Source organism: Primulina tabacum, chromosome 2 (genome assembly GCF_025594145.1).
Source record: "Primulina tabacum isolate GXHZ01 chromosome 2, ASM2559414v2, whole genome shotgun sequence".
Lineage (NCBI taxonomy): Eukaryota > Viridiplantae > Streptophyta > Magnoliopsida > Lamiales > Gesneriaceae > Primulina > Primulina tabacum.
Genome location: NC_134551.1, coordinates 18,012,686 through 18,071,445, shown reverse-complemented (window position 1 = coordinate 18,071,445; position 58,760 = coordinate 18,012,686). Strand labels below are relative to the sequence as shown.

The 58,760-nt window shown below is 38.2% G+C and overlaps 1 protein-coding gene across 1 annotated transcript; it reads right to left on the bottom strand.

Moving 5' to 3' along the window:
- Positions 1-24,637: 24,637 nt before the first annotated feature.
- On the bottom strand, positions 24,638-26,557 carry LOC142537552 (uncharacterized). The gene is made up of 3 exons (XM_075643060.1): positions 25,284-26,557; positions 25,070-25,213; positions 24,638-24,979 (listed from the first exon to the last, which is right to left on the bottom strand). Exons 1-3 carry the CDS (start codon positions 25,863-25,865, stop codon positions 24,638-24,640), a joined length of 1,068 nt encoding a protein of 355 aa, XP_075499175.1. The 5' UTR covers positions 25,866-26,557.
- Between the last annotated feature and the right edge of the window lie 32,203 nt (positions 26,558-58,760).

Genomic DNA, 58,760 nt, shown 5'->3' with positions numbered 1-58,760 from the left:
TAAAACTGTATATTAATTACCATAATTGACATAGTTCAACTTTATTTTGAAAAATCAATGAGATGGTTTACAATCAATTCAGACAAAATAAAAAATTATGTAAATCTTATGCACGCAGTCGAGATTCAGTGGGTAGAGCAATCTAGATATATGATTTCGTCGAGTCTCCCCTATGCTAAATTAAAATTGACTAACATTTAATTAAATCGCATTCTGTTTATTAACCAAGAACTCGAAATTTTTTTATTCCCTTTTTCAAGTGTTACATAGAACTGTATTATCTATTACTGATTTTAATATGTCTATTCAAAATCACGTAACACATAATAAATGCAACCAAGGTTCTTTTTATGGATTCGCAAGAGTTATACGTCTTTTGCACGTTATAAACATCTGACGATGTGATTTCCCCTGTCCTAATTTCAATCTCCTCTGTCGAGTGTTAGATCTCAATTATTTTATCAATCGAATTATGGCTAGTAATTCAAAAGTATTAAAGACAAGAAATCACAAATAAACACGATGAATTAATTCAATGAAAATTCAAAACGTCAATAGCATAGGTTCAACCTCGACTACGTCAATCTCTAGATAATAGAAATAGTTCATACTCGAATCTAAATTAATACAAAACCTTTTTGTATTCATTAAAAACGTAAAAGTAAATAACCGAATAAGGAACGTGTTGGCGAGAGATGAAAGTGCGTCTCCGTGTCCGGATCCAGACAGCGTCTTCTATCTCTATTCTTCGCGTTCCGTCGTCCTTGTTCTCTGACCTTTTCGCTCTTTTTTTTCTTCTACTGTGTCGGCTGTCCCAAATTTCCGAATCTTAATTTCCTTATAAAGCCCACGTCGAAACCTACGATTTCTGGAAATCGCATCGCGCGCAATGATTGGAATGCTCCCTAGCGTCAATGATTGGAACCATCCTCTTGCTTGGTCCCTGAGAGAAAATGGAAACAAACAAAATCTAATAATATCATCAGGAACATTATTCATTTTTACCGTGTCCGTGATCTCCAGGAAAGTCCTCAAATGAGCGTGAGGATCAGAAGTAGCAGTCCCCGCGAACTGGTTTTGTTGGACCATATTAATTAGGGCAGGTTTTAGTTCGAAATTATTGGCGTTGATGGTCCCTCTTGCAATGCCAGAATAGTGAGTGTCGATCACTGGTCGGAAGTGATCTCTGATAGGTATGGCCTCTGGCAGGTTATGTCTGTCGTTTTTCCTTTTCTCAGCCATTGCTAAGATTTCTTCCCTTCTAGCTTTTCTTAGTCTTCTTGCAGTTCTTTCGATCTTCGGATAAAAAATAAGCAGGTCGGGATTTTGGTATTTTCGCATGCACTGCAAAACAGCAGAGATTATAAAGTAACAAAAAAATAAAATAAAATAAAATAAAATCTAAATTAAAGTCAAGACCACTTAGTAATGATATCAATATGCAATTAAATATTTTTACTCCCCGGAAACGGCGCCAAAAACTTGTTGCGTATTTTCACTACCGTAAGTGTACGATGTCAAGTTTTAGTACTGGTTAGAGTACAGATATCGATCCCACGAGGAGTAATTATTTAAAACTGTATATTAATGACCATAATTGACATAGTTCAACTTTATTTAGAAAAATCAATGAGATGGCTTATAATCAATTCAGACAAAATAACAAATTATGTAAATCTTATGCACGCAGTCGAGATTCAGTGGGTAGAGCAATTTAGAGATATGATTTCGTCGAGTCTCCCCTATGCTAAATTAAAATTGACTAACATTTAATTAAATCGCATTCTGTTTATTAACCAAGAACTTGAAATTTTCCTATTCCCTTTTTCAAGTGTTAAATAGAACTGTATTATCTATTACTGATTTTAATATGTCTATTCAAAATCACATAACACATAATAAATGCAACCAATGTTCTTTTTATGGATTCGCAAGAGTTATACGTCTTTTGAACGTTATAAACATCTGACGATGTGATTTCCCCTGTCCTAATTTCAATCCCCTCTGTCGGGTGTTAGATCTCAATTATTTAATCAATCGAATTATGGCCAGTAATTCAAAAGCGTTAAAGACAAGAAATCACAAATAAACACGATGAATTAATTCAATGAAAATTCAAAACATCAATAGCATAGGTTCAACCTCGACTACGTCAATCTCTAGATAATAAAATTAGTTCATACTCTAATCTAACTTAATACAAAATCTGTTTGTATTCATTAAAAATGTAAAAGTAAAGAACCGAATTAGGAACGTGTTGGCGAGAGATGAAAGTGCGTCTCCGTGTCCAGATCCAGCGTCTTCTATCTTTGTTCTTCACGTTCCGTCGTCTGTGTGCCCTGACCTTTTCGCTCTTTTTTTTCTTCTTCTGTGTCGGCTGCCCCAAATTTCCGAATCTTAATTTCCTTATAAAGCCCACGTCGAAACCTACGATTTCTAGAAATCGCATCGCGCGCATATGCGCGCCAGAGACCGGCGCATATGCGCGCCTCTTTCTGTGCTGAGCTTCTTCTCTCGCGCATATGCACGCTCTTGCTCCGCGCACATGCGCGGGGGTCTTCTGTTTCCTTCGCTGGTGCATCGCTCGCAGCATACGCGACTCTTACTCGCGCATATGCTTGAGTCTCACTGCCTTCAGAGCTGCACTTCTTGCATGTTTTCCTTCTAGGTGCCATTTTCACTTACCTTCGCGCCCAAATGACAGCCTTACCTAGGTTCCTACAATCACACGAAAGAACAAAAAAAGCGCATAATTCTGCCCAAAAGGACTAACAATCTATATGAAGTATAAGGATAATTTAAGTGCATAAAATGCACTTATCAAATCCCCCCAAACTTGAACTTTTGCTAGTCCCGAGCAAAATAAAAATAAATAAAACATTAACTAGACTAGACTCAACACATCCTAAAAAAAATAACTGACCGAACAAGAATTACGAAAAGAAAGGTATAAATCAATGTTAAACCGGGAAGATACAACTCGAGTAAGAGATAGCTTGAGTTTCTCAAAACCACATACCTTATTGTGATTGCTTTTATGTGTTTGCAATTCTTGAGATTGATATGCTTAGTCTATTGAGTTATAACAAAGCATGTGTTATGAGTCTTTGGCAGAGGTGCCAGGTCATTTGGTTTATATCGATGTGCTTAAGAGAAGATCGACTCCTATTGTAGAGATTCGATATAGAGGGCCAATGTTTGGGAATAAGAACATACCACCATCTAGCTGGGAAGAGTAGTTGGGAGACTTGTTACGTTCTTATTCAAACCGAGATCTCTAGATAAGAGTCGAGTCAAGATTAAGAGTTTAAGAGTTTGATTTAAAGCTTGATATTGCTTTATGTTTTATTAGATTATGATACATGTTGTTTAAAAATGTTATATGCTTTTATATATGTTTGTTTGAAATGCATTTATACGTTGTTTATACTGGGAATTATATTTCTCACCGGAGTTATCCGGCTGTTGTTGTGTTTGTATGTGTGCATGACAATAGGTGGAACAGGACCAGGGTCGAGAAGAGGATGAACGATCGAGATTAGAGTGGAGATCTGGGCCTAGATGTAGAACTGGTTTTCAACACTTGATATGTAGTCGTTGAACCCTAGTTTGTTGTGATTGTATATTGTACAAGACTTGTACTTCTGATCTTGTTGTAGATATTGTACTTGATTTTGTAATTCAATAAGATGATGCATAACTTGTTGTAGTATTTATTACACTTGATTATAAAGTGTTCAACTTTAAAAAAAAAATTCGACCTAGTTTAGTTAATTGATCCACTTAATCCCAAAGAAGATCAAGAAATGAATTAGCGTCCGGGTCCCCACAGCAGGTGGTATCAGAGCCGTATGTTCCTTAAACTGGGATAGAAGCGAGTGAGCGGGGTAGATTGAGTTTTCTTTCCTGCTTTTGTGATGCTAGCATGTTTTATTGCTTTAGAAAATACATGTTTACCTGATTATCTGATTTGATTGGAAACGTGTATTATTGAAGAATGAATCGGAACCGATTCTTGATCAGAGGTATGATGATCAGAGGAGGACTGAAACATATTTGTTATATTTTGTTACTAACCATTTTGATAATCAGATATGCCTCCTCGAAGAATCCCATAATAGGGTAGTACTTCTACTAACCCAATGGATGTTACAGCGACACCCATGGAAACATTATTGAATAGATTTCAGTCATTCAAACCGCCGACCTTGAAGGGCACTGAGAATTCTATTGATTGTGAGAGTTGGTTTGATGATTTTGAAATGTTGTTTGATTCACTTGTTTATACAGATGAGCGAAGAGTTAGACGGATTGGGCATCAATTGCATGACGTTGCAAAGACTTGGTGGCTCACAACCAAGAGGGCTTTGGAGCATCGAGGTACGGTTATTACTTGGAAGATATTTAAAGCTGAATTTTATCAACGATTCTTCCCAGTATCGTACAGAAAAGACAAGGGTGCAGAGTTTTTAATCTGAGACAGGGTCATTTGAATATTGAATAATATGTAGCTAAATTCTCTACCTTGTTACGATTTGCTCCCCATGTTGCTGAGAATGATGAAGCCGTGGCCGATCTGTTCATTAATGGGCTGAATCCTGAGATCTTTACACTTGTAAATATAGGGCGACCAAATAATTTTGCTGATGCTTTGAATAGATCAAAAAGAGCAAAAGCGGGCCTGATCAGGCAGAAAGAAGCTTCGTATGTTGCTCAAGCACCGAAACAGCAACAACCCTTAGCTCAGTTCCACCAACCTCCTCCCAGATTTGATAGTGGTGGTAGTAGGAGTGGAAAGAAAGATAATTTGAAAGCCCAAGGGAAAGAGTTTAAGAAGTCTGGTACTAGTTCATCTAGCTCTAGTGGTTCACGACAAAACCAGAGTTATACAGGGGTCTATTGCAGAAATTGTGGAGGAAGACATCCCACAGAGCAATGCCAAGGAGTGTTTGGTAGTTGCAATATCTGTCGACAGCAAGGACATTTTGCCAGAGTCTGTCCACAGCGAGGTTCTCGACGATCCCAGGGAGCAGAATTATCTGGATCAGTGGTTCAGTCTGATAGACGATCATCTGCTGTTCAATCTTTCCAGCCACCTACTACTCAGTCACAGCTGAGGCCAGGAGGAAGCCAGACTGTTAGCCAACCTCCGAGACAGCAGGCCAGAGTGTTTGCATTGATTGAGGAACAGGCCCAGGAAGCACCTGATGATGTTGTTGCAGGTAACTGTTCTCTTTGTGGTTATCCTGCTTATGTGTTGATTGATACGGGTGCATCCCATATTTTTTATTCTGAGAGATTTGCATTTGTGCATGATTTGCCTGTTGAGTCTTTATCGGCTATAGTATTTGTCTCTTCACCTTTTGGGAGAGGTCTTATATCAGTGAAGTCTGTTAAACATTGTATACTGCAGTATGATGGGAATGAGATAGAGTTAGATTGTATTGTACTTGGTTTGTCTGATTTTGACTGCATTATTGGTATCAATATGCTGACCAAGTACAGAGCCACCGTAGATTGTTTCCAGAAAATTTTAAGATTCAGACCTGAGATGGCTGATGAATGGAAATTTTACGATAAGGGTTCCAGAGCTCGAATTCCTTTGATATCTACTTTGTCTATGACTCGATTATTACAGAAAGGAGAAGAAGGATTCTTTGTATATTCAGTAGATGTACTGAAATCGACCCTTCATTGGCAGATTTGCCAGTGGTATGTGAGTTTTCTGATGTCTTTCTAGATGAGATTCCGGGTTTACCTCCAATCCGAGAAATAGACTTCAGCATTGAATTGATACTAGGTACAGTACCTATTTCTAAAACTCCATACAGAATGGCAACAATTGAATTGAAAGAATTGAAAGAGCAGCTAGAAGATTTACCTAGCCAAGGGGTACATCAGACCGAGTGTTTCTCCTTGGGGTGCTCCAGTACTAGTTTGTTAGAAAGAAAGACAGTTCTGTGAGACTCTGCATTGACTATCGGCAATTGAACAAGGCTACGATAAAGAATAAATATCCCTTGCCTCGTATTGACGATTTATTTGATCAGTTGCAGGGTCTGTTTATTCCAAGATCGATCTGAGATTTGGATATCATCAGCTGAGAGTCAGAGATTCTGAGATATCGAAAACATCTTTCAGAACCAGGTATGGCCACTATGAGTTTATACCCATGCCGTTTGGTTTAACGAATGCGCCGGCTATATTTATGGGTTTGATGAACCGTATATTTCAGAGATATCTTGATGTTTTTATGATTATCTTTATTGACGATATTCTGATTTATTCTAAGAATATGATTGATCATGTTGAGCATCTTAGAGTTGTATTAAGAATTCTGAGAACTGAGAAATTGTATGCTAAGCTGTCTGATATAGGGGGGATTTTACTTTTTTTTCATATCATGTTATGTCGCATTGTTTTGCATTTACCATTTAGATTGCATGCATTTTGTATTATTTTAGCATAATTTATGTTTTATTGTTGCTCATGCGTTTAGTTGGTGAAAATGTAGGTGAGTCGTGCATAAACTGAAAATTAAATAAAAAAAGTCGAAAGCCATCCGCCCGGGCGCACATTCACATCCGCCCGGGCGCCTCCAAGGCGTGAGAGAAGGATAATTTTTGAAGGTCATCCGCCCGGGCGGAAACTTAGGTCCACCCGAGCGCGTCAAAGAAAATTTAAATTACAAGATTTACGAAGGTCATCCGCCCGGGCGGAAACTTATGTCCGCCCGGGCGCGCTTGTATTTTTGGGAAAGATTTTGGATGATTTCTTCCTTTAATTCTGAATGGGGAGGATATGGAAGGGAGATGACACGAAAATTGGAGGATCATTCAGACATTATTGGGGAGCCGCCACAAGCTTTGGAGATGAATTCACGCTTGGGTTGAAGATTCGACAATTTTTCGGGCATCGTCTTTGCGTTTTTCATCAAATCTAGTATTTCTAATCTAGTTTTTATCCCTTAAACATTGTTGTGTTTATTTTCACTATGAATTCTAGTAGCTAACTTAAAATATTTGTTGGGATTTAAGGGGATCCTACCCCAAACTTTGATTTAATTAATTTATATTTCGATTGTTGCGTTATTCTTGAATGTGTTACTGTTTTTCATTGTGTTGTTAGAGCGTATTTAACTTTAACAACGTTTTTATATTGCTAGTGAGTTCGAGAGAATAGCTTGTGACAGGAACGAGTAACATAATCCGTGGATCTACAATTTACATAGACATATGAAATTGGATACGCGACGCGACGATAGTCATATTCTGGTAGGGCGAAAACTAGGGGATTTCATAGATCGACATGTGATTCATTCTTGATAAATAATTAAAGACATTTAATTACTTCAATGAGTAGAATTAGTTTGGCATAGCTTGAGAGAGTGTGTTTAATTGAATAGGAAATCCTGTTGGAAGCATACAATCACTATCGAACGAATTAATTAGTTAACGAGGGATATGTGAACCGATATTCCCCACAAATTTATTTCTCATTGAATTTTAATCAACCATTTTAGATATTATATTTCATTATTTAATTATTGAATCTTTTTTGTTTTTGCATGTTTATTCGAGCATTGTAGTACTAAAACAATCAATCAAATTTCTTTGCTAAAGATTTAATAACTGAAAATAATAATTGTCAAATACAGTCTTCAGTGGAACTGATACTCGTACTCACGTACATTATACTATTACTTGACATCGTGCACTTGCGATTAACTTTGAGCATTCAAAACCATATTTTTATTGAGGATTCCACGGTGCAAGTTTTGCTTGATCAAATTTTGCCGCCGTTGCCGGGGACTATTAATTCACAATTTTATTTTTATTTATTTTCTTTAGCATTGTTTCATTTTATTAAGTTAACACTCCATATTCTATTACAGATATCTCTTCCAGTGCATGCCAAAGTCACTTGACGTGGAGTTCGAGCAGTTTGACCCTGAAATTGAAAGAACTTTCCGCAGGAGAAGATAGCAGCAGAGACTGAAGGAATTGATGGAGAGACACGAGCACGAGCATGAGGAGGAACATCGTGAAGATAGACATGTTGAGATGCCACGCCGTATACCGATGCTAGGGTATGCCCAGCCTTCTATATATGGAGCACGCCCCAGCATTGTGAGGCCTATTGTACGTGCAAACCACTTTGAAATCAAGGCAGCGATAATTCAGATGATTCAGAATACAGTCCAGTTTGAAGGATCTGCAGTAGATGACCCAAACACGCACATCGCAGATTTTCTTGAAATTTGCGATACTTTTAAATTTAATGGAGTTTCTGATGATGCTGTTAGACTGTGTTTATTTCCTTTCTCCTTATGTGATAAAACTAAAGCATGGTTAAATTATTTGCATGTAGGTTCGATCACCACATGTGTCGAGGCCCGAAAAGCCCTTGCTTGAAAATTTGCGGAAAAATTAAAAATTTTCTTTTAAAAATAAATAGAGTGCCTCATTCATAAAATCAACTGATAACTCAAGTTCAATGTTTAAAATATAGCAGCGGAAGAAAATAAAGTTTGCCGAAAATAACAATTTAAAAATATTCAACAGCTGATAAAATGTCTGAGCATAAAAAAATGGCAAGTGCTGAAACTGAGGTCCTCGGGTGCCACTACTGCCGATCCAAGCTGGCTCACTGGTCCCCGCCCTCGGCCCTGGCCTCAACAGTACCTATAACAATCAAGTCTAGTGAGCCTAAAGACTCAGCATGCAAATATCGTAGGTAACGAGTAAATACTGAAGTAAAATGTGCATGGGATAAAATATCATGTCATGAGACATACTGAAAATAACTTGTACTGAGCAATTATAATACGTGCATAACTGAATTGAAACCATAGTAAAAATGTTTGCTCCTTGGAGCCCTGTACTGAAATAACTGGTAAAAATTTTTCTGTTGAGATTATGGTCTACGCCTGTGGCCCCTGCACAGAACTGAACTGATCGGTAACTGGCTACCGGGGAGTATCAAACTGAACTGAGCTGACCGGTCACTGGCGACCGGGTGGTACCAAACTGAACTGATCGGTCACTGGCGACCGTATAAAATAATGCTCCCATAATAGTGAATTGACCACAAGCCATATCGCATAAATCTCAAAAATAAGTATTTTCTATTTTTCATGCACGTAATATAATTAACTGGCGTAATGAAAAATCCTGTAATTTTACCAACTGGATTGGATTGTTCCCAGGCTCGCTGCAACCTAACTGTCATGAAAAATATGCAATAGCTTAAACTTGACCAACCATGCAATTTACGTTTGAAAATGCGACAATTACGTCTAACGACTTCGTATTTAATCATGACTCCGAACCAACCCGAACCGACACTGAACCGACGTATAGTGATGATTAAAATACGCTTAAAATTATGAACTAATGCTCCTAAAATGATGAGGGTCGAAATCTAGGTGAAATGGAGGCCAAAACAAGAAACGCTCTTTCGAGAGTCAATTTGGCACATCGCACCGTAAATTCTCGTACGAACTCAAAAATGATCCGAATCACAAACGGTCAAAAACACGACCTTCCTAACTTGATGAGGCACTGTCCAGTCCAAGGCCACAGGCTAAAAGCCAACCAAGAACTCAAACGAGCCTCCGAACCGACACAGCAACTTGCTGTAAATTTCCAGCAGCTCCAACCTTGCTTACATCGCGTCGTTTGCGAGACTTTTGGCCATTGGGGCTTGAACCACCGACCAAAGCCTCTCCACAAAGTCCCAAGGAATGATTTGAACCATGGCTAAGGGCTTTAGACCAGCCACAATTTGGAATATTCCAGCAACAATCGAAAAGATTCACCCGAGAGCACCTTTGCATGCGCGTGTGGTGTTTTGCTTTGCTTGCTGTCTCGTGTCGTTCCAGTGGACATTTGATTGACCATGGCACGACCTAGACATCTAGGGATATGGTATGAACCGTGGCTAAGGGCCATAGGCCAACCAAGATCCACACCAAACCACCAAAACCGAAACTCGTATGCTGTACCAAGGAAGGGCCGAAATGGGGAAAGGGGCTGTTCTTGCGTTTGATTTAAAAACCGATGAACCATGGACCAAGCCACCAAAAGGGCAACTTAGTCACGTCTTAGACATGCTAGGGAAGTGATCTAACCATGGCTATAGGCCCTTGGGGCAGCCAAGATCAGATCCTTTCTCCTTTGACAGCACACACAGAATTTCGAAACATAAATGGCAAGGAAGAGAAGCTGCTGTTATTTTCGATTTCTGTCATGCATGGGGTTTGTTTGAATGGACCATCACAGTCTTGACACACCCTAGTATGTGTCTAGATGTAGCCTAGTGAGTCTGGAATCGAACCATCCACCTGAAACCACAAAACTTGAGAAAACCGTGAAGCTGCCATGAAAGTCGAAAAAAAATCTGCACATGCATTTCGAAAAGGCTTGAGGTATATTTCGGTTTTCTTGTATAAAATCATGTACAAATGATGTTTAAAAATAATAGTAGGACTTGATTGAAGAGCAAGAAAGATTATATGCATGCCTGGTTTCGTTTTGAAAGAAAACGAACGAAACGACGACGACGCGGCGCGGAGGAGTGGTGCGATCTAGCTTTCTTGTCTACCTTGCTCGATTTCTCTCCTCTTAAAAGCTATGAACCTCACGATTTTTTTCTTCTCACATACACTCTGAATTCAGTGGAGAGGGGAGGATAATATTGGTTAGGGGAGTGAGGGAGTGGTTGCCATATAATGGGGAACAAGCAAGACCAAGTCTACTAGTTTTGAAATTTGAATTATGGTTGCTATCAAATGATATGTTGGATGATTCTAGAATGCAAGTGGCCGAACATGCAAGGCTAGGACTAGGTTAGGATAATGCTCAATAATTAATTAATTAAGGTGGACTAATAATAAAAGAAAGATTAGCATGTTAATCACCAAAAAGAATGGGTCAAAAGGATGATGAGTTGGCATGGTAATGCTCTAGCAATTAGGGGTGGCCGAAATCTTCACTATAAAAGGAAGGGGAAATGTTGATTATCTAGTAAATTAATAACCCTTAAAAGCCTCACTAATCCTATAATTAATTTAGTGAATTAAACCCTTAATTATTGGAACTTAAATGAACTTATTTCCTACTCACCTCAAGTAATTAAATTAAATCCCCAAACCTCATTATTAACTTAAATGAACTTACTTGCTAGCTAAAATAAATTCTGGAAATGTTTCTTGAATCTTAAATTTTATCTCAAAACTCCAACTCCAGTCCGGCCTCACTGAAATAACTGAAATGGTAAAAATCAAACTACTGCATGAAATAATAAAATAATTAACTTTAAATACTCATGCAACAAAAAATCATTTTTAATTTAAATACTAGAATTATGCATGATTTATACGTAGACTGGTTTACGGGTTCTACAACATGGGAGGACATGGCGAAAGCGTTTCTCATTAAATACTTCCCTCCATCTAAGACTATGAAGCTGCAGGGAGACATCACCACATTTGCTCAATTTGAGCAGGAGTCTTTATATGAGGCATGGGATCGCTTCAAAGATCTACTACGAAGATGTCCTCATCACAAACTGCCACTTGGGTTAGTCGTTCAAACCTTTTATTATGGCTTGCTACTCCTAATCGTACTATGATATATGCTGCTGCTTGTGGGAACCTGTTGCAAAAAATTGCTAAGGAAGGATACGAGTTATTGGAGGAGATGGCTGCTAGCAGTTATCATCCTCAATCTGAAAGGAACAACCAGCGAAGAAGTGCAGGAGTTTACCAGGTAATCGACCTTTCCGCTATTACTGCACAACTTGATGTCTTGAAAAGGAAATTGGATGGGTTGAATATGGGTGGCACGGCTATGCGTCTTCAATAGATATTTTGTGAAAAATGCGGAGGAGAACACTATGTTAAGGACTGTCAAGACAGTGGTCCTTTTTATGTGCCAGAAGGGGCACCTGTGAATCAAGTGGGAGTCCAAAACCGTCTAAGGAATGATCCGTACTCAAACACATACAATCCTGGATGGAGGCAACATCCCAACTTCTCATGGGGTGGTCAAAATAGTCAGAATCGACCACAAGGAGGACAAAAATATGGGAAACAACCAATGTACAGATCTGACCCTCCTAGAGAAGAAAAGTCCAACTTAGAGCAGATGATGTCTAAGTTTATCATGTCCATCGAAACTAGACTCCAAAATCAAGATGCGTCAACAAAGGGGCTAGAGAATCAGATTGGACAGTTGGCAAAGATGATAGCAAATAGAGAGCCGAGAACCTTGCCAAGTAACACAGAGACCAATCCAAAAGAGCAAGTGAAGGCCATCGTGTTGAAGAGTGGAAAGATCTTAGAGGCTAGAGGAACAGAAAAAACTCAAGCACATGATGAACAGACTGAGTCATCAAAAGGTAAGTCTTCCAACTCAACACCAGCACTCACTGCACAATCTAAAATTGTTATCCCTCCAACTTTTCCTGCAGCATTAAAAAAGGCAAAACTTGATGCACAATTCGGTAAGTTTCTTGAGGTATTCAAAAAATTGTATATCAATATTCCTTTTGCCGATGCTTTGATGCAAATGCCTAGTTATGCTAAATTCTTGAAAGACATATTAGCTAATAAGAGGAATTTGGAGGATCACATGATGATAAACTTGACTGAGAATTTTTATGCATTGGTACAAAACAAGATCACACCGAAACTAAAAGATTCAGGGAGTTTTTCTATTCCTTGCATGATTGGTGATGTTGTTTTTCACAAGGCTTTGTGTGATCTTGGTGCAAGAATTAATCTTATGCCTTTATCTGTATTTAGAAAACTCAGATTAAGAGAACCTAAGCCAACAAGGATGTCCTTGCAACTAGCAGACAGATCTATCAAATACCCGCGAGGAGTCATAGAGGACGTCTTGGTAAAGGTGGACAAATTCATATTTCCTGCAGATTTTGTGGTACTTGACATGGAGGAGGATGTGGAGATGCCTTTGATTTTGGGGAGACCATTCCTTGCAACTGGTAAGGCCCTAATTGATGTGCAAGAATGGAAGTTGAGATTGAGAGTGGGAGAAGAGGAGATTACTTTCAATGTTTTTAATGCACTCAAGCACACACTGCACTCTGATAGTTGTTATAGAATTGATGCTTTTGATGCTCTTGTGTCTAACTATGTGTAGGGTGCTATTAGAGATCCTTTGAAAGCCACTTTCACTACTGAACTGAGAGAAGATGAATTGGACGAAGAGAAAGCCGAAATAGTGGCATACCTCAATGCAAACCAGCCATGGAAGATGCCATTAAGGATGAGATTAGATGACTTGGGAGATCGAAGAGACTTGATCTCTCAGAAGTCAAGCCTGGAGGAGCCACCGACGCTTGAGCTCAAACCATTGCCTCCACACCTAAAGTACGTATACCTAGGTGAGAATAACACTTTACCTGTCATTATTTCTGCTGCTTTGACAGATGTGATGGAGGACAAACTGTTGGAAGTTTTGAAAGCGCACAAGAGTGCTTTTGCGTGGAAGGTGGCAGACATCAAAGGGATCAACCCATCAGTCTGCATGCACAAGATCTTGATGGAAGACGAGTACTCACTTGTTGTGCAACCTCAGAGAATATTAAATCCAAAGATGCAAGAGGTAGTAAAAGCAGAGACTATCAAACTCCTTGATGCAGGTATTATCTATCCTATATCTAATAGTGTATGGGTAAGTCCTGTTCAGTGTGTGCCGAAAAAAGGTGGGATTACTGTGATCACAAATGAAAAAAATGAATTAATACCCACTAGGACAGTTACAGGATGACGTGTATGCATTGATTATAGGAAATTAAATGATCCTACCCGTAAAGATCACTTTCCACTGCCCTTCATTGATCAAATGCTTGAGAGGTTAGCGGGTGATGAGTTTTATTGTTTTTTAGATGGGTAATTCAGGGTATAGCCAAATCATGATTGCGCCCGAGGACCAAGAGAAAACCACTTTCACTTGTCCTTATGACACTTTTGCTTTTAGACGGATGCCTTTTTGTTTGTGTAATGCCCCTGCCACTTTTCAACGATGCATGACCGCTATATTTCATGACATGATAGAAACTTTTCTTGAAATATTTATGGATGACTTCTCGTTTTTTGGCTCTTCTTTTGATGATTGTTTGCAGAATTTGAAGGTGGTATTGATGAGATGTGAGGAGACGAATTTGGTGCTAAATTGGGAAAGTGCCATTTAATGGTACAAGAAGGAATAGTATTGGGGCACAAGATATCAGGGCATGGAATAGAGGTGGATAAGGCAAAAGTTGAAGTTATCAAGAATTTACCACCTCCGACATCCATAAAGGGAGTTAGAAGTTTTCTAGGCTACGCCGGTTTTTATCGGTGTTTTATCAAAGATTTTTCTAAAATTGCCAAACCTCTATCTTCTTTACTTATGAAAGATGTGCCTTTTGATTTCAATTCTGATTGTTTACAGGCATACGAGGATTTGAAGGAGCGCTTGGTGACGGCTCCTATCTTGGTGGCACCAGATTGGGATCTGCCCTTCGAGATCATGTGCGATGCCAGTGATACTGCGGTGGGGGCTGTGCTTGGCCAGCGTCAAAACAAGATATTTCATACAATTTACTACGCAAGTAAGACCCTTGATGAGGCCCAATTGAATTATGCAACAACTGAAAAGGAATTACTTGCAGTAGTATTTGCGCTTGACAAGTTTCATTCGTACCTTGTTTTATCCAAAGTAATTGTTTACACAGATCACTCAGCATTGAAATATTTACTTGCTAAAAGAGATGCAAAGCCACGCCTACTTAGGTGGATTTTATTGTTGCAAGAATTTGACTTAGAAATAAAAGGTAAGAAGGGTGTTGAGAATGTGGTTGCAGATCACTTGTCTAGGTTGGAGCTGATTAGTAATGATTGTGTAGATCATGCTATAAATGATTGGTTTCCTGATGAGCAACTATTCGAGGTGAGACATTGTCCTTGGTATGCAAATTTTGCTAATTTTCTTGTCACAGGAACACCACCACCCAATCTATCGTTTCATCAACGTAAGAAATTCTTTTCTGACGTGAAACATTATTTTTGGGAGGAACCATTTTTGTTTAAGATCTGTGCAGACTCAATGATAAGAAGGTGTGTTGCAGAGGAGGAGTTCGGTCAAATTCTTAATCATTGTCATGACCGTGAGGTAGGTGGTCATTTTGGACCAACCAAGACGGCATCCAAGGTACTTGAATGTGGCTTTTATTGGCCAACCCTCTTTAAGGATGCTCGTTCTTATGTGCTTACCTGTGATAAATGTCAGCGGACAGTTAACATCTCTAACCGTCATGAAATGCCTTTAAATAATATTATTGAGTGTGAGGTTTTTGATGTGTGGGGAATAGACTTCATGGGACCGTTTCCCAGCTCGTTCACGAAAAAATATATTTCGGTGGCGGTCGACTATGTGTCTAAGTGGGTTGAGGCAGAAGCATATGCCACTAATGATATTCAAGTGGTCCTGAAATTTTTAAAGAAAAATATTTTTAACAGGTTTGGGACACCACGAGCAATCATTAGTGATGGTGGCACCCATTTTTGCAACAAAATTTTGAAAAAAGTTTGAACAAATATGGTGTCACACATAAGATATCTACTCCCTATCACCCCCAAGCGAGTGGTCAAGTAGAAGTGTCGAACCGAGAGATCAAGAGGATTTTCGAAAAGGTAGTAGGTGTTAGTCGGAAAGATTGGTCTGTGAGGTTAGATGATGCTCTTTGGGCATATAGGACTGCGTTCAAAACACCTATATGCACTACACCATATAGACTAATGTTTGGTAAAGAATGTCATTTACCTGTAGAGTTAGAGCATCGAGCATACTGAGCAACAAAAGCACTGGACTTTAACTTTATTGATGCAGGTGAATGACGTCTGCTTCAATTGGACCAGTTGGAGGAATTTCGGAATCTGGCATATGATCTCGCACTATCGTACAAGGAAAAAAGAAAGAGGGCTCACGACAGGCGAATCATTGAAAGGGAATTCAAGGAAGGTGAAAATGTCTTGCTCTACAACTCCTGGTTGCGACTGTTTCCCGGAAAATTGAAGTCGCGATGGTCTGGTCCATTCGTGATTTCCAAAGTTTACCCATCGGGAGCTGTAGAATTGCAAGATGGAAAGGATGGGACATTTACGATCAATGCCCAGCGACTGAAGCACTACATGGGTGGCACAATCGAGCCACAACTTGGGATCACCCGGTTCCAAGACAATCCGAACTGAAACTGACCGACAGTCCAGCTCTCGACTATAAATTGAGAACTACCCCGTTTTCCCTTATCTTGCATTTAATTCGATTTTTAGTTTATGTTCTTATTATTTAAAAAAAAAAAAAAAACTTCACGTCTTTACCACAGTAGGTGCTAAAGAAGTGCAAGTACACGACAGACAGGGCATGTCTCAACACCTACTTAATCATCCTTGGCTAACAAGTACTACTTTGAACACTGTCGGCTGACACACTCCAATGCAAAAAAAAAGGGAAAGCCGTGAAGCTCCCGCCCGGACGGACAATTACATCTGCCCCGGCGTGCCTCTTTTCAAAAAAAAAATTTGTAAAAAGCCGTGAGGTCTCCGCCCGGGCGCAAATTCACATCCGCCCGGGCGCGGTCTTTTTAAAATTTTTTTTCCAAAACCCGTGGAGCATCCGCCCGGGCGGAAACTTAGGGCCGCCCAGGCGGATCGCGCATATTTAAAAATCTGCACCCTTCTTTTCTTCTCCCCATTCGAACCCTAGTCCTCCCCCTTCGATTTTCGCCCCCCTCCTCCCTAAATCTCACTCAAATCCCCTCTCTTGTGTCAATTTTAGGTACAATCTTGGGTCACCATCTCCACCAAACATCAAGAAGTGATTTTTCCGGTCAGGAATTGAGATTTTTCGGCCACCTCTGCAATTTTCGGCCACCTCTGATATTTCCGGCCGCCGCTGCCCTTTTTCCTCGTCGCCGCTGAAGCCTCCGGCCACTATTGACATCCGGCAACACGCCTCCTACTCCGGGCTACTTGTGCTTCTCAAATAATCCATGATGGCTCCTAAGAAAGCTGGGGTGAGTCATGCCTCTTCGTCTTAATCGCGTAATTCTCAATTATTTGTGAATGATACCGCTAGGGAACGCTATGAACATGCGAAAATACATAGAGCTCTGCTTTGGAAACGAGGTTTCCAGCTTGTGCAATACATATCTATTATAAATCAAATTGAGAATAGAAGCTGGGGAAAATTTTGTAGCCAACCGCAAGCCGCGGTGGTACCAGTGGTGAGAGAATTTTATGCTAATGCGGCTGAGAGGAGCGATAGTAAAGCATTTGTGAGAGGGAAGCTGGTAGATTTTAGTTCGGTAGAAATTAATAGGGTGCTTGAGACACCGGCTGTGGATGACTCGGTATATGTGGCATGGGCAGCAGAACCCAATTTAGACTTGATGATGCAAAGAATCTGCTATCCGGGGTCTCCGTGGAAGACACCTGGCTCGCACACATGTTTTGCAGAGAAATATTTGCTCGTCCCGGCTGCGATGTGGTATGCATTTCTGGCCACAGGTTTGATGCCAGTCGGGCACACTAGCAAAGTACAGAGGGAGAGGGGACTGCTGCTTTACGCACTGATCACTCACATGCCACTCAATGTGGGCAAAATTATTCATTCGCAGATCCAGCTGAGCACTGATGCCATGCTGCGTCTATCCCTGAGCATCAGTGGTATTGACCAAGCCCTTATGCCATCATCTATGCCAGGTTTCCCGCCACCGTTTCAATTCCACTATGCCGATGCCCCAGAGCCAGATGCTGGTGTCATTTCCCCAGAGGCGCACGAGGAGGATGATCTTTGAGAGGGGAGTCACTTTTGTCCCTTCTTTTTATTTCTTGCATTTCGTTTAGATCATTTTGTTTATTTCTGTGTCTGTTGCATGTTTAGGTCATATTGCATCTATTTTGTTACACACTATCTGCCTCTTTTTCTATCGTCTGTTCAATTGGGGACATTGCTTAACTTTATTATTGGGGGTGGATGGGTGTTGAGTTATGTGTTCATTTTTTCCTTTGTTGGTTTTATTTGTGGGCATTTAGTAGTTTTAGTCGTTTTTTTTTTTTTGCATTGGAGTGTGTCAGCCGACAGTGTTCGAAGTAGTACTTGTTAGCCAAGGATGATTAAGAGGTGATGAGACATGCCCTGTCTGTCGTGTACTTGCACTTCTTTAGCACCTACTGTGGTAAAGACATGAAGTTTTATTTAAAACGTTGAACTCTCTTTGCACAAATGTCAGAACTATAAGCATGCATGATAAGATGGTGAAAATTTAAAACTAAAGTGGGGAACGAAGATGTTTGAAGGTGTAAATTGAACTTGACGATATTCTCTTGAATCGAGGTATCTATCAGCAGCGTAAAAAAATGATGGAGATGTAAGGTGTGGGGGAGCCGAATAAAGGAATGAAATCCTATTCCTGGCTAAAGTTGGAGATGTAAGGTGCTGGGGAGCCAAATAAAGGAATGAAAACCTATTCCTGGCTAAAAATGTAAAACACATGGATTTGAATCTGAGATGAAAGGGTCTAATATAGTCTTTTTATTACTGTATTTCAATTCAGTTTAAAAAAAATGATAGAAAATGGGCGCTGCTGGTGATTACTGAGTGCAGAGGAATAAAGGAGAGTACGATTTACACTAACAGACTGATTTAAATCTCTGACCATGGTTGAGAATGGATCTCTCTGTAATTTATGATGCTAGGACTAACGACACACACATACACGTTCAGGTTTTATTTGAAACAATGTCTAGACCAATGCAAGTGCGAAGAGTCGTGCTTTTACATTGATCGACAAGGGAATATGTTGAGTTTCGCTGAGGCTGGTTGATGACTATGAATTCACTGTCGAGCTACTTTGTGTCATATTCCTATTTTGTCTTGTCACCTGGTTTGCTCGAGGGCGAGCAAAAGGTTAGTATTGGGGGGTTGATATAGGGGGGATTTTACTTGTTTTTCATATCATGTTATGTCGCATTGTGTTGCATTTACCATTTAGATTGCATGCATTTTGTATTATTTTAGCATAATTTATGTTTTATTGTTGCTTATGCGTTTAGTTGGTGAAAATGCAGGTGAGTCGTGCATAAACTGAAAATTAAAGAAAAAAAGTCGAAAGCCATTCGCCCGAGCGCACATTTACATCCGCCCGGGCGCCTCCAAGACGTGAGAGAAGGATAATTTTCGAAGTTCATCCGCCCGGGCGGAAACTTAGGTCCGCCCGGGCGCGTCAAAGAAAATTGAAATTACAAGATTTACGAAGGTCATCCGCCCGGGCGGAAACTTATGTCCGCCCAAGTGCGCTTGTATTTTTGGGAAAGATTTTGGATGATTTCTTCCTTTAATTCTGAATGGGGAGGATATGGAAGGGAGATGGCACGAAAATTGGAGGATCATTCAGACATTATTGGGGAGCCGCCACAAGCTTTGGAGATGAATTCACGCTTGGGTTGAAGATTCGACAATTTTTCGGGCATCGTCTTTGCGTTTTTCATCAAATCTAGTATTTCTAATCTAGTTTTTATCCCTTAAACATTTTTGTGTTTATTTTTACTAATGAATTCTAGTAGCTAACTTAAAATATTTGTTGGGATTTAAGGGGATCCTACCCCAAACTTTGATTTAATTAATTTATATTTCGATTGTTGCGTTATTCTTGAATGTGTTACTGTTTTTCATTGTGTTGTTAGAGCGTAGCTAACTTTAACAACTGTTTTTATATTGCGAGTGAGTTCGAGAGAATAGCTTGTGACAGGAACGAGTAACATAATCTGTTGATCTACAATTTACATAGACATGTGAAATTGGATACGTGCCGATAGTCATAGTCCGGTAGGGCGAAAACTATGAGATTTCATAGATCGACATGCGATTCACTCTTGATAAATAATTAAAGACATTTAATTACTTCAACTGAGTAGAATTAGTTTGACATAGCTCGAGAGAGTGTGTTTAATTGAATAGAAAATCCTGTTGGAAGCATACAATCACTATCGAATGAATTAATTAATTAACAAGGGGTAGGTGAACCAATATTCCCAACAAATTCATTTCTCATTGAATTTTAATCAACCATTTTAGATATTATATTTCATTATTTAATTATTGAATCTTTTTATTTGCATGTTTATTCGAGCATAGTAGTACTAAAACAATCAATCAAATTTCGTTGCTAAAGATTTAATAACTGAAAATAATAATTGTCAAATACATTCTTCAATGGAACGATACTCATACTCACGTACATTATACTATTACTTGACATCGTGCACTTGCGATTAACTTTGAGCATTCAAAACCATATTTTTATTGAGGATTTCACAGTGCAAGTTTTGCTTGATCACTGTCTAAATGTGAGTTTTGGCTGAAATAAGTAGTATTTTTGGGACACATTATATCTGGAGATGGTATTTCTGTTGATCCTAGCAAAGTTGAGGCTGTGATTAGTTGGCCTAGACCAACATCAGTGCCAGAGATACTCAGTTTTATGGGTTTAGCAGGATACTATCGTCGATTCACTAATGATTTTTCCAGTATTGCTAAGCCGAATACTCAGTTGACTGAGAAGAATTCCCCTTTTTTTTTGTCAGAAACGTGTGAATCCAGTTTTCTGGAATTGAAGAAGAGATTAACCAGTGCTCCTGTGTTGACTATTCCGTCAGGTACTGGTGATTTTGTTGTTTATTGTGATGCTTCACACAGAGGAATAGGTTGTGTTTTGATGCAGCGAGGACATGTTATTGCTTATGCTTCAAGACAATTGAAACCACATGAGACTCGCTACCCGATTCATGATCTTGAATTGCCTGCTATCGTATTTGCATTGAAGATCTGGCGACGCTATCTATATGGTGAGAAATTTGAAATTTATTCTGATCAAGAGAGTTTGAAATATCTGTTTTCAAAGTCAGAATTGAATATGAGGCAACATAAATGGCTTGATTTAATGAAAGATTTTGATTGTGAAATCAAATACTATCCTGAGAAATCAAATGCAGCAGCTGATGCACTGAGTCTAAAGGTATGTTCTTTATCCTTATCGATGATTGGTGTTTCGAATTTGATTGAAGATTGCTGTCTTTCTGGATTAGTATTTGAGACAGATTATCAGCCTCTGAGATTGTATGCCATTCAAGTTGAACCAGAGTTGATCTTAAGAATCAAAGAATCACAGAAAACTGATCAGAATGTTCAGAATTTTATTGCAATGGTCAGAGCAGGGCATCAATCAGAATATCAGGTTCGTGATGATGTGTTATAAGTGAATAATCGACTTGTTGTGCCAGATGTTTCAGACTTGAAACAGCAGATTTTGACAGAAGCGCACTGTAGTCATTGGAGTATTCATCCTGGTGGCAGAAAGATGTACAATAATCTGAAGAAACAGTTTTGGTGGAAACAGATGAAATCAGACGTTGCAGATTTTGTATCCAAATGTTTGAATTGCCAACAGGTGAAAGCTGAAAGGAAGAAATCAGGAGGTTTGTTGCATAGCTTATCTATTCCAGAATGGAAATGGGATCACATTTCCATGGATTTTGTTACGAAGCTACCACGATCCTCCCGAGGTTGCGATGAAATTTGGGTCGTTATTGACAGATTGACAAAATCAGCATGCTTTATTCCTTACAGAATGACATACAGACACGACCATGATGGCAGAGATTTATGTCAGAGAAGTGGTCAGATTGAATGGTGTGCCAAAGTCCATCGTATCAGATCGTGATCCTAGATTTACTTCACATTTTTGGCACAGTTTGCAACAAGCTCTAGGTATGAAATTACATTTGAGTACTGCATATCATCCTCAGACAGACGGACAGTCAGAGCGGACTATCCAGACATTGGAAGATATGCTGAGAGCTGTAGTGCTAGACTTTGGCACTAGTTGGCAAGATTCTTTGCCACTTTGTGAATTTTCGTACAACAACAGCTATCAGACGAGTATCGAGATGGCTCCGTTTGAAGCGTTGTACGGCAAAAAGTGCAGATCCCCTCTCTATTGGGATGAGATATCTAAGGTACCTGAACTTGGGCCGGATATAATTCGAGATATGACTGAGAAAGTAAAGTTGATTTAGCAGAGAATGAAAACAGGTCAGGATAGACATGCCAAATATGCAGATATTCGACGTCGACCGTTAGAGTTTGAGCAAGGAGACAGAGTATTTTTGAAGATTTCTCCTTTCAGAGGCATTGTCAGATTTTGCAAAAGGGAAAAGTTGTCTCCACGCTATATTGGGCCATATGAGATTCTTAAGAAGATAGGTACTCGTGCTTATCGACTCGCTATTCCTCCTTCTCCATCTGTAATACATGACGTCTTTCATGTATCTATGCTGCAGAAATATCTTCCTGATGCTTCTCATATTCTTTAGCCAGATGAGGCAGAACTTGATGAAACTCTAAGTTATTTTGAAAAACCGATCCAGATTCTAGATCATAAAGAAAAGCAGCTCAGAACGAAAACTATTCCGCTTGTGAAAGTTCAGTGGAGTCGTCATGGTATTGAAGAAGCTACTTGGGAGACTGAATCAGATATGAGACAGAAATTTCCAGAGTTATTTCATTGATGTGAGTTTCTTATTTAGCTTCTGTTATATCTGCTTGTTTTATATGCTTTGATTGCATGTGATTTTGGGGACAAAATCGTGTCTTAGAGGGGGAGAATTGTAAGGCCTGAGATTTGATCATTGTAATCCGAAATTATTAATTGATAATTGATGTAATTATGAAAGGCCAAGATCCGTAGAAGCCCGAAGAAGACATGAGTTAGGTGTGAGACCAGAAGGTCTCGCACATATGCGCGGAGACGAGACGCGCATATGCGCGAGCTGCTATATGCCGAGGCAGAAGACCTCGCGCATATGCGCGAGCAAGAGTTATGTACAAGCGCTGAGACAGTAGGTCTCGCGCATATGCACGAGACAAGGCGCGCATATGCGCGAGCATGTAAAATCTCCAAGTGCCGAGACAGTAGGTCTCACGCATATGCGCGCGGATGGGGCGCCCATATGCGCGAGCAGATGAATTGTTATGCGCCGGAGATGGACGCGCATATGCGCGAGACGTGCTGAGTGAATATTGATCCACATGTCTTGCCATGCATGGTAATGAGTAAATAATTCTTCATTCATTCAGAATTCTCAGCAAAAGAAACGAGAAGCCTCCAAAGAATCCTCAAGCTCTTCGGATTTTAGTTTGTGATTTTGCGAGATCCATCCGTCAGAATTTCAATCCGAGTTTAGTTCCGTACTTTTCTCGTCAAAGGCTTCAAAAGGATGTAAGTTTGATTATTTTTCAGCATGGTTCGAAAACTTAGTATTGGGGGAATCATAATTTGATTTATATTATGTGTTCCTGAGATTGTGATAATCATATAATCGAAACCGAATCGAAGAACGGACACCGTATGCAATTGTTATAATTTTCCAGATTTGATTTGATTGAGATTATGCAGAATTTGAGAATATCAGCTTGTGTTTGTTATGATTATGAGTTGTTGAGATTGGTATCTATTGATATTGTATTGCCGGTATCTCAAGATTGTGTTGTATGCCGTCAAAACAGAATTAGATTGAGTTCTGATCATATCCAATATTGCCTTGAGTTGTATGTGATATTGTACTTCTCGAAATGTCATTCCAGATTTGGTATTGAAGGCTTCGAAGACTGAACAAAGCCAGATTGAGGTTTGACTCAACCAAGAACTACGAAAAGAAAGGTATAAATCAATGTTAAACCGGGAAGATACAACTCGAGTAAGAGATAGCTTGAGTTTCCCAAAACCACATACCTTATTCTGATTGCTTTGATGTGTTTGCAATTCTTGAGATTGATATGCTTAGTCTATTGAGTTATAGCAAAGCATGTGTTATGAGTATTTGGCAGAGGTGCCAGGTCACTGGACATTTGGTTTATATCGATGTGCTTAGGAGAAGATCGACTCCTATTGTAGAGATTCGATATAGAGGGCCAATGTCTAGGAATAAGAACGTACCACCGTCTAGCTGGGAAGAGTAGGTGGGAGACTTGTTACAGTTCTTATTCAAACCGGGATCCTCCCTAGATAAGAGTCGAGTCAAGATTAAGAGTTTAAGATTTTGATTTAAAGCTTGATATTGCTTTATGTTTTCTTAGATTATGATACATGTTGTTTACAAATGTTATATGCTTTTATATATGTTTGTATGAAATGCATGTATACATTGTTTATACAGGAAATTATATTTCTCACCGGAGTATCCGGCTGTTGTTGTGTTTGTATGTGTGCATGATAACAGGTGGGACAAGATCAGGGTCGAGAAGAGGAAGAACGATCGAGATTAGAGTGGAGATTCGGGCCTATATGTAGAACTGGTTTTCCACACTTGATATGTAGTCGTTGAACTCTAGTTTGTTATGATTGTATATTGTACAAGACTTGTACTTCTGATCTTGTTGTAGATATTGCACTTGATTTTGTAATTCAATAAGATGATGCATAGCTTGTTGTAGTATTTTGTGCACTTGATTATAAAGTGTTCAACTTTTAAAAAAAAATTTCGACCTAGTTTAGTTAATTGATCCACTTAATCCCAAAGAAGATTAAGAAATGAATTAGTGTCCGGATCCCCACATGCATCATGTGCTACCTCAAAAGTCATCTTTTCTTCTGTTTTATCAACCTTTTCCTCAGATTTAACAACATTGTCACGTTTATCCACCACAAACCTTTTTCCCTTCATTCTACGTCGAATTTTTTCACCCTTTAATTCAGAACATCTCTTTCTCAGCATCTTTATATCATTCATTTGTAACATGACAAGTTTCTCAAAACGTTTTACTTCAGATCTATTCGTTTCTTTCTTTAAAACAAGATTCATGTCCACTAACAACTTCTCCTCCTCACAAAATGGATGTATCGACAGAACCTATTCACAAATAAAAATAAATACAACTGTCAATCAATTAAACATTAGTTTTTCACAACTAGATTAATAAACTAAAATAATTATAAGTACCTGAGTTGAATCTATGCGTTTCAACAATGTTTCAGTGTCAACTGCATTCAGTGGGATCTTGTTTTTCCCCCAACAAAACAACCGAGGGTAAACATTTAAACCACGTCTTACTCCTAAAACTGGGACTGTCTTATATAACCAAGCCTAAAACAAAACATAAAATAAAAGTTAATGAAAAATAATAAGATCATAATTAGTAAAGCTGAATACTAACCATCAATCCAACTGTGCATCCATCAACATAAAGCTTTTTCCCGATCTGACATATTTCTCGATATAAAAATCGGAAAGCAGCATCTCCCCAAGCATATTTAAAAAATATCGTAAGATCATCGAGATAAGGAAATATAAATCCATGAGTGATATAATTGCCCGTGGGAAATATTATGCAGTTGAAAATGAACAAAATGAAAGTTCTCACAAAATCATCAATAACACATTCATCGTCAATTCTTGCAAGAAAAATCAATTTTTCATAAATGGCTATTCGGTTGGCATTGGTGACCTTGCCGTCAAAATGACGTGTCAAAAATTTGGACTCCAGTTTCAGGTCCAAGTCAACTGGTTGTCCAACGTGATGTAGGCCGAGCACAATAGAGAAATCAGCTGATTTGAAAGGGATGGTAATGTTTTCACCAACAAAAAAAGAACATGAATCACCCTGAAATATATTTAGAAAATAATCAATCCGCCCACAACTAATAGCAAGGACTGACAAATCATTCCATTTGGCGAAAGGAGTATCATTTATCCGACTCATATGCTGTTCACCTAGAATTGACTTCAATTCTCCCATCACAGTTTTAACATAAGGAGGGGAACATCGTGAAAAATATTCTTTACCACTCTTCTTCTCATGATAATCATGAATTAGTTTCTTCTGCAGTAGTTTTTACATTAAAAAACAAAAAACAATTATACAATAATTATTAGAAACACAATTACAAAAAAGAAGAAGAAACATAACATAATTGCGTATACACAAAACGAAAAATATCATTTAGACATGTCTATTTGGTCTACAAATCTAGCCATGGTATTAGACGCAAAAAATTTAATTGCACTGGCCACAACAATAGACGGAAAAATAAATAATCACATAAAAATTGACTTGTGCATAAAACAAGGAATTTGGAACAACAGCTTCGAAATCAAGCACAACTACTAATTTTTGAATTTAATCAAAATTTCATAAAATATTAACAGTACAACTAAAAATTCGAATGAATAACAATATCAAGAGCAAAGCCAATAAATTGGGAAAAAAAGGTTGTCAATAACCTAAAACAAAAAATAACAGTTTCAAAACCACAAAAAAATTTCCACAATTAACAAACCCTAGACATTGAGGAAAATATGGTTCTCGTTCGTACATTGCTTGGATTTTTTCTTATTTCTAGTTCTTCGACATTTATTCGAGGTGCTAGCTTCTGCAGATTAGTTTGTCGCCTTTTTTTTCCCCATTTGCTGCGTCTCAGTTGAAGCTTTCCCTCTTTGTGGTGATATTCCCTCAATCGGTCGAAGCAGCTCTGCGGAAGAAGGGAGAGAAGATATAATACAATAATAAAGTAATAGTATCAGCAAAATAATATAATAAGTAGAAGGGTAATAATGAGTTTTAATCAAATATGAGAGTAATTCAGTATTTTCCTCTTCATTGGGGAGTTTAAACATACAAATACAATTTGTCAGGTATTGAATATAAATATATTAACTATTGGGTACTGACCGTAAAGTTCAGAACTCAAATAGGAATTTATGGGCAATTTGCTGATATTGTTACGTGTAAGGTACTTTTTTTATTTCTATATTTTGTCTTATGTAATATTTCTGATAATATTTGTCATTTATTTCAAGTATTAACATCGTTAGTTGATTTTATTAGAAAAATCCGTACAACCACATTTGAAAAGGTAATTTAAGTAATTTTTGTATATTTTAATTGTATTATTTATATTGTATTAATATAATTATTTTTTGTTCACTTACATTACACGAATAAGTATAATTATGTTAAATTTTATATTTTTAATATTAATCACGATATAAAAATAATAATAGGAATAATAATAATAAAATAATAATTGATATAAATTTGTGATTTTTGAAAATATTTATCAAAGTTAATACTTTGAATATAATTATTTATTTTAATATGAGAATTAGTTAATATTATTGTACTTAATACCAATGGAAAAAATATATATATCTTCAATTTGTAGAATTTTTTTAAATATAAAAATATATATAAATTGTTTTAAACAAAAATATATATAAATTGTTTTAAACTATACGATGTCTATCTCATATTGCAAACAAAATAATGATTCATAATTAATTATTTCTAAAAAATGCTAATTTATCTCGTACAATTAACAACTCTCTAAATAAATTTTTTTATTATTCTCATAATAATAATAACAACACTAAACACAAAAATAATTTGAATATTATCAAAAAATAATAATAACATTACCTTTTAAAAATCGTTCGAATGAAATTGATGACAAAATCAACAAACAATATTATCAACTAACAATGTTAAACATTCTTATAAAAGATAACATTTTAAAACAAAATTATTTCAATAATAATAAAAATAAAATTAATACCTGTTAAATACTTTAAAATTACTGATACTCGATAAATCAACGCAGCGTAGTCGAAAAATACAATCGAAAACAAAAATATGTGACAACCTTTAAGAATTTTGCGCAAATGTTTGCGCAAATGAATAAGAGGAAATTTGCGCAAATGAATCGAAGAAATGGGCGCAACATATTCATAGAATACGTGATTGGGAGTCACATATTCAGAATCCGTGACAGTGTGTCCCAAATTAATTTTACTCCACTTTTTTTAAAAAAATTTAGAATCTGGAAGAAAAAATCCCGGATTGCACTATTTTCATAAAAGTCTCAGTTTTGTAATAATTTAATAAATATTTTTTTTAATTTATATTATTAAAAAAAAAAACCCATTAGAGACAAAACCATGCACCAAAACAGGTTTTTGTGCTATTTTGGCCAGCCTCCGAATGAACAATTCAAACCAACGTCTTGGGCTGCGGGTTAGATGGGTCGATTCGTCAAATTTTTTTATTAAAAAATAATTATAAAGTACAATTTTTTAATTAAAAGTTTATAAAAACATTTAAAACGATAAAACATGGAAAATAAATTTTAGTCAAATAGTTCGAACAAAATTTAAAACCAATGAGAAATTAATAAATTAATTAGTCAAATAAAATATGAAAAAAAATTAAAAAATAATTCAAAGTTAATTATCATTAAAATTCATTATAAATCAAATAAAACTTAAAAATATATAAAAATACTTAAAAATACAATTTTATATAAAAAAAGAAAATTAAACTACCCTGTCCTAGCCCGATCCAGGCTCAAAACTAACAAAATATAATCTTGTTTATATTTGTCAAACAGAAAAATTGTAATCCATTATCTAATTACAATTCAATTTTAATCATTCAAATCATATGCACTGATAATCTGTCGTACTCCACAATCCACAACACATTTAACTACTCTAACGTTCTCAATGAATTTTGTCAAGGTGACAGAAAGCCAAATATAAAAAATACTCTTCCGTCCCAATTAGATAAACTTGTTTTTTTAACTTACATTTTAAAAAAATCATTAAAAATAAATTTACATATAAACTTATTATTTTATCTCTATTTAATTCATTAAAAAATTATTACATATGTTTCAAATTTTAATTAATAGTTGTATATTGGTAAAATAGTAGACACAATATTTCTGAATATCATATAAATCTATATATTTGAGACAAACAAAAACAAAAAGTGACCCATATAATTTAGAGTTTGAGATATAGGTAGTATGTATGTTGTTGTTGTTGTTGTTGTTGTTGTTGTTTGCGTGTGTGTGTGTCTATATATATATATATAGGTAGTATGTATGTTGTTGTTGTTGTGTGTGTGTCTATATATAACGCCCCGAAAATTTAAAGGTCCACGCGAACCACATGCATATAAATTATTAAATTCTCCTGTATTTTAATTAAATGTTTTAGTTGCATGAATTAATTATGTTGTGAATAATTGTATGTTAAAAATATATTTTCTACATTGTTGCATTAAAATGTATTTTTAAAGGTTATTCAAGTTGCGATCGAGGAACGGAGACCGAGGGCTGAAAAATAGAAAATGTTTTTATTAAATAATTATTTTTAATTATTTAAAATATGGTTGATTTTTTCTTTAGTATTTTTGAAAACATAGGGTTTTGAGGTGATTTTATACGCCGGGACGTAAATTTTATCGGTGTTGGTTTTTCAACTAAAATACGAACTTTTTGGCAACCCGGCTAATAAATTCACATATTTAATTAAAGAAAAACTTTGTTAATATTTTAATTATGTCCTAATTAAAACTAATGGGCTTAAATTTCAAGGCTTAATAGGCCTAAAGCCTAGTTAGTGGTTAATTAGAGTATATAATATATTAAAAAATCCCAAAACCCTATTCTAGTCCATCAAATAATCGGCCACCTAGTTTATTTTCTGAAAAACTCTTCCCACCACACACACACAAACCTCACGGCACTTTGAAGGATTTTTGGTAAGGGTTTTTCGAAGGCAACAAGCAAAGTAGAAGCCGTAGTCGTCTCCCGTTCTTCGTTGTCAACGATTATTCGAGCGTATTATACGCAAAGGCACGCCTAAATCTTCCTTTTCTCATCCATCATATCATATTATGATTTGAATTATTGAATGCATGAGGAACATGAAATATTTTAAGAATTTTCGTAATATTGCATGTATGCTTGAGGGAAGGTGATTTTTGAGTCAAATAATTTGTTCTTTGCATGCTAAGGCGGTTGCCATGATGCTATATTATGTTTAAGCACAGTTTCAAGCAAAACAAAGTCCCACACACACACCCAAGATCGGCAGAAACCAAAGAAAACAGGAAATAAGAAAACTGCATACGGCTGTCTTGGGATAGGGTGATCGGGTTTCATGAGGGAGGGTTGAGCTTGGTCTTGGCTTGGGCCGGGGCACGGCTAGGGCATGTCACGGGTCAGGGCTGGGGAAGAGTCCTAGCCACGCTAGGACTCTACCCGAGAGCACAGCCTCAGCTGTTGCTGCCTTCGCGCGGCTGCAGGGGCTCAGGGGCTCGATGCGTGGGCACGGGCTGGGCAAGGGTGGTTCACTAGGGTCATAAGGTGGTGCACAACACGTTGGTTCAGGGGCTGGGGCGTCGGCTTAGGGTCTAGGCACCAAAACATAGAGTCCAAGCTCATTGAAACTCTCGGCCAGCTTATGGGCAGTAGAGGGGACCTTTGTTTTTGGTTTTGGGGAGGGTTTCTTGATGAAGTTAGAGTCCAATAGGCTAAATTATTGTGTTGGGCAAGTTTTGGCTCGACTTGGTTCGTGTGTAACTCGTGAAAATCAGAAGTTGGCTCGGGGTCGAAGTTTAGGTGTCAAAATAGGGTTTTAAGTAAAGAAAAATTGGAAAACGGCTCACGAGGGTCAATTCAGGGTCCATAAGGGCTAAAATAATATAAAAAACTAAATTTAGAATTTAGGAATTTTATATTAAAGTTTGGGATTTTTCGGGATTAAAACACCGTCAAATCAATTAATTAAAAGATAAATGAAAAAGTCTAATATTTAAGCTAAATAAAATTATGGAAAAATTTATGTAAGCTTAAATAATTATTTGGGACATGTTAGAGTCATGAAATCAAGAAAACGTCAAGAAACGTAAAATGTCAAGTCAAGGGGTAAAACAATCTTTTTACACCTATAAATTATTAAACGTCATGGCAGTGCCCTAAATGCTATTTTTATGATATTATGATTATTTTTAAATGTTTTTGAAATGTTCATGATTAAATTATGATTTTTAAATGTCTAAGAGATTTTTATGATTTAAGGAAGACATTTAAAAGACATGTTGCATGCTTGGTTTCAAAAACAAAATGTTATGTTATGCATGATTTTTATAAAGTGATGAGAATATAAATGTTGAAGGAAGTGAAGTGATTGTGACTAATTCGTTAATGTTGGCGAAGGGTTATGGTCCCAGTGGGAGCCCGACGATCGTGTTTCCATCATTACGAATATGTGGTAACGGTTTTGTGCTAACGGAAGAATGAGAATATTGTGAGGGGAAAAGGCCCCAGAGGGAGCCCATTTATTGGAAAAGGCCCCAGTAGGAGCCCCGACGATCGTATTTATATTCGAATAATGATAGGCCAGGGCCCAATTGACCGGTGAGAGTGTTGCTGGTGTCCCCCTCCGCCCAGTACTGTGGTTATATGTAGATGGATCCATCGATCTTCATGTCATGATCAGGAAAGTTACAATTAATGATCTGAATTCAACAAAGGAAAAAGAAAAGGAAAAGGAAAAATGTTTATGATCATGGAAAATGTTTTATGTCATGTCATGTTGAGGAAAAAGGAAAAATGTTGAGGTTTGTGAAATGCATGTCATGAAAATATTTATGCTTAAGTTTATGCATCATGAAAATATTTATGAAAAGGGTCATGTTTGAAGTTTATGCATCTTCATGAAAACGATATTTTAAGTACAAATATTTTTCACTGTTATATGTTGACTGTATTACGTATTACTTGCTATAAAGATGATGGTGTGTTGAGTCTTTAGACTCACTAGGTGTGACGGATGCAGGTGAGGATGAGGGAGGACTTGACGGATGATTAGACTGAACTGATGGCGCACACAACCCGAGGACCAGTGCTTCTATTATTCCGCATTATGACTTTTGACTCATGCTTTATGATTAAAGATTTTTAAGATTATTTATTTATGCATTTGAGAGATTTTTGAGAGGTTTAGTATGAGCTATTCTTTTCAAATTATTGCTTTTTAGGTTTGGTAAACATGCGACGATTTTATTTGATGACTGTTGCACTTGATATTTAAAATGCTAGTGGATTGATGTTTTATTTTAAAAGGGCAAAATATTTTATAGTCATGGCCGAAAATTTAGTGGAAAAAAAAAATTTCTAGTACTTTTAAAGCAATAAAAAGGGCAGGATGTTTCACTATATATATATATATATTTAATCACATAATAAAATGTTACAATATAATAACTAATTTCAAATAATATTTTTAAATTTTAATTGACTTATACAACTTGATATTTTCTGAAAATAATTAATAATAATTTCATTCGATGAATTGTGAAATATATTAAATAATCATATATCTTTCTATTACAAGGACAATTTTTATATGTGGTTGTCACTTACCCAAAAGATACATAAGTAATTTTTAGAGTTAATAAGTGTATTTGTTATTTTTAAGATTAATGAATGTGAATATAAAACTGATAAACGTTAGGGGATATATGTAATATTTAAAGTAGATTGGATTATTTTAATTACTGTAAAGTTGATAGAAGAATTATGAAATTAACCATATTTTGAAATAATAAAGAACATAATTCTAATTTCAAAAGCTCAAGTTTCTCACATTGAACTCGAGCGTTTATATTTATTTCAATTTAATTATCAATATCAATCCAAACACAATATAACCTAATTATTTAACCTAATCTAAATTTAAAAAGCTGCTTAAAAAATTATCCATACGAACTATTTTTCTAATTAGCTGATAAAATTACATATTATTTAATTTTTAATTCAATTATAAATATTTTTATGTTAAAATAAATTAATCATATGTAGCTTTAAAAATATATTTATTTTGTAGACAATATGAGTAGTATAAAACCATAATTTCCAACGGTCAAAAATGGTGATGGAAACTTCGTTTATTTGTATAATCTATGGAAGAATTCTCTGTTTTCATCCTTGCCATAAATTGAAATCAATAGATAAACCCATTTACTTGATTAATCAATCAGGTAACGGGAATTTTCATAGATTATTGGATTTCTTTCATCATTTTCGATAAACCCATTTTCTTGATTAATCAATCAGGTAACGGGAATTTTAATAGATTCTTGGATTTCTTTAATCTTTTTCGATGTTTTTGTGTTTTGGATGAAACTCTTTTGTTAAATTTCTGATACTTTTCATTTTTCGACATGTTGAAATCTTGATTCTTTTGTTTTTTTTCTTTTTTCTTTTTCGGTGTTATTGTTTTTGGGTGAAACCCTTTTGTTAAATTTCCGATCCTTGTATTTTTTCGGTGAATTTCATTTTTTGATTCTTGTAATTTTTACGATTGTTCATTTTCGATTCTTGTATCCAAATTTGTAGATTGTTTGGATCCCATTCGCATGTGATGATTGAAGGGATTTTAGTTCCTTCGTTTCTTGGCGATTTATTTATTTTTTGTTGTTTGTGTATTGATTAATCAGTATTTATTGATTCTACTTTATTGGCAGAGATGAGTGAAAAGTTAGAGTTTATGTTCGAAGAAATTTGATTTAAAGAACGAATGCTTCTCTACTCGTGCCAATTTTTTGCGTTGATTTTGTGCATCGGAAGGAACCCTTCTGTTTCATATTTTCATGTTGGAAATTTAGTGCTTAATGAATGAAAATTAAGCAAATAAATCAATGTGTTTGATTGGGAAATTCGAAACGAAGAACGAAGCTTAATGAACGAATATTAAGTTCGGTGGTTCTGAATTAAACTCGAAACGAGTTCATCAAATGTTGAAAGAACTTAAAACGAGTAGTCGGAACATGCAAGGGACGAAAACGGAAAAAAAAAAAATTGGTCGATGAACAGTAGCAGCCGCGCAGCAGCGCGCGGACTGGCAGCCGCGCACCCACGCGCGGTTCTGCGCGCGGGTGCGCGCGCCTGCCGAGCGCTCTCGGCAGACGCTGCCGAGTGCTGCTCGGCAGCGCGCGAGCAGGCGCGCGCACAGACGCGTCCCTGACGCTTCCGAGAGCGCTCGGCAGCGCGCGAGCAGGCGCGCGCACAGACGCGTCCCTTCGGATTTTTTCGAATTTTCTGATGTTTTTTCATCTCCTTGGCATTGTTTTATGATTTTGATCAGTTACAATGGCCAAGGGACACCCCCTATGAATGAAAGATCATGTCTTTTAACATGAAATCATTAAATGATTGATTTTTGAAAATCAAACATAACATTACATCATATGCATCTTCTTCTTCTTCTTCCTTCTTCAACAAGAGAGAGTTTCTTCATTTCTTTGTGAAAGAACTTGAATATTTGAGTGCTCATTATTCAAGTGTTGTAGTTGTATCTTGGGAGAAGATTGCCACAACCTCTAGCATATTGTGAGGGGCAAATTCTTCTTAAGGAGAAAGTGTTCAACACTTGCCTCTACAAGCCATATTCTTTGTTTTCTTCTTGCTTTCCTCTCATATTTGAATGCCACAACAACAATCTTAAGTAGAATTTTGATTTTTGATCATTTGCAAGAAGAATCTCAATGGCATCAACATCTACAACTCCACATGCAACCATTGCACAAGTAGAGAAACCAGAAAAGTTTTCTGGTGCAGATTTCAAGAGATGGCAACAAAAGATGCTCTTTTATCTCACAACCTTGAGTTTGTCAAGGTTCTTAAAAGAGGATCCTCCCATCGTTGCTGAAAACGAGACAGATACCAACATGAGGGCCACTTTGGATGCTTGGAACCAAAGTGATTTCTTGTGCAAGAACTACATCCTCGATGGACTTGACAATGCATTGTACAATATGTATTGTCAAGTCAAGATCGCCAAGGAACTTTGGGATATGCTTGACAAGAAATACAGGGCGGAGGATGCGGGCTTGAAGAAGTTCATTGTTGGGAGGTTTTTGGACTTCAAGATGGTGGACTCAAAATCTGTGATGAGTCAAGTGCAAGAACTACAACTTCTCTTGCACGAGATTCATGCGGAAGGAATGAGTCTAAGCGAATCTTTCCAAGTTGCTGCGTTGATCGAGAAACTCCCTCCGTTGTGGAAGGATTTCAAGAACTATTTGAAGCACAAAATAAAGGAGATGGGATTGGAGGATCTCATTGTGAGATTGAGGATAGAAGAGGACAACAAGAGCACCGAGGCCAAGGCAAGTAAAATGGCAGCAAGGGTGAACATTTTTGAATCAAGTTCTCAAGGGAAGAAGAGGAAGTTTGAGAAGCAACCACAACAAGGCCAACAACCACCAAATAAGAAGAAGTTCAAAGGCACTTGTTATAACTGCGGAAAACCAAATCACATGGCGAAGGATTGTAGGAAGCCAAAGAAGGGAAATCCTCAAGCCAACGTAGTTCAAGAAAGGTCGGTACCATTTGATTTTTCTCAACTTGATTTGACTGCAGTTATTTTGGAAGCCAATTTGGTGGAAAACCCAAACGAGTGGTGGGTTGATACTGGAGCAACTCGACACATATGCTCCAACAAAAGGATGGTCTCCACATACACTCCATCGGCCGGGAGAAAACTATACATGGGGAACTCCGCTACATCTGAGGTGGTGGGCACCGGAAATGTTGTACTGAAGATGACATCGGGTTTGGAAGTAACCCTCGTTGATGCACTTCATGTACCAGACATAAGAAAGAACCTCGTGTCGGGGTCTCTGTTGGTCAAACATGGGTTTAGACTAGTATTTGAGTCTAACAAGGTTGTATTGACCAAGAATGGTCATTTTATTGGAAAAGGATATCTCAATGAGAACCTTTTCAAGTTGAATGTAATGGCTATACGCCAAAATGTTGTTAAAAGTAATAAAGGAAAAAGTTCTATTTACTTGCTTGAGTGTTCTCATTTATGGCATGTTCGTTTAGGACACATAAATTTTAATACCTTGCAATGTTTAATGAAACTTGAATTATTGCCTAAACACAACGTCGATCCAACACAAAAATGCGAGATATATGTTGAAGCAAAAATGATCAAAGCGCCTTACCACTCGATTGAAAGATGTACAACTCCTCTAGAATTAATACACACCGATCTTGGTGATTTAAAGTTTGTACAAATCAGAGGAGGGAAAAGATACTGTATGACATTCATTGATGATAATACAAGGTACTGTAACGTATATATTTTGAGGTCGAAAGATGAAGCTCTTGAAGCATTCAAATGTTATAAGACCGAAGTTGAGAATCAACTAGGCAAACAAATAAAGAGGGTTCGAAGCGATAGAGAGGGCAAATACAGAACACCGTTTGATGAATTCTGCACATCTGTGGGTATAATTCATGAAACGACTGCATCTTATTCACCACAATCGAATGGCATTGCCGAAAGAAAGAATCGAACTCTAAAAGATATGATGAATGCTATGTTAATAAGTTCAGGACTACCCCAAAACATGTGGGGGGAAGCAATACTATCGGTTAATCACATCCTGAACAAGATACCCCACAAGAAAAATGACAAGTCACCTTATGAATTGTGGAAAGGTCACAAACCTTCCTACAAGTATCTCAAAGTGTGGGGGTGTTTAGCTAAGGTTGAAATACCAAAGCCTAAACAAGAGCGAATTGGACCAAAGACGGTCGACTGCATATTCATTGGATATGCACATAATAGTAGTGCCTATAGGTTTACAGTGCACAAATATGAAAATATAGAAATGAATACGGGCATGACAATTGAGTCAAGAAATGCAGTATTCTTTGAAAATATATTTCCTTGTAAAGAAAGGAAAGAAAATGGTTCTAGCAAGCGAAAACTTGAGATGGAGCATGAAGGTCAAGTACCTACACATGATCCAACTCTAAATGAAAATGCTATACCATTGGAAGGCTCTTCAAAGGAGCAAGAGCCAAGAAGAAGCAAAAAGGCTAGAATCTCAAAGTCCTTTGGTCCAGACTTCCATACTTTTATGTTAGAGAATGAACCAAAGAACATACAAGATGCTCTGCCTAGCCCTGACGCTCCTTATTGGAAAGAATCCATCAACTCTGAAATGGATTCTATTTTGCAAAACCATACTTGGGAACTAGTGGATCTTCCACCAGGTACCAAGCAGCCATTGGGATGCAAATGGATATTGAAAAAGAAAATAAGAGTTGATGGAAGTATTGAAAAATACAAAGCCACGCTTGTGGCCAAAGGCTATAGACAAAGAGAAGGTCATGATTTCTTCGACACGTATTCACCAGTTTCAAGAATAACATCCATTCGTGTGCTCATTGCTATTGCAGCTTTGCATAACCTTGAGATACATCAAATGGATGTCAAAACGGCGTTATTAAATGGTGAACTTGAAGAAGAAATATATATGGAGCAACCTAAAGGCTTCATAGTTAAAGGACAAGAAAGAAAAATATGTCGTTTAATTAAGTCACTATACGGACTTAAACAAGCGCCCAAGCAGTGGCACGAAAAATTTGACAAGTTAGTATTGTCAAATGGATTTAAGATTAATGAGTGTGACAAATGTGTTTACATTAAAGGCACTCGAGAATCTTATGTGATAGTATGTATATATGTGGATGACATGCTAATAATGGGGAATAGTCAAGAGTTGATTAAGGGTACAAAGAAAATGTTGACAAAACATTTTGATATGAAAAATATGGGTATTGCTGATGTAATTCTAGGGATTAAAATCTTTAGAACTCCAGAAGCAATAGTCCTATCTCAATCTCATTATGTAGAAACAGTGTTAAATAAGTTTAACGCTTATGACTCTACCCTAGTAAAAACGCCTTTGGACGTGAATGTCCATTTGGCGAAGAATCGTGGAGAACCAGTTTCCCAATTGGAATACTCCAAAATTATTGGAAGCCTTATGTACATCACCAATTGTACTAGACCTGACATCACTTGTGAGGTTAACAAGTTAAGTCGGTTTACAAGTAATCCTAGTGATGCACACTGGAAGGCGTTGACAAGGGTTCTTAGATATTTAAAGAACACCTCAGAATATGGACTAAATTACACAAGGTATCCTGCAGTACTTGAAGGATACTGTGATGCAAATTGGATTTCTGATACCCATTACTCCAAATCCACCAGCGGCTATGTATTTAGCATTGGTGTAGGAGCAGTTTCTTGGAGGTCATCGAAACAAACTTGCATTGCTAGATCTACCATGGAATCGGAGTTCATAGCGATAGATAAAGCTGCAGAAGAAGCTGAATGGCTTCGCAACTTTCTAGAGGACATTCCATGTTGGACAAGTCCAGTGCCAGCGATATTGATACATTGCGACAGTCAGTCGGCAATTGCAAGGGCACAAAACAGTATGTACAATGGCAAGTCTCGACACATATGTCGAAGACATAATACTGTGCGACAGTTGATCTCTAATGGAGTTATATCTGTTGATTATATCAAATCAAAGGATAATTTAGCGGATCCGCTTACAAAAGCCATTAAATAGAGATCAAATGTACTGTCTGTCAAGAGGAATGAGTTTAAAACCTACCAAATAAAGTTTTAATAGTGGCAACCCAACCTTGTAGATTGGAGATCCCAAGATCATAGTTCAATGAGACAACTAAATTATGAAAACTTGAGGAATTACTCCTCATTCCTAAGACGATGAGTGAAGTTGCCTACAAAAGTAGTGAGGTTAAGTTTTGTACTTTTAATGATTCCGTAGCTTGCAAAAGCGGGGTAAGTAGGATACCCTTTTACAAGGAGATCACCTATGTACGTGTGAGGACGGGCCGCCTCGATGAAACACGTATGAAGCCAAGATGTGTTCCATGGCCAAAACGGACACAACCGATAACACAAAATGGAAATGGAAGAAAGGTTATCATGTGGGTACAGTTGTTTGGGTTTACATGAACCGCCAAGAAGTTCAAGACATCACGTTCACTTCGTGGCCTAGTAAATCCGATTGTATTCCACTAGGGCAGGTTCAAAGCCAAAAGCTACTTCTCCTGATGTGATAATTTTTCGTATATACTCTCTCTTATGCATCACGAGCATTCATGCATTAATTTCATTCATGTGGGGGATTGTTGGAATTTTAGTGCTTAATGAATGAAAATTAAGCAAATAAATCATTGTGTTTGATTGGTAAAATTCGAAACGAAGAACGAAACTTAATGAACGAATATTAAGTTCGGTGGTTCTGAATTAAACTCGAAACGAGTTCATCAAATGTTGAAAGAACTTAAAACGAGTAGTCGGAACATGCAAGGGACGAAAACGGGAAAAAAAATTGGTCGATGAACAGTAGTAGCCGCGCACCCGTGCGCGGATCTGCGCGCAGGTGCGCGCGGCTGCCGAACGCTCTCGGCGGGCGCTGCCGAGAGCTCTCGGAAGCGCGCGAGCAGGCGCGCGCACAGACGCGTCCCTTCGGATTTTTTCGAATTTTCTGATGTTTTTTCATCTCTTTGGCATTGTTTGATGATTTTGATCAGTTACAATGGCCAAGGGACACCCCCTATGAATGAAAGATCATGTCTTTTAACATGAAATCATTAAATGATTGATTTTTGAAAATCAAACATAACATTACATCATATGCATCTTCTTCTTCTTCTTCCTTCTTCAACAAGAGAGAGTTTCTTCATTTCTTTGTGAAAGAACTTGAATATTTGAGTGCACATTATTCAAGTGTTGTAGTTGTATCTTGGGAGAAGATTGCCACAACCTCTAGTACATTGTGAGGGGCAAATTTTTCTTAAGGAGAAAGTGCTCAACACTTGCCTCTACAAGCCATATTCTTTGTTTTCTTCTTGCTTTCCTCTCATATTTGAATGCCACAACAACATTTCATTCTTGTTGATCAGTTTTTATTGATCTATTCTCAATTAATGAATATTTTTGGCTTGAGGAAATCGTGGCCAGTATTTTGATGCAGAATCGAACAAGAAGAAGGCTGTCTGTTGCAAATCAGCAACCGGTTATGTTATATTGATGGTTTCTTATGACTAACAAATTGTCGACAGAAGGTTTTGCTGCTAGTCCGTCGATGGGATATTTTTAGTAATGTGATGTTTGAAATTTGCCAAAGTTATGAAACAAGAATCTACTAGAATTCTCGACTCTTTGTACGATCAGGGCGAGAAAATCCACATAACCCACGTGATGGCTGTATATATGGACCATGATTTGAGCAGGGTATGATCACTACACTTTTTTAGCCAAAGCAAATCGTCGATAGCAAACTTTCTTTGCTACTAGTTCATTGATGGAATAGTGATGGAAACATCCCGCCACTGTTTTTTTTTCTTTTCTTTTCAGTGAAGTGCTTGAAAATTGCGGAAGATATAAGAAAAGAAGCCACTAGAACTAGAGACTCTGCATCATCAGGGTGATTGAGCATATCTGCTGACCATGATGTCTGTAGATATGGACCATGATTTGAGACGACTATAATCGCTACAGAAATCGGCAAATAACCATATTTGTATTTTGATTATGTGCTTGTTTTGTTCTCAGGGGCACATGTTCTCCAGGCTTTGGAAGCCGAAGAAGACAGAAAAATTGCAGGGACTTTAACTTGGAAAGGTTTTACGTCTTCCCTCATTAATATTTGAAGGTTAAAGTATGTAAAATAAGTTAACATAATAATTGGGGTGCTAATCTTCAAGTCATTGCTAGTTTTACATCAAACCAGTTTCATACTTTTGACTTTTGAGACCTCAAAAAAACTTCATTCAATTCATTATTAATTTAATGTCAAGCTATAATAGTTGATCAAATAATTTGTTTGTTTTAATATATATTTTATTGGTTGGAATGATTCTTTATACTGTGAAGGTGTGTTTTTATATTTTTAAATAAATTTTGATTCTCATGAAAAATAGTTCTGACAGATGATAACCAAGTAGAAAGAGAATAACCCAAAAACAAAGAGAAATATTATGTTTAGCTTCCGGAACCAATGGATGCGGTTCTCGTACACTTTGTCCAGACCCAAATAGTGCCTGGAAAAAACTTGAGTTGTGCGTTTGATGCAAGCTTCTAGTAGCTTGCATCAATCTCTATATATCTTTTGACTTCATTTCTTACAATAAACCCACCAGGCTTTATTCTTTCATAGGATTTGGTTCGTTGGATGCGAGTTTATATGTTCATCTCAATTTATTTGGACATGATATTTTTCACTCGACGATATTTATTCGTCCAGTGATATTAATTATTATCGTGGATTAAGTTCACGTATAAATTTTTTAGTTCACTTACTCAAAGAAGTTGATCTCTCTATGAATTATATATTCTTATGGCTTTATCTTATTATGAAATCAAGAATCTTGGTTGATATTCCGAGAAATATGTTGTATCCGGGTCATCTCCAGTGTGAATTTAGGGTAGTTAGGAAAGTGGAGCAGCACCATCCCCAGTTCAGCGGGAGCTAAGTTCATCTCTAAGCCAAGGTAGTAGTAGCCCGGGTTATAGGAGCCCGGGTAATACAAATAAGAACAGTGCTCTGCCTCAAGGTTATTTACTCGAGCACTCCAATACAGGTGTCATGTCCAAACTTGCCAGTATGGAGAACCATGACGTGATCATCATTAAGAGCTCTTTCAGCGCATGTAAGGTTGATGTGACTAGATCGGAGTAAGTACGAGTTGTAACAGTGTCAGTAAGCAGAAGCATGGGCAACCATCCCACCATGAGTAGCAACTGGGCACTGAAAACAAAGTCATCATTGACTTCTCTCCTATAAATACGAGGTTTACTTGAAAATAACTCATTCAGATATATATTCTTGTGCTAAAAAACATTCACTTTCAAAATATAAAACACTTGACTGACTTGAACGTAGAGTGACTACGCCTGAAAATATTCCGACGTCCCACTAACGATCTCTGTTATTTTAAGTGTGCAGATATTTCAAAGCTAAGGAAAATCCTTTCCTAACAAAAAACACTCCGAGTGAAATTTCCCATCCCTCTCAAAGCCAATTCACCCGGTCACATCGTTGGAGCCGTTTGTGGGAAATCATATCTAAGACAAAGATATGGTTTCTACTCGAAAGTCATCTGAGAGAGATAATTCCATAAGGGAGTCATCCGGCTCAGAGGTACTCCAAGGAAATCCACCGTAGCAAACTTTCACGATCAACACCGAGTAGTTGACTCAGTCTATAATAGCAGCTATCCAAAAGGCGATGATAGAAAAATTACCACCCAGCAGCAGCCGGGAATTCCGTGAGGGAAGAATCCCGGGAAGATCCCCTCCTTAGAACAAAACAAAGGGAGGGGGAGGAAAGCTCCCAGGGATGTTCCAAAACCTTCACCATGGCTGAAGAGCTGAAAGATTTAAGACAAAAGGCGAAGAAACTAAAAGGACAAGCGGATCCTCTCCAACTACTCGAACTCAACCAAGGGGATATCCTTTCTCTGCCCATATAATCAATGAGCCCTTACCAACTCACTTTAAATCAGCAAACATCAGGGAATATAATGGGAATTTAGAACATGAAGAGCATTTGGCCTGTTTTGAGAACATGGTCATGTTACACTGTTATGGTGATGAGATCAAGTGTAAGACATTATTAACCACGTTGGTGGATTTGGCCCAACAATGGTTTGATAAGCTAGAACCACAGAGCATACAAAACTTTGAGGACTTTAAAAGAGGCTTTTTACAAAACTTTAGCACCATCAAAAGATACAATAATACTGTTTTTAGTTTGTTCAAGATTAAGCAGAGCAAGGATGAGTCATTAAGGGCATACATCCGCAAGCACTAGAAATGTCCTTGCGTGCCCTGGAGACTAAAACCACAGCATTCACACAGGGGCTCCAGGAGGGAGACTTCTTCTGGTCTCTGGTAAAGAAGCTACTAAGAGATTTCGAAGATCTACTGTCTCGGGAAGAGAAGTGCATCAATATGGAGGAAGCTCAGAAGCAGAAGAGGGAGGTTGTTAAAAAAGAAAAAAACAACCAGCCAGGGAAAATAGAAGAATAGGTTCGAAGGGATAATCCCTGGGGCGTTTATCTAATTACACTCCCTTAAAAAGATCAAAGGACCAAGCAGTGCACCTTTGTGAAGTAAGGCAACCATCTCCCACTGCCCTCCCCAAGACCTGAAGCAAGCCTTAAAGTTTTGTACATTCTATCAAGAGTGTTATCACGAAACCAGCGAGTGCAAGCAGTTGAGGAAGATCGCCCTCGGGCATATCCTATCGAAGTTAATCCAGCGGAAAATAAATCAAGAAGACACCCGTGGGTCCCCAAAAATCTGGGGCCAGCACCATCTGCCAGAGCCCCAAATTATGAACTTGTACGGAGGAGTCACTCCAGATCCATCGCATCAGAAAGAGCCCAGGAAGGAAAGGCCCAAGGAAAATCCCCTACCTTGGGAGTAATTAAAATGATCTCCGGAGGATCTACTGATGGTGATTCCAAATGAGAACGAAAAGCTTGGAGCCACCGAGAGGTCTTGAATGTGAATGGTCCGAGGAAAGAGGAGGAACCAACCATCAGTTTTGGGCCTCAATATTTACAAGGAGTCAGTCTACCTCATAATGACGCCTTTGTTATATGGCCAAAATTACGATATAAGGCGATTGTGTATGGACTCGGGCAGCTCCGTCAATGCCATATTTCAAGGAGCATTGGACCAAATGGACTCAAAAGATTTTCAACTCGAGCCTGTGGAAACTGCTCTGTTTTGATTTGCAGGTCATATAGTCCATCACCGGGGGGAGATTGTGCTCCCCTTGACAATAGGATCTGGAGACTTGAGGAAATAAGTTATGAACATATTCACGGTGGTCAACGCACCCTCTTCGTACAATGTCATATTGGGAAGACCGACCATGAATGCTTTTAAGGCCGTCTCCTCGACCTATCATAAGATAAATTAAGTTTCTCGTGAAAGGTAGGGTCGAGGAAGTTCGGGGAGATCAACCCTCCTCACGAAAATGTTACGTCGAGATTGTCATGGGAGGAAGAGGTGAATATGTGCATTCTATAGAGGAAGTGCAGGAGGTGGTGGGAGAAGAGAAGGAAGAAGTTACCTTAATCCTTGGAAATCTCGGGAAACGCACCAAAGTTGCCCGGGACTAGTGGATCACAGTTAATAGTTTGTTTGCGGCAAAATGTGGATATCTTCGCATGGTAGGTATCTTGCGGAGTTATTTGGGATCTCGGCTCATGTAATCTAGCAGAAGCTAAACATTCTCCCGAACTCTAGGCCAGTGATACAGAAGAGAAGACATTTCGGACCAGATAAAGGCAAGTTAATAGCAGAAAAAATGGGGGAGCTTCTGATAGCTAGCCAAGTCAGAGAGGTCCAATTCCCGACTTGGTTTTCAAATGCGTTTCTAGTCCAGAAATCCATAGAGAAATGGAGGATGTGTGTGGATTTCAGGGATTTGAAGAAAGCTTGTCCCAAAGACTGATATACCTTGCCCTGGATTGATCAGCTGGTCGATTCCACATATGGATATGAATTACTGTGTTTCATGGATGCCTACCAGGGATATCATCAAATCCCCCTGGCAAGTTTCGGGGTCGAGTGGCAATTTTCTGGGCTTAATAGTGATCGAGACAGGAATTGAAGTTAATCCCAAGAAGGTAAAGACTATTTTGGAAATGGTCTCTCTTAGAACCATCAAGGACGTGCAAAAGTTGATAGGCCGTATAGCAGCTTTGTCCTGTTTCATATCAAGATCAGCACATCGTAGTTATCCCTTATTTCAGATACTTCGAAAGTCGCAAAGATTCGGATGTGATGATAAGACAGAACATGCGGGCCTTTCAAGATCTAAATATTCATTTAGCCGGGTTGCCTATCTTGATTAAACCCCCCGGACTAGGAGAAAAATTGCTGCTCTATCTGTTTGCCACTGAGTGTTCCGTTAGCTCTGTCCTCATTCAAGAAAATGGCACTGATCAGAAACCCGTGTATTATGTAATCCATGCCCTCAGAGACCCCGAGTTGAGATATACAAAGTTGGAAAAAATATCCTTGGCATTGTCCATCACCGCAAGAAAATTGAGACCCTATTTCATGTCTCATTCTATCATTGTCCTCACCAACAGCTCACTGGGAAAGATTATGACCAACCCAGATATCTCGGGGAGGCTAGTAAAACGAACAATAGAGCTCGAGGAATATGATATCACTTAACAGCCAAGGACCGCCATAAAAGCTCAAGCTTTGTCGGATTTTATAATCAAAATGACACAGCCTGGGCAGGAAGAAGTTTTGAGAGTGTTTGTTGATGGTGCTGCTAGTAAAGAAGGAAGTGGGTACGAGTAGTTCTGGTTTCTCCCACGAGAAAAAGTAAAGCTTGCTGTTAGACTAGAATTAGTAGTAATCGGAATAAAAGCTGCCCGGGAAGCTCGAGCCGCCCGAATCATCCTATACTCGGACTCTCAACTAGTTATTCAGCTAGTCAAAGGCTCTTATGAAGTCCGAGAAGGAAGATTAAAGGTTTATTTGAAAACCATTCAAGAGCTATCAGAGAGTTTTACTGACTGGAGCACAGAGCAAATCCCGAGAGAATAAAATATCGAGGCCGATGCACTTGCCAAAATGGCGTCATCTTTGATAGAAGAGGGTGGAAGAGATGTTTTTCATCACACCAAGCTGGTCTCGACCATAGATATCAGTCCCGTAACTTTCCAAGAAAATCATGGAGAACACCTCTGCTCAAGTTCATTTCAGCAGGACACCTGCCGGCAGATCCTCAACAAGCCCAGAAAATCAAGAGGCAATGTTCCCGTTTCAGTGTCATTAATGGAGAATTGTATCGATGATCATTCCAGGGCCCCTGCTCAAATGTTTTGCTAGAGAAGAAATTAAATATGTGCAAAAAAAAATTTGCGGGGAACATCTCAGAACCATAACACTCACCAAGAAAGCACTACTGGTTGTATTTCGGTGGCTTATTATGAATACAAATGCCCGGAAGATAGTCCAGTCTTGTGAAGGATGTCAGCACCATGGTAATTTTTGTTCAAGCATCCTGTCATTCCGATCAATGTGGCTTGGATACTGTGGGATCCTTCCCAATAGCTTGAGCTCAGAAAAAATTTCTGTTGTTAATAGTGGAATACTTTTCCAAATTGGTGGAAGCCGAGCCCCTAGCCAGAATTATTGAAGAGGAGGTATTAAAATTTTTATTGAAACACATAGTTTGCAGATTTGGGTTACCGAGGAAGTTAATATCTGACAACAGCCGACAATTCCAAGAGCGAAAAATTATGGTCTGGTGCAAAGAAATGAAGATTATTCAGTCATTCACCTCAGTAGCCTATCCCCAAGATAATGGGAAAACTGAGGTCACTAACTGGGTAATTGTGCAATATTTGAGATCCAGGTTGCAGGGTATTGAAAAAGTTTGGGTGGAGGAAGTGCCTAGTGTTCTGTAGACCTATCGAACAACTACTTGGACTGCTACTAAAGAAACTCCTTACAGTCTAGTTTATGGATCTGAATCAGTGCTTCCAGTAGAGATTAGACATACTTCGGCAAGGATCCGAAATTACCTAGAAAAGAATGATGCAGCTCGGGCCCATGAATTAGACTTGGTAGAAGAAAAAAGAGAAAGACCAGCTATTCGTATGGAAGCTTATTGCGGATGAGTCATACAAGATTATAATCAGAAATTCCGACCTTGGTAATTCCAAGCAGGTGAGCTTGTCCTAAAGAAAGCTAACTCTGCTGGAGAAGTAGCTAACCCGACCAAGATTATAATTAAAATACATTTTATGATCTCCTAATGAACCCTCGTATTACCCAATTTAACCCTCACTAACCTCGGCCATAACGACATATCTATACCCAAACGAGACCATAGCTTAACAATTACTACTCCTCATATACCGGACTAGCGCCTAGGTGCTGGCGGTGTAGCACTGTGGCGCTGCAAGGGTCGAACATTGGGTGCTACGGCGCCAAGTGAGCAGCTCCACGGCGCCACCTCCTGCTACCAAAATCCCAAGTGAATAATGAAGCCAAACTCTACCTACTCCCAACCAACCCGAACCAGCCTCGAACCAAGCTCTACTAACCCACTTTTGGATCCTTTTGGATGGACCTAGCCAAGGACCCTAGCACCATGCATGCTGTTGTGCATGTTTTACCTGAATGCCAGACCGGAATAGGCCTTGCACCGAGCACGTCCCTCAACACAAGACTAAACCATCAGTTTCCCTAGCCACCATCACTCAAACCATTCCCAATCCGATCTTAACTTCGAGGACCACTTTCTAGCCACGATTTGAGTCCTACGGCTCACGATCTAGGCAGCCCCTTATGGAACATATCAGAAACGTGACTTATATAAAAAATATATGCATATCTCATGTCCAAAACCGTATAAAATCGATACACACGATAAATCTATGAATTCCTCATGCAAACACACACACATCAGCATAAAATAGCATAAATGATGAGAGAAAGGAATTTATGGCTTGCCTTTGCGAATATATGCTCGAAACCTTTGATACCAACGCGTAGAACTTGTACCAGAGAGACGAGGAGGGATTTTATTTTGAAAACTAGGGAGAATTTTTTATGGCTAGCTGTTGGAGTCTTCGAAGAGGTGTTGTTGCTATGGGACCCGGCCTTGAGCGCGAGGATTAGGTTTAGGGTAACAAATATGGTTAAGTTAATATAATTATACACTAATGGGCACTTAAAGAAAATTAAAGGAGGTTAAAAGAATTTTAGGCCCATTAAGCAATAAAATAATCTTATTAAGCCCAAAAACACTTTCGAAAAATATTTCGTTTAATTACGTTTTAAAAAATATTGCTCGAACCCTCTAAAGTCTCCCGATTTGCTAAATTTTGCGTATCGGTTAAAAAATATGGCCCGACAAGTAAAAATACCCAACCAAGGTCCATTTTCAAATATCACTCTTAAAATACACCATATATCAAATAATTAAAATAATCATTAAATAAAAATATTTTTCCTAAATATCATCGGTCTCCGTTCCTCTTTCGAGCGTAAAATAAAACGTAAAGTTCTAATGCACGAAACTTTAAATAAACAATGAACTAAACCACATATCCATATAATTATCATGCAATAAAATAATTAAACACATAATTTAGTAAAACCCTAGATTGCATGCAGTCAGGTTACGTAGCTCGAGTTTCCTATACATTACAATTCCTCCCCCTTATAAAGAATTTCGTCCTCGAAATTAAAACGTACCGAATAACTCCGGGTAGTGACTCCTCATCTCGGTCTCGGTCTCCCAAGTAGCCTCTTCCTCGGAATGATTCAGCCACTTGACCTTGATCATGTGGATCACCTTGTTCCGGAGCTTCATCTCCTATCTATCCAATATCTGAGCAGGTCTTTCCTCGAAAGATATATTCGGCGTCAGCTGCAGTGGCTCATAGTTCAGCACATGCGAAGGATTCGACAGGTACTTCCATAGCATAGAGACATGGAACACATCATGAACTCCCGCCAGATTTGGCAGTAATGCGACTCTGTAAGCTAGTGTCCCCACTCTCTCTAGGATCTCGAATGGTCCTAGGAATCTAGGACTGAGTTTGTCCTTTTTTCCAAATCTCATCACACAATTCATTGGTGCGACTTTCACAAATACATGATCCCCTACTGCATGCAAACTCAAGATTCTTGTGCCTCTGATCTGCATAACTCTTTTGTTGGGTCTGAGCGGTTTTCATCATGTCCTGGATCTTGACCACTAACTCTGCAGTCTGACTGACATTATCTGGCCCCAAATCTGCTCTTTCCCCTACCTCATCCCAATAAACCGACGACCTACACCTACTCCCGTATAGTACCTCGTATGTAGCCATGCCAATACGTGCCTGGTAGCTGTTGTTGTACGTGAACTCCACAAGAGTTAACTTTGGCTCCCAGCTACCCTGGAAGTTGATCATGCAAGCTCTGAGTAAGTCCTCTAATATCTGAATCACCCTCTCAGACTGACCGTCGGTCTGCGGGTGGAAAGTTGTACTGAATAACAACTTGGTACCCAATTCTTGATGCAGACTCTTTCAGAATGCAGACGTAAACCTCGGATCCCTGTCTGATACGATGGACACTGGAATCCCATGTAGTCTGACTATCTCTCTGATATACAGCTCTGTGTACTGAGTCATGGTGAAATTCTTCCTGATCGGTAGAAAGTGTGCTAACTTAGTGAGCCGATCAACTATCACTCAAATGGCATTATATCTCCCAGTTGTCCTCGGTAGCCTTGTCACAAAGTCCATGGTAATGTTCTCCCATTTTCAACCAAGAATAGGGAGTGGTCTCAGCTTTCTTGCATGTCTCTGATGCTCGGTCTTAACCTACTGACACGTCAAACACTCAGACAAGAAACACAAGATATCTCGCTTCATGCCCGACCACCAATAAAGATACTGAAGGTGCTTATACATCTTCGTACTCCCTGGATGAATGGAGTACGGGGTGCTGTGAGCCTCACTCATGATATATGCTCTCAAAGCACTGCAAGGAACCCACAGTTGGTCACGATATCTGATAATGCCGTCCTCAACTGTATACAATCTCAGGCCCTTAGACTCATCCTTATGCCTCCACTTCTGTAACTGTTCGTCAGAAGTCTACCCTGCTCAAATCCTGTTTCTCAGTGTCGAATGTATGGTCAGGATAGAAAGATTAGGGGCATCTCCCGTGGCAAAAACTGAAAGCTCAAACCTTTGAATCTCTGCCTTCAGCGAGCGGTCTCTGTACCGACATCTGAGTGATCACTGCATTCTTCCTGCTCAGAGCATCCGCAAACACATTAGCCTTACCCGGATGGTAGCCAATGTCACAGTCATAATCCTTCACTAGTTCTAGCGATCTCCTCCAGTCTCATATTCAGCTCTTTTTGTGTGAACAAGTACTTCAGGCTCTTGTGATTAGTGAAAATCTTGCACTTCTCCCGATACAGATAGTGCCTCCATATCTTCAGGGCGAACACCACTGCTGCAAGCTCGAGGTCACAAGTAAGATAATTCTTCTCATGGAACTTTAACTGTCTGGACGCGTAGGCTATAACTCTGTCATGTCGCATCAGAACTGCGCCCAAACCGAGCTTCAAAGCATCCTATAAAAGCACAAACTCTCCTTGCCTTGATGGCATAGCTAGAACTGGCACTGATATCAATACCTGCTTCAGCCTATCAAAACTCTCCTGGCACTCTGATGCCCATATGAATTTGGCATTCTTCTTCGTCAAGGCAGTCATAGACACCGCAATAGAAGAAAATTCCTGAATAAATTTCCTGTAGTACCCAGCCAACCCCAAGAAACTGCTGATCTCTTTCACACTCTTAGGCGCTGGCCAATCTCAGACTGGCTCGATCTTACTAGGTTCAACCTTCACTCCATCTCGAGATATGATGTGGACCAAGAATGCCACTCTGTCTAGCCATAAATCGCATTTACTAAACTTGCTATTCAACCGTCTGTCCTGTAAAATCTGTAGTACGGTCCTCAGATGGTGACTGTGCTCCCTTCTGCTCTTCGAATAGATCAGGATGTTGTCTATGAAAACTATGACGAACTGACTTAAATACAGCTGAAACACGCGATTCATGAGATCCATGAAGATCACTGGCACGTTTGTCAATCCCAAGGGCATCACCATAAACTCATAGTGCCCATAACGCGTCCTGAATGCCATATTATGCATGTCAGACTCTCTCAGCTTCAGCAAGTTGTATCCAGATTGGAGATCTATCTTTGAAAACACTGATGCTCCCTGAAGCTGATCAAATAGATCCTCAATTCTGGGTAGTTGATACTTATTCTTAACTGTGGCCCAGTTCAGCTCCCGATAATCAATATAAAGCCGCATGCTGCCATCCTTCTTCTTAACAAACAGTACCGGTGCGCCCCATGGAGGAAATATTGGGCAAATGAATCCCTTGTATCTGATCCTTCAACAATTTCATCTCTGTAGGTGCTAGACGATAGGGGGCCTTAAAGATCGGCATTGTCCATGGCATCAGCTTGATAGAAAAGTCCATCTCTATGTCTGGTGGAATGCCCGAAACATCGTCCAGGAAAACACTGGAAAAATCTCTGACCACCTCGACCTCCTCTAGCTTCTGGACGACTGGCTCGGTCACTGTCACAATACCCGACAAAAATTCCTGACAGCCTCTCCTCAAGAGCTTCCTCGCATAAATGCAAGAAATGATGTGCGGCATCTGCTAGTGTTTGGCTGCCTCAAAAATAAATGGTTTCCTGCTAGGCGATCGGAGAGATACTGAGTTCTGTCAAAAATCTATAGCAGCTCTGTTCGAAGGAAACCAGTCCATACCCAGAATAATGTCGAACTCCGGTAACGGTAGCACAATCAAGGTCTGCTTGAATCGCATTTTTCAATAACCGAAGTTCCAATCTCTTCACTATCTGTGAGGTAAACATCTGATATCAGGACGAAATAGAAACTCTGAATCCCAAGTCTATAGCGTCTGGTATGATTCCTAGTCGCTTAATGAAAGACTCGGATATAAATGAATGTATAGCTCAGGAATCTAGCAATGCATTCGTGGCTACATCTGAAATATATATCCTTCATGCGACAAAATATACCATCAAATATGATCGTGTTGAAACTTAAGAGATTTTCTATCAGTAATTAATTAACCCAAAATCCTTGAACAATCATGGACTTACTTCTAGTGTCCCATCAAAATTTCAAAAATTGCATCTTAGTCCTCATGAAATTTTGAATCTACTCAATTTAAACCTTATTTTCTCAAAAATTATAAATTTTGTCCCTGACATTTCAGTTAATAGCAATTCGGCCCTTGATACTCTTTATCAATTCAATTCGATCCTTAAGTCCAATTATTAGAACATGCAACCTAATTTATTCTAGGTCTTCGATCCCAAAAAGATTCCTACAACAAACATAATAATTCATGCAATCGAGAAGGTAAATAAAAATTTTAAACGTAAAGGTTACCGGTGATAAGTGTAGAGTCTGGCTCAGCCTCCGCCTCCTCTGCATGCTTCACATAGGCCCTGCCAGTCGTGGGGCCCTTGTTCCTAGGGCAATCAGCTGCTTTATAGCCCTCATCTTTACATATAAAGCACTTGAAGGTCCCCCACATACACCTGCCGCCTAGTAATTTGTTGCACTGCATGCACGGCTGCCTTCCTCCTGCTTAGGAGCACCTGGTGCCTGTGGTGGCCGCTGCTGTCCGGACTTCTTGAACTGACTCTAGGGCTTCTGCTGCCCCTGATGCCTCGGTGGCCCTGTGAACTGGTTCTTCTGTGGCTGCGAGCTCTGCTGGTCCTGATGCCTCTTCCGCTGCATCTTGGCGTCAATATCTCTCAAGGTCTATTTCGCCTGAAAAGTACAAGCGATGGCCTCATCATAGCTCACCGATATCATCGACATAACATCTCGGCGCAAGGTGGCTTTGAGTCCATCCATGAAATGCTTCAGCTTTTGAGCGACATCCCTCGCAATAAGGGGCACAAAGACAGCGCCTATCGAATTTCCTGATAAGCTCTGCCATAGAATAGGCCCCCTGTCGGAGACTCATGAACTCCCTTGTCAGGCATCTCCTGACAGCTCCCTCACACCATAGGGATGCGTAATCCCTCAGCATTTAAGTGGCGCAATGACCTGGTCGTCATCCCTCATCTCCAAATACTGAAAGTGTAGCTCCAATGATCATATCCAACCCTCTGCTACAAAAGGGTCATTAGTACCTCCGAACTCCTTTGGGTTGAACTGTCTAAACTGCTCATAGATATCTGTCTAGGGTCTGGGAGCCTGTTGTGCCTGCTCCATCAATCTAGCAATATCCTCAAGGACTCGGGTAGCTGTGTCTCCTGGCGGCGGTGGTCCTCTACCGCCTCCAGAAGTATCATCTTGTCTATCGGTGCTGAGGGCGCGCGCGCCTGAGAGGCATAGTATCTGAATATAGTCTAAATTCTAAACGTAACCCAACATGCAATTTAATCTAGTTTTAAAACATTTAATCCTTAAATCATGTAAATAGTTAAACATATACTGTAATTCACTGAAAAACATATATCATGTAAACATGCAGGTGATAGCGTTAAACTATTCAAAAAATTTTAAACATGCAAACTTACAGAATTGAGGCTTGAACACTGAGCTGCTGAAGCTGGCGGTGGCACAACCGTATACAAGAACCTGACTCTGATAACAATTGAAACATCTACTACAAGACAAATTCCTAAATCGCTGTTTTAAAGAGTTCACACAAATAACATGCAAAGTCCTAACAACCATCAACATATAAAACGGAAGTGTATAAAAATATCCGTGGTTCCTCCTATTTCATAAATGTAATGTGCGGAAAAAGTGTGGTCCTCGAGTTAGCGTGCTCACATCCAGCCCCGCCTACTCAGACTTCGACGCATCCAGTCTCCTCATCAATATGCTCACTTGTATCATTTACACCCAGTGAGTCTAAAGACTCAACACGCCTGAATCATAATATATATAACATGTAATAGTGAAAAGTACTGCAGTTAAAATACATTTCATGATCTTAAAGCATAAGCTTAAACATAAGAGGCCCCCTGTCGGAAACTCGTGAACTCCCTTGTCAGGCATCTCCTGACATCTCCCTACCACCATAGGGATTCGTCATCCCTCAACATGTTAGTGGAGCAAAGACCCGGTCGTCATCCCTCATCTCCAAATACTGAAAGTGTAGCTCCAATGACCATATACAACCCTCTGCTACAAAAGAGTCATTGGTACATCCGAACTCCTTCGGGTTGAACTGTCTAAACTGCTCATAGATATCTGTCTAAGGTCTGAGAGCCTGTTGTGCCTGCTCCATCAATCTAGCAATATCCTCAAGGACTCGGGTTGCTGTGTCTCCTGGCGGCGGCGACGGTCCTCTACCACCTCCAGAAGTATCATCCTGTCTATCGGTACTGGGGGCGCGTCTGGGAGGCATAGTATCTGAATATAGTACAAATTCTAAACGTAACCCATCATACAATTTAATCTAGTTTTAAAACATTTAATCCTTAAATCATGTAAATAGTTAAACATATACTGTAATTCACTGAAAAACATGTATCATGTAAACATGCAGGTGATAGCGTTAAACCATTCAAAAAATTTTAAAACATGCAAACTTACAGACTTGAGGCTTGAACACTGAGTTGCTGAAGCTGGCGGTGGCACAACCCTATACAAGAAACCTGGCTCTTATAACAATTGAAACATGTACTAATGACAAATTCCTAAATCGCTGTTTTAAAGAGTTCACACAAATAACATGCAGAGTCCTGACAACAATCAACATATAAAACGGAAGTGTATAAATATATCCATGGTTCCTCCTATTTCATAAATGTAATGTGCGGAAAAAGTGTGATCCTCTGCTTAGCGTGCTCACATCGAGCCCCGCCTACTCAGATTTCAGCGCCTCAGGTCTTATCATCAATATGCTCACTTGAATCATTTACACCCAGTGAGTCTAAGACTCAACACGCCTAAATTGTTATGACATGTACATATACATAACATGTAATAGTGAAAAGTACTGTAGTTAAAATACATTTCATGATCTTAAAGCATAAGCTTAAACATAACATGGCAGAGCGTAAACATGTCCATAACGCATCATATAAACATATACGTGTTCGTTTGAATTACGTTCATTAGTTTTAACTTTCGTATCATCGTATTAATCGATGGATCCATCTACGTATAACCACGATACCTGGCGATGGGGACATCAGCGACAGTATTACCCATCCACTGAACCTTGGCCTTACGTGTCATCGTATTATCTTATCATCATATTAGTAACAACAACCTCCCGTCCTTCAAAATATATCATCATATTCATCACTTATAAAATCATGCATATACGTAAATTTCTTTAAAAATCAAGCATGCAACGTATTTTTTGTATTTCTATAAAAAGTCATGTTCGTGATATTATAAACATTTAAAACATGAAATTTTTGTGATCTGGGCGCTGTCAGGACTGTTTACTCGACCCGAGTACAAAATGACCATTTTGAGTAATGAGATATTTTCCTTTAAACTTATCTTGTAGTCTTGTACAAAGTAAAGCATGTAAGAAATCTAGAGTGAAATCTAAAATTATCTGGAATAGACATGTTATGGGTATTGTTTTTGAGAAAACATCTTATGCCAAGTCAGTGGCAGAGCCAGGATTTGAAATCTACCCGGGCTAAATTTTTTTAACAAAAAACAAAATGATCCATAACAATTAAAATCATAGTTATGATACTTGTTCATCGTAGTCTCAAAAAGTTTCTCATTAACAAGATCTTCAATATTTCGTTATTAAACTAGGAAGATTCCAAAACCGACAAAACATTGACAATGTAATATTATATCTCCATAAACCTGCAAGAAAAATTGATGAAGATCAAATAAATAAATATCTCTAAAACCATTCATTTAATGTTAGATGATTAAATTAAATACTTTTAAACTAAAACATAAAAAGATAATATGTATAGACATAATCTTACTATTGAAACTGTGATCTACGATTCTTCGAAGTATAATATTCATCAATTATAGAATTTGAGTCTATATTTGAAGCAAACTCTCTCTCAATGTAGATAATCATAGAATCTGTCAGAAAGCAATCTCCCATTTTATTGCAAAGAACTGTTTTAACATGCTTCATAACCGAAAATGCATGCTCCGTAGTTGCCGTGGAAACAGGCAAAGTTAAAGAGAACTCATCTCCGGTATATCGACATCCAATCTTGTGCAAAATGATTTTACATACGAAAGAAGAATATCAAAACCATCATTTCTCAGTGTCAGCAAAAGTTATTTAGTTGTAGATACCAAATCCATTGCACTTATGATATCAAGAGATTTTTGTTGCAAGGCACAACAAATCAAATTTGTGATACCCATAATTTTATGCATCAAATGCAAAATAAAAATGAAATCAAAAGACTGCATCACTATTAATGAACCACCAGCTTCCCCGCGCATTGAAGTAGAGGTACCATTAGTGATAATGTTTTCGAGCACATTAATAGTTGCATCATACATATCTATCAAGCTGCAAATAGAATCAAAATGGGAGCTCCAACGAGTAGTACCTGCTCGATGCAAAGTACCAATCTGATTAGCTCCTCGCCCAGTCTCGCGTTTGCCGGCAACAACAGAACGTGCGATTTCATTAACTTGATAAGATTGTAACTCGGCGTTGCGTTTGGAAGAAGATGTGACAAAGTTGGCATTATTCGTCAGATTTGAAAAGAAAAGTCATATAGAGATCTCTTTTTCAGCCGCTGCAACTAATGCTAGTTGGAGTCGATGGGCAAAACAATGTACATAATATGCATAGGGGCAATCTTTAAGAAATAAAGCTTGCAATCCATTAGAAGCACAACTCATGTTACTAGCACCATCATATCCTTGATCTCGCATATTATGAATTTCTAGATTATATCTAGTGAGGACATCACATATTTCTTTCTTGAGTGTTACAGTTGTGGTGTCATGAACATGTACAATTTGTAAAAAACGCTCCCTAAAAAAACCATGGGCATCAACAAATCTCAAAATTATGACCATCTATTCTTTGTTAGATACATCTTTTGCTTCATACACCAAAATACAAAACATAGAATCTCCAATTTCATCATGAATTTTATTTCTGACTCTATTACCAATAATATGCAAAATTTCTTTTTGAACTTCTGGTGAGGTATATCTTGCATTTCCTGGAGCTTTGTCTAAGATAACATCACCAATAGTAGCATTCCATTTCCCCAATAGTTTTAACATCTCAATGAAATTACAACGATTTTGGGAATATGAAAATTCATCATCTCCTCTCAATCCACATGCTTGCAAATTAAGCCAACGGACGCTCTCAATTGTTGCTGCAAGCCTTAATCGATTTTTTTGAATATGTTCAGAAGTTTCTCGATTCATAACTTTATCTATATGCCTAGTTACATTCATCAAATCAATAACATATTTTGAAGATTTATTGTCCGTCGAGTTAGAAATTCCCATGTGAGTCAAAAAAGCACATTTGGCTCCATCATTAACGCGTTTCCAACTTCTAAACCCTTCAATTGTAAATGTAGATTGTTGTGATTCACTTAATTCAAAAAGATAGCACGGAAAACAAAATACTGCATCCTTCTAAGGAGAGTACTCTAACCATGGAAACTTTTTAAACCATGTATATTGAAATCGACGATGCCGCTTCCCTGACTCAGACCGTGGGTATTCCGACAATTTAGGTTGATATAGTCCCATGTTGATATAAGATTGTCTAATTTTATCACGATGATTAACATGATATCGCCACATCGAAATACGCAATCCAGGATCTCGTTCAAGGGAAGTTTCATCAAATTCAACTCTTTGAAATTTAGAAGGAGGTTCGAGCTCCTCAATAAGAATAGATGCATGAGTCTCGATCCTTTCGGGTGATGAAAGTTTATCAATTATTGGCTTGAAGAATGACATAATATTGTTTCTCTTCGTTCTTTCTTGAATTGACATTAAAATAAGCTAATATAAAAAAAAATATTAAATTGAAATTAGAACCAAAATTGTGTGTGCAAAATAGAGACCAAAACGAACTAATATATAATGAAACTTCATATTTTATTGGCTTATAATAAACGTATGATAAAATTTGGTATTGAATATAATAAATTAATTAAGAGTTCGAAGCAATAGAATTTTACAAAGTAAATATCAATAAACTCTTTTCTCTGTATGAACATACATATGTCTAAAGTGCATCAAATAAATCACACTAAAATATCAATAAATCTCTTTCTTCTATAATGTTTACCTTTTCTAATACTAAAATGTATCGAAAGAAGCGTACTATACTTTTTAAACAACTATGATTGAGTTCCAAAAAAATTCATTATCATTACTTTTAAACAAATCTTATGGCTCAGAAAAAAATCATATGCCCACAATTTATATCAGTCCAAGACAATATATCTCTTTTACTCATTTCATCAAATACTTTACGTGCGCAATAAAATGACAATCAAACTCAGTGAGATCTTTTCATTTTAACCAATTATCAACAAAAAAAATACAACATTTAAAGTCTAAAGCGAAATGCAATCAATACATAGAAGGAAGAGCACAAATGCACAATCAATACATAATATACATTCACCAGTAGAATGACAAATTCAACTTGAATTTGAGCAGCTTTAGGTACCCATGCAATCAATACACAGAAGGGAGAGCACAAATGCACAATCAATATATAATATGCATTCACCAATAGAATGACAAATTCAACTTGAATTTGAGCAGCTTTAGGAACCCATGAAGTTCGTAAACAATACGTAAAAGAAAAAAAGAAGCTATTTTCAGAATTAATTCGTCAACGAGACAGCAACATTACCTCTTAATTCTCAGGTTTCGAATTCCCGATGCAGCCTTAATGTAATGCCCGGTTACTCGTACAAATAATAAAAATGCTTTTATATCGTTTATTACGTAGTTATTTAGCTCAGTAGATTTCACGTGATGATCGAGGTATCAATATTGAGATTGAACATGATATTTATATTGTCCATGGTGTATTGAGAATGAATGTGTGTCTAAATAGTGATAGTAAGATGTGTACGTAGAAATAGTGTAATAGAAGTGGTGGGAAATGAGATGAAAATATGGTAGTTCGTACGGGTTTTAGCATAATAATTGGAATATTGATCGAAATGGTGTGAGGCCATAACCATTAGAAAGCTAATATATAAGGTTACAACTTTCATGTCTTGAGTTTTGTCCAAATCATTGTGGAAGACAAGCCAAAAGCGCCCCGAAGTGGGTCGTGTGTATCGTCACTCCTATAATGACACATGTTGGGAGAATGGGCATAACTTTTTACTCAGACCTTCAAATGAC

What these genes read in the sequence shown, in the direction of transcription:
- LOC142537552 (XM_075643060.1), bottom strand. Translation starts at nt 25,865, where the DNA reads ATGGGAGAATTGAAGTCAATTCTAGGTGAACAGCATATGAGTCGGATA. An exon ending in GATGCACAGTTGGATTGATG is followed by an intron (nt 25,214 to 25,283) that starts GTTAGTATTCAG and finishes GTTTTGTTTTAG; the next exon opens with GCTTGGTTATATAAGACAGT. An exon ending in AACGCATAGATTCAACTCAG is followed by an intron (nt 24,980 to 25,069) that starts GTACTTATAATT and finishes ATTTGTGAATAG; the next exon opens with GTTCTGTCGATACATCCATT.